This window comes from Castanea sativa, chromosome 11 (assembly GCF_040712315.1).
Source record: "Castanea sativa cultivar Marrone di Chiusa Pesio chromosome 11, ASM4071231v1".
NCBI lineage: Eukaryota > Viridiplantae > Streptophyta > Magnoliopsida > Fagales > Fagaceae > Castanea > Castanea sativa.
The window spans coordinates 48,342,235-48,414,323 of record NC_134023.1 but is presented as its reverse complement, the minus strand read 5'-3'; the positions used below and the strand labels follow the sequence as shown (position 1 = coordinate 48,414,323).

Sequence of the window (72,089 nt, the reverse complement as noted above, 5' to 3'; positions counted from 1 at the left end):
ATGCAGATCAAATCATTCAATTAAACTTTTAATATCTTTGTACACAAAGATTCCCTCTTGTTTAAACTCTCCAATTCTCTCTATCTTTTGGCCAAATTTGACATACAATAGCTTAGAAAATCTATGTAAATCACACAAAATCATATAAACTAGGGGTTTTTTTTTTTTTCCTTTTTTGGGTTTGAAAAATGTCACATGTCTAAAAATTAAAGTGAAAATTGTAGGATTCTAAATGGAAAAGTAGCTTAAGCAAAATTTTATACTCCATTTCTTTCCAATTTTTAACTAAATTTGAGACATGATATCTTTCAAAAAAAATCCATGTAAATCACACAAACCAAATATATGACTAATGAATTTTTTAAATGCACGTGTCCCATATGAGCCACATCTAATGTAATAATAGTTGCACTAAATTCACCAAGAAGCTTGCCTATTAGGAAGAAAGATTTATGATTTCAAAACCAAAGAAGACCATGCCCTACTTGAAAAAATGTGGATTGAAAGTTTTGCAGCCATTTATATACAATCGCAAAAAGAAAAATAATTTGCACTAGGGATATAATTTTAGAAGAGTGATGATGCAATTGAAACTAGATTTGGCTAGTGAAGGAGAGGAAGTGACCACACTCATCAATCATGGTTGTTAGTTGAGTTAAACAAACCAAGTTAGCTTTGTTTTATGTTATTTTGGGCTTCTTTTTGTACCAATTTTGCAGCTTGAATGACAAACATTTGAGCTTTGGAATAAGAATACATTTGAATTATTTGGACCCATCTCGATTTGGGCCCAATCCATGTACATTTTTTTTCTTTAACAAAAAAAAAACCCAAATAACTTCTTATTTGAAGGCCAATTTCTCAACCAGACATCATGATAAAGTAAAATGTCAATAGAGTTTTAACCCCACCCACCTCCAAAAAAAAAGAAAAAAAATCAATAGAGTGCGAATTTGAATTCATGTGATTTATAAAAAAAAATATAATGTAAGGGACAAATTGAGTTTCGGGTATATTTTCAAACCAAGGTTATTCATATTCTTCTAATGCCAATAGTGTAGATATATATATATATATTTTTATCAATAATCTGAGTAATTGTGTTTGAGGATTTGATGCAAAAACACAACAAACATATTCCAAAAAAGAATTTGAATGAAAAAGATAATATTATTAAACCAAAAAGAAAATACAAACAACTTAAAACTCAGCAGCATCTAGTAGCAAAGCTACAAACAAATTTCAGGCCACAGAAAAGGACTATGCAGTCCTAGAATGGCTGATACCATACACAACCAAGGTCAAGCTCCAACCAGAATTGAGCTACCAACTAGAATCCTTAACTAAGATTTATCACAAAGCTTACAAATCAAGACCAAGATAAGTTAAGCAGCCCAAGAACCTGGCTCAACATGGATTCTTAACTGTTAACATATATAGTGTTGTGGGCTTTAGGCCCAACTAGTTTACTTGTTTAGCACTCTTACTTGTATAGCACTCTTACTTGTACTACACTCATATTTACTTGTACTGCACTCATATGCCTCCTATATAAAGGCACTCATGTATATTCTTTCAGTGAGAAATACAATACTATTCAATTCAGTATTTCTAACATGGTATCAGAGCCACTGCTCTGACCTTTTCTTAGCAGTCTTGTCTTTATTGGTGTAACTCCATTCTCAATATTGCTTCCGCTGTCTCGACAACTGCCGCAGCCTTTCGCCGTTGAACCTTCGAGTCTTCCAGACATTGTCCTCAGGTTCCGAACCTGCAGCAGCCGCCGTTGAGGAGTCCGAACACTGCAAAGACCGCTGCCTTTTTTGGCACCGCCGTGAATATTGCTCCGAAAAATTTTCCGAAGATACCACGAAGATCGTCTTGCTCCGATCTATCTTTTCGTGAAAACCTCACAGTCATCGGAGTCTCCACGCGCCCTCACGCGCCGCCAGAAGTTTCTGCATTGCAGTTCACGCGCCCACGTGCCTCCACGCGCCGAACCGAGCCGCCACGCGCTGCCACGCGCCGCCACGCGCCTGCTCACGCGCCTCCACGCGCCATACTGATCCTGCTGACGTCAGCTGCCACGTCAGCTACCGTTGACTTTGACCGTTGACCGTTGACCGTTGACTTTTCTGGAGTTGACTTTTTGCGGCCCAGGTTCTCCTTACTCAGTTTTTCGCGTAGATTTCATTTTTGCATATTTTGCTTCTAAATGAAGAATAAGGACAGGTCTTCTTCCTTTTGCAACAATCATCGCAGACAACCTAGTAAACGCTTTTGCAATTTTTGCAAACGTTTTGGCCATAATATTGAGACTTGCTTTCAGCGCAATAAATCAAGCTTTCGGGTTCTTCTCGCCACTATTGCTAACATTGAGAGTGTCCAACCAAGGGCTCCCATCTTTGCACAGTCTAAGTCTTCAGGTCGCACTTTCACCATGACCACGAGATGACCTTAAAAACATCATCGCCAATGTCATTCGTATGGTTAGTAATGCATCTTATTCCTCTTCTCTCTCGACTTTGTCCGGTATGTCTCCTTCCTCTTGGCTTATGGATTCTGCTTGTTGCAATCACATGACACCTCACTCGTCCTTATTTTCGAACTTAAACCTCGCACCACACCCTCTTACTATTCACCATGAAATGGTTCCACAATGTACGGTCATAATATAGGTTCCGTTTCAACCTCCAACTTCTCTGTTTAAGGGGTCTTTAATGTTCTGACCTTTCTTACAATTTGTTTTATGTGGGACAATTAGCTGAGTTGGGTTATCGAATCATATTTGATTATTCTGGGTGTATTGTGCAGGATCCAAGGACGGGACAGGAGCTAGGGACCGGTCCCAGAGTTAGGCGTATGTTTCCCGTGGACAACCTTCGTCTTCCACTTTGTTGCTTCGTTTCTATTGCCGCAACTAGCCTGGGTTTCCTCTATTCCTTCTCTTGCTCTTTGGCATGCTCGACTTGGTCACGCATCTTCTTCCCGTGTACAACAATTGGCTTCTAGAGGTTTGCTAGGTTCAGTGTCTACAGAAAATTTTGATTGTGTTTCATGTCAATTAGGAAAACAACCAACTTTGCCTTTCAATTCTAGTGAATCTATATCCACTGATATCTTTGACCTTATTCATTCTGATGTTTGGGGACCTTCTTCTGTCTCTAGTATTGGTGGATCTCGATATTTTGTTGTCTTTGTTGATGATTACTCTCGCTATAGCTGGATCTTTAATATGAAACATCGTTCTGAATTATTGCAAGTGTATTCTAATTTTGCAAAAATGGTTAAAACTCAATTTTCTAAACGTATCAAAATTTTTCGATCTGATAATGCTCTTGAGTACACTCAATATGCTTTCCAAGCTGTTTTGCATTCTTATGGCACTGTTCATCAGCTAACTTGTCCAGGTACCTCTCAGCAAAATGGTAGAGCCGAACGAAAATTTCGTCATATTCTTGACACTGTTCGTGCTCTTCTTCTCTCTGCCAAAGTTCCTGCTCCTTTTTGGGGCGAAGCTGCTCTTCATGCTGTTCATACTATTAATCGCATTCCCAATCCTGTCATCCAAAATCAAACTCCATATGAGCGCCTTTTTGGGTCACCTCCAGACTATCACCACCTACGCTCGTTTCGGCTGCTTGTTTCGTTCTTCTTCAGCCACATGAGCATAACAAACTTGAGCCTAGGTCAAGACTTTGTTGTTTTCTTGGTTATGGCGAAACTCAAAAGGGGTATCGGTGTTATGATCCTATTTCTCATCGTCTTCGTGTCTCCCGCAATGTTGTCTTTTGGAAACATCACCTCTTTGTCGAGCTCTCTCACTTCCGTGCTTCTTTATCTTCCTCTTCTGTCTTAGATCTATTTCCAGATGAGACGCAAATTCCTTCTGTAGCTGCTCCTGACCCTCCTATAGCTGATCCTAATCCTTCTGTAGCTGCTCCTGATGATTCTCCTATTAACTTCTCTGTCCAACCACCAAAAATCCTTGATCCCTTTCCTAGTTCCCCTTTTAATGAACAGGTGGAAGATGAACAGGTTGAAGACGAGCTACCCAACCTTGATCCTGGTTCCCCACGCTCCTCGTCCGCTTTGAAGATCATGTACAAGACATTCCGCCTCGTCACTCAACTCGGGTAAGGTCCATTCTGCACATTTACTTGACTATCATTGTTACACGCCCTTGCTACATTGCACGAGCCTCGCACCTATCGTGAGGCTTCCATGACCCTTTATGGCGGTGCAATGAAAGAGGAACTTGATGCATTATCTAAAAACCATACTTGGGACTTGATCACTCTCCCCCACAGGAAATGCGTGGTTGGTTGTAAGTGGATCTACAAGATTAAGACTCGCTCGATGGGTCCATTGAGCGCTACAAAGCTCGTCTTGTTGCAAAAGGTTTTACACGGGGAGTATGGGATTGATTATGAAGAGACCTTTGCTTCGTTGCTCGTATCTCATCTGTTCGTGCCCTCTTAGCTGTTGCTGCTGCCAGTAAATGGGATCTTTTCCAGATGGATGTCAAAAATGCATTCCTTAATGGGGATTTGAGTGAAGAAGTTTATATGCAACCTCCTCATGGTCTCTCTGTTTAATCAAACAAGGTTTGTCACATTCGACGTGCATTTTATGGCCTTAAACAAGCTCCACGTGCTTGGTTTGCCAAAGTTCGACTCTACCATCTCTCATTTGGGTTACATGGCCGGTCATTATGATTCTTGCCTTATTTCTTCGTCGCACCGACAAAGGCATTATTTTACTTCTCCGTATGTGGATGATATGATCATAACTAGTGATGACCTCGGTGGCATTCAAGAACTCAAAGATTTTCTCGATCGGCGAGTTTGAGATGAAAGATCTTGGACATCTCGGCTACTTCTTGGGTCTTGAAATCACTCATTCTACGGATGGACTTTACATTACTCAAGCCAAGTATGCCTCTGAACTCTTGTCTGCTGGACTCACCGATAGCAAGGATTGACACTCCGCCGAGCTTAATGCGCATATCCGACTCCCTCAGGGGGGAAACCATTGTCTAATCCCTCTCTTTACAGACTCTTAGTTGGCAGCCTAGTTTATCTCACTGTTACTCGTCCAGACATTTCCTATGCTGTTCACCAGGTGAGCCAATATCTGTCTGCTCCACGATCGACTCACTATGCTGCTGTTCTGCGCATTCTTCGGTACCTAAAGGGCACTCTCTTCCATGGTCTTTTCTACTCTGCTCGGTCTCCTCTTGTTCTCCATGCATTTTCTGATGTTGATTGGGCAGGAGATCCCACTGATCGCAGGTCCACCATTGGTTATTGCTTTCTTCTTGGTTCTTCTCTGATTTCTTAGCGAAGCAAGAAACAAACTCATGTGGCCCGTTTTAGTACTGAAGCAGAATATCGTGCCCTTGCTGATACCACATCTGAGCTTCTTTGGCTACGATGACTTCTCAAAGACTTAGGTGTGTCGACATCCTCTGCTACTCCTCTTTATTGTGACAACAAAAGTGCCATTCATATTGCTCACAATGATGTCTTCCATGAACGGACTAAACACATCGAGATCGATTGTCATTTTATCCGTTATCATCTTGTCCATGGTGCTCTCAAGCTAATCTCAGTCTCCTCTACAGATCAATTTGCAGATATCTTCACCAAGTCACATCCTAAGAGACGCCTTCGTACTTTGGTTGACAACCTCAAGTTGGTCTCACATCCACCTTGAGTTTGAGGGGGGCTGTTAACATATATAGTGTTGTGGGCTTTAGGCCCAACTAGTTTACTTGTTTACTTGTTTAGCACTCTTACTTGTATAGCACTCTTACTTGTACTACACTCATATTTACTTGTACTGCACTCATATGCCTCCTATATAAAGGCACTCATGTATATTCTTTCAGTGAGAAATACAATACTATTCAATTCAGTATTTCTAACATTAACAAATCACAAAGCCCTCTGTATCACCCTACATCATTTGAGATGAATTCCTCAGACACAAACTCAATTATTCCTCTGCCTCCAAATATGATATCATATTTTAAATCTATCTATAAGAGAGAAAATTGCTCTGCATATCTGATATACTAACACTTCCTTCTCACATAGAATTGTAGTACACCAAATGTACTAAATTAGAAACTTGTGATCTCCCTAGACATTATTTATTGGTCCAACCACATTGGAAATAGGCATCGAGGATTCAGTGGATGCTTGTGAAGCTGTTGTCCAGACTGATTGGAAACTATGTCGGAACCAATCGCATAAACTGTGGAATGCCTCCGAAGTGGAGTGCCACATTGGTTCAAAAGTTTCTTGACAGTGTTGGAGAATCTGTTCGCGTGAGCAATAAAGTAACAATACTAGAACAAATGCACATATAGTGAAGATGAACCACCCAAAAGGAGGAACAAGCATCAACAAAGTTAAGTCACAGGCAAAAACTGCGGAAATAAGAAACACACCCTTGAAGAAAGGGTGATGGGTTCTGTTGAAAATTGGTAGTATTGTCACTGCCATTGACATAGTGAAGATGCATACATCTATTATTAAGACCAACATGAGTGCACCATGTATGTCGAATAGAGATATATCTGGGCTATGATACTTCCATCTGAGAATGGTAAGCAGAGTTCCAAACACAAAGCCAAAAACAGCAAGCCATTTGGTGTATGAACGGAGTTCCTGCTCATTCCTAAAATAGAATATAAATTGCTTCAGAATACATACACCATATAGTTTAAAATGGAATTAAATCAAACTCGCTCACAGTGCATTTGCATTTTTTTGCCATGTATTAAGACAATGAGATATTTATTGTCTCAATTTTCTACAAAGTTGGACTTAGAATGGATTAACCAAATATTTGTCTTATGCTTAAAGATGCAGCAATCTTATAATCGTACCAAAAGTAGCGAAGTAAATCACATATTGCTAACTAATTGGAGTAATGTTACCTTCAATCATGAGTTCCATTTAATTCATGCATTAATTTTTAATTGAATTTAATTTTCATCTAAAAAATTTAACATTTATTATTAGGTAAGTTAATGGCCAGCGATCATGAAATCTAAGATCTGTTGGATGCTTGGATTCACAATATAGAAGAAAAAAATCCATTGCAAATATCAATTCAGAAACTAAATTGCCTCCACACACACACACACAAAAAAAAAAATCAGAAACTCAAAGAATCAACAAAGTCACAAACTTTTGATGGGGTTGACCCTCAAAGAATCACCCATAATTTGATCAATCCCAAATTTCAACAATTTCCCAGAAAACAAAAACCTTTTACGAGATCAAAAACTTTCATTACTTCAATTCTTATCCTCAACTTCTTGGAAGCCTAAAGTTTGGATGAGAGCCAGCATCATCATTTTTTTTTTTTTTTTGGAACAAAATAATGTCCATAATCTATATTGGCACCTTAACCAAAAGTTTCCATGTCCAAACCAAAAAAAGACTGATCATTTTTTGGGTTATCTGAATTCAATACATTGAACAGGTCTTAATGTCCTACAGACACATAAACAAAAATTAAAGATGGATTCTAGATTTTGTGCCACAATCTTCCTGGTTATATATATACAGTTTAAAAAAACTTCCCCCCACCAAACTGTACTTGAATATGCAAGATAAATGGAACATTAATTGAAGTCACATAAGCTGATAAGCAGTTGTTATTTATTAAAGCACCAAAATAAGTAAATGATTGAGGCACATAAGCAATGCATATGTAAGTAAAACACCAAAACGTTCTTGTTTAAACTTTGTCCGGAAAGAACTTCGCACAAAAATGGACTTGAACTATTAGTAGAATTCATGACAAACTCAGAACAAAAAACTAAAGAAAAAGAGATAGCTATGTACCTGTTGGGGCGAAGATCAGCGTAGTTGTTCATGTCTAAGGAGAAATGAAGTGGCAGCACTTGCAGCCAGCTCTTTGCTCTCTGTGTGTTGTTCTTATTGCTTATGCAGAGTATCTCTGGGAATAGAACTCATTTATATAGTATAGTCTATAGAGAACAGAGTTGGAAGTGTGGAATATATTAATGTATCTTTAGACTTTAGACTTTAGACTTTAGAGGCTTTCTTTAAAATAACAAACATTGGTGGCAATTAGGCAAAGCCAATGATACGGGCCGTATTGATCGGCTTGGCCGAATTTTGAATCATTCGGCTAAGGGAACTTACATTACTAATGTCAACTGGACCCACTTACATTAGCTGTTCACATTTGAGATCTTTCTCTTAACTTGTAACACACTCTCTCTCTCTCTCTCTCTCTCTCTCTCTCTCTCTATATATATATATATATATATATATATATATATATATATATATATATATATATATATATATATATACACTATTGAGATACAAAACTCTTAATATAGTACTTTATAATTGAATAATTTTGGTCTATTTGTCGGTTTGTACCAATACTATTTGCCTTTTTTTACTTTTATTTTATGTTATGTTTTCAAGTATAACAAAATATATATACAACTTACACTTTCGAATGAGTTTTAGTTACTTCATTCTCTCTTTTTGGGTAATTGTATTTTAAAGATTTTGTTAATGAGTGCCTTTAAGGCATTTGTTAATGAACCATGTTAGGAAAGTTTTTATACCACTTCAATGGGAGATATAAAAAAAACTGTAATATATATATATATATATATATACACCGAAAGTTTTTTCTTTTCTCATAAAAAATTCTAAAAATATTTTCTAAACCAATATCCTTAAGGCATCCTTTAGCTTTTTTCATCTTTTAAATCTTAGAAAGATTTTAAATTTCTTTTTCTGTTTTTATCTTCTATTTTTTTTGGCTAAGTGGCAGATTTACTAATTTTCTTTGATTTCATGCCAATGTCACCTATACATTCTTAAGTACATCAATTGAATTTATCAAAAAGGTATATTAACTCAAAAACTACAAAAACTTCTTGATGAAAATGGCAACAATGACTCAAATAAGAATCGGCTAGTTCTTTTTTTTTTTCCTTTGAATTTAGCCCAAGGCACTGCCTTACCAAAATACAAACGCTAAGCCAAGTTATTACTTATGTGATTGTATGATTATATCGCTAGCAAAAGCATATTTATGTGACATTCAGACACAGTTTGGCTTTGTGCACTAGACCCAATTGGATGTGGACACATGTCCAAAATTGATTAAATACTTGTATCATGTTGATTCTAATACATTAGAGTATTGGTCCCAAGCTTTGTCAATGTATTTAAATCTCTATGTTGAAGATTTATTTTCTTAATCAATAACATCCAAACTTAATATCTATCCAATTCCACACTTGCCCTTACTATGTAACTAAATTCATTTGTTGATTTTGTATTTCTTTGGTTAATTTGGGATCAATGTTGCAAGAAATTCTGGGTTTTTTTTAAAAAAAAAATTTTAGTGATCACGACACAAGAAAGAGCTAAGAGATAAAAAAAAAAATGTTAAAATATTATATTTGATTTGTTGTTAAACAATGCCTATTTAAAATAAAATAACCCTTGAGTTAAATCACAAAGGGTAAAGCTTGTGTCCAGTATATATATTGCTTTACATTTTGATTGCCTATTTAAAGGATCCAAAGAACTTAATCTTCAAATAAAAATATTCTAAAAGAGATCGTACTTGATACACTATCATAAATGAACTCTAATTTGACTAGAAAACCCTCAAAAAACCTAAAATCAAGAAAATAAAATCCTAAATCTTAAAATATTGAAAATTACATAAAAATTTAAAAGTTAACATACAATAAAAATTAAACCTCATATCTTGTCCTAGATCAACATATAACAATAATCAATGGCTTTTGCCTTGGTATTGGCATGCATGAACGTACGTAGTACATACAAAATAAAAGAAAATTATTTAAAGAAAATTGATATAATATTTTATTAGATAGTTACAATTACTAAATCATAAATCTTAAGATATATGTTGGGATACTGAATCACAGATAGATAGAAAGTTCACAAAAACAAAGGCAAAGAAAAAGAAAAAGAAAAATAGATGTTGGTTATTTGCTAGACATAAATAATTGGGAGGTGAAAAAAAGAAAATAAAATTTGATGTGGAATGCGGAAGCATTAAGATGTAAAACATGACTCTTTTTAGAAAACAAAGAACAAACATAAAATTTGACTGACAAGAAACTATATTCTAGTGCTCTGTTTGTTTTGCTAGAAAACTTTCTGTAAAAATAGTTTTTCACATTTTCCAGTGTTTGGTAGCACAAAAAAAACTAGTCAACGGAAAACTATTTTTAGTTAATGAAAAATCCTAATAAAAATAAGGCTTGTATTTTATAGATTGTTTTCCAAAAAAAAATTTTGGAAAACAATCTTTCTCTCACGGTATGCTCTCTCACTCTTTCTCTCTTCCTTTTCTTTTTCTTTCCTCACACCCTCACTGTCACTAACTCTGGTCTCTCCTCTTCCATAGATCTCTCTCTCTCTCTCTCTCTCTCTCTCTCTCTCTCTCTCTCCATATTTTTCTTCCCCTTTATAACACAATTCTCTAATTAGATTTTTTTTTCCCCTCATTGCTCAGTAATTATTTCATTCCTCTCTACCAACTTGCAAAAGAGAACATGTTTGCAACAGTAATTATTTCATTCCTCTCTACCAAAATCTCAATTCTTTATTTTGAATTTCAAACTTAATTTTATTTTTTCTCTAAGAAATTTTTTATTTGATGGATTCCAAGTAGAATTTTTTTTTTTTGCACATAAAAGTACTAAAGAAAAAGAAAGAAGAAAGAAAGAATGAAGTAAAAGACGAAAATTTTAAACATGGTGCCTATATGGCTCTAAATTGCTTTTACATAGGATAATCTTTTTTGTTGACAGATACATTATGCAGATATTATGTAGTGATGATATATTATGTAGATACATTATATAAATACATAATTTTGAGTAATATTAAAAACTTGTGGTTAACCATAGTAGACAATTAGTGTACCAATAAAAAGAGTAGACAATTAAAAGTTATTACTATTTATACTTATTATAGATGTTGTAAGTGCACAATTGCACCTGGACCCAAAAACACACGTGGGCTCAGGCCCAATGAGCCTTAGACAATTAAATTTGTAGAGTGTGGGTTCGCAACCTAGATTAATGGTGCTCGAAGCTTGATGAACAGGCTAGAATGTTACAGTACTTACAAACAATGGATAAATAGGGCAAAATGAACCTCCTCGGACGTAGGCCGAAGACAATTTGTATATTATTTCTCTTTTTCCTTTTAAAGGTTACAATCCTTAGTCTTTCTCTAGTTCTTTTTTCTTTACAAAAAGGCCTCCCCTCTCTCTTCTACCCCCTTCTCTCCTTAAATACCTCATTTCCTTCTCATTTTATCCACGTGTCACCCAAAATCTCCTTCCACCACCTTCTTGAAATCTTTAAATACTAGCTAGAAGGCTGAATTCTACTGTTCAAGGGTCACTTCCCCCATTAATGCGGCTAGGGAGGTAGGTGCAGGGTCTTTAATGTGGAGGCAGCAGCCTTTTTCTGAGATATTTCTCTTACACCGCCATGTCTAGAGGGTATTTGGATCCCCTCTTTAACCTACAGTCTTTTCAGAACTCTGTCTTGATCTTTCTAGTGAACCTCCAAGTAGTCACGGGTCTGTCCGAAGAGAGACTCTTCCTCGGATGAATCCTCGGGCCCTCGGCTTGTAAGCCAACTCGCAGCCCTAAAAGCCTTTAGTCAAGAATGAACTAGCACCCATTGATAAAGCCCAAGTCCCAAATACCCACTTAGGTTCTTTCACTCCCCACAATAGCCCCTCAAAATTTTATTTTTCCCTATCCGAGGAGAAAAATGGAGTTTTGATCCGACCAAAACTTCCCCCACATGTTTCGTACCTCACCACGTGTGTGGAAATCGTTTCGTTTCCCAGAAAATGCCGTCTGGTGCTTCGAATTTCAAAACGCGCGCATTTATGACCGCAAGTTAAACCTTGTTTCCCACGTTCAACGGTGAGATGAACATCCAACGGTCCGTATTGCCCCCTGAAAATTTGGCGGGATGAATTCAATTTCGAGGCCGCTTCTCGCACGTCATAACGCTTTGAAAATATACGCCATCATTTATTTCTTCAGAACTTAATCATATCAAAACATCAGTCATTGCCTTTTCTCTCAAGAAATCCGTGGAAACTCGCATAACTACGAACTCGTAAGTTCCTACTTTTTCTTTTACTCCTTTCTCCTCGGATTCTATCATCGGCTCCCTTCTTAACCACTTTCCTTCTTAAAACTTTCACTTTCCTTTCTTATAGATGGGTAGGTTTAAGTGTTTAGTTGACACCGCCGCTGGGATGGAAGGTTTTAGGGCCAAATACCAGATTCCCAGCGACGTAGGCTTGAAATACTGTCCGGCAGAAGCCGTAGGTGGTTCTAGGAAGACAGGAGAGGTCATCATCCCTATGATTGCCTTCATAGAAGGTGGGATGACCCTCCCTATGAGAAGCGTAACTAGGGAATATCTTCGCAACCACCAGTTGTGCCCTGACTAGTGCGCACCCAATGTATTTAGGGTCTTAGGAAGTGTCGACGCCCTAAATGAGCAGATGAGCTTGAACCTCACTTGGCATGACGTTGTCTTCATGTACGAATGCCACAAACTTAGGAACGTAGGCTATTACATTAAATCCCGGTCTAGTGTAGTTAGGTTAATTTCTTGTTTGCCCAAGTCCAATAAAGGCATGAAAGACGACTACCTCATCGCCTCGAGCAGGCGGCACGACGGCCCCGCTACCGGTCATATGGGGAGATCCAGGTGTGACTCCTTAGGATCTAATTTCCCAACCCCGTAATTCCATCTAAAAATCCTTAAATGCTTATTTACTTTCACAAACTGTCTAACTCCGATTTGTTATATGCGTTACTAATCTGACCACATTTGCCTTTTTGGGTGTCTTTTTCCACAAACAAACAATTCATGCGCCCACGCCTGAGCTATTGCAACGTCACTGACCTGAACCGCATGCTGCGCTTAGAAGTTTTCGTGAGTGAAGACTTGCAGCTTAGAGCGGCTCACCTAATACTAGGGTACAACCCAATATCCTCGGACTTCCAGGAGATAGAGAACGCGATTGTCGCGGGAGATAGGAGGCGCAAGAGAATAAACGTAGTAAGACCGAACTTTCTTGCTGACTACGACATCCCTGACGACCTCAACACCATTTTGTACACGCGTCCCATTGCGGCGATCCCTCTCTCGACGCACTCTCAAGCAACTGCTATCCCGGAGGAGCAAGTGTCCTCTTTGCACACGTTGGATGACGAGATAGACAAGTTTCAGCTCGAGGACGTCGAAAGACCCAAAGGAAACCAGTTCGTCGTGCTTTCTGACGAGGAAGAAGAGCCCGCCGAAGCCTCCGGAGTTGCGGGGCTAGTAGTTGCCCATCCTGAAGACGATTCCGAGGAGGAAGAAATGGACGCACTTCAAGGCCTTATGACCAAGAGAGGGGAGAGAGTCACCTAGAGAAGAGAGGGAGGGTCCCAAGTTCCTCTGTCTTTGCCACCACCCCCTCCTCCAGCCGATCCTAAACCCCCAGTCGTGGAGCCCAAGAAGAAAAGGAAGGGGGAGGCTGGTGGCGAGAAGCAGAAAAAGTCAAGGCAGCAACCACAACAAGCTCAGCAGCAGAAACTGGACAAGGGCAAGGGACGTGCTCGTTCAGTTGAAAGTGGGGAGATTAGGGATATGGCCGAAGTGCACCGAGCACCGGCTACCTAGTCTCCTAACTTGAGATTGGACGGCGCACCAATCTCTTGCCAGTCCAGCATTAGGGCATTCCAACAAGGCCACACCCACCACCTGGCCGAGGCATTGGACGTCCCCTTTTGCTGCCCAAGGATATGGATGCCTTGGAAAAAATGAGCCAGCCTCAGCTATTCCTTTCTTTGAAAAGGGAATTGGCCCTGGTAAGTTTCACCTATGAATATTTTATTTTCATAATATCAGATTATTAGTAAGTATTTTTATGCATCTAACTCCCTGATACTTTGTCACAGGCCATTTAAGAGGTCTTTGCTGCCGAGAAATTTGTGGAAGATGCTCGGAAGAAGGCCGGAATGGAGCAGGAGATTCGACAGGAGACTGAGAAGTCCCTAGGCCAGGCCCTAGCAGAAAACGAGAGACTCTCCTCTCAGTTGGCCAATTTAAAAAGAGAATGAGACGACGCCGAGGCCAATCTGAGAATAATGAGGACTCAAGTGGAAGGGCAGCGCAAGCTTCTTCATCAGAAGGATGATGAGCTCTCCCAAGCCCATAAGGAACGCTCGGACTTGGAGAAGGAGCTTGCGTGAATGAAGGAGGAAGCTCGCACCTTCAAGCATTCTCTAGAGGACGCGAAGTAGGCAAGTTACAAGGAAGGGGTAGCTGCAACGGAAGAACAGCTGACGGAGGCTTTCGCGGCCTTGTGCCGAGAATACAATCAGCAGGTCTGGGGGGAAGCCCTAAACGTGGCAAGGGATCCTTCAGCTTTCGAGCTGAGGAAGTCCGAGAATATTTGGCTTCCCCTGGACATCCAGGAGATAGAAGAGGCTCCTACTGTTGCTCCTGCCCCTAAGGCTGCTTCTCCTGCTCTTCCTCCTGTGATCCCAGAGCTCATTCCAGATCCTACAGAACCTTCAGGTTCTAATAAAAAGAATGAAGGGAGCGGAGGTGCCGAGAAGGGCCTAAGCCAAAGTGTGAAGCCTACCGTTCCTCCAACCACTACAGCAGACAAAGGAAAAAAAGTCCTTTCTACCTTTGAATTGGAATTAAAAAGCACCGAGGCTAGCAGTACTTCTCAGCAAGACCCCCCTCCAAAAGCTTAGGGCCGAGCTTAGGGCTTCTTTTTCTCTATACTTGAAATTTTCCATGTAATGATGTATATTGACATAATTAATGAAAGACAATTTTATTTGATTTTCATCTGAGTTGTGTTTATTTCATCTTTTCATCTTTATGCTTACCATAAAAGTTCTCATTAGCACACAGCAAAAAGAAAGAATGAGATAAATAAGTCCACTTTCAGCAGTTTAAACAATTAAAACTTTAAACAGCAATACGCATACTTGCCTTGTGAAGTAAAGTGTGGGGTCCAAGGACCCTACCTTATCAAATTTCTGCCTGATACTTAAAGATATATAACTTAAGACTCAATTTGAACACAGTTTTGTTCGACAAAAAATCAAATATCAATCTTAACAAGGTATGTGGTCCGAGGACCTTACAAAACCAAGTTTCTATTTGACACTTAGTATTATATATCAATTTCCACAAGGTATGTGGTCCGAGGACCACGCAATACCAAGTTTCTGTTTGATACTTCAGAACAGTAACTTAAGATGTTAATTTCCTCAAAGTAGAAGGTCCGAGGACCCGACATAACTAAGGTTCTGTTTAACAAATAATAAGATATCAATTTCCACTAGGTATGTAGTCCGAGGACCGTGCATAACCAAGTTTTCGTTTGATACTTAGTAATAGTAACTTAAGATGTTAATTTCCCCAAAGTAGAAGGTCCGAGGACCCGACATAACTAAGGTTCTGTTTAACAAATAATAAGATATCGATTTCCACTAGGTATGTAGTCCGAGGACTGTGCATAACCAAGTTTCTGTTTGATACTTAGTAATAGTAACGTAAGATGTTAATTTCCCCAAAGTAGAAGGTCCGAGAACCCGGCATAACTAAGGTTCTGTTTAACAAATAATAAGATATCAATTTTCACTAGGTATGTAGTCCGAGGAACACGCAATACCAAGTTTCTGTTTCATATTACAAGAGTTGTAATTGATAAGTCCATATACATTTATAAGTTAAACCACAGATGACAAAAATGCCTTTTATTAATAATAATACCTTCGAAGGTTGTTTACATTTCATGGACATTGTACAATTTTTTCATCTAAATCAACTAGTCGATATGACCTTATGCCTGCTACAGAAATAATCCGATATGGTCCTTCCCAGTTCGGTCCTAATTTTCCGCAAGCTGGGTTTCTTGCAGTACCCACGACTTTTCTCAAAACCGAATCCTCAGGCGCTAGTGGCCTGAGCTTCACATAGGCATCATACCCTCGTTTAAGCTTCTGCTGATAATAAGCCATTTGGACCATAGCTGTCTCTCGCCGTTCCTCCACTAGATCTAGGCTCTTCTCTAGAAGGCCGTTGTTATTTTCTGGGCTAAAAGTACCCGTCCTTAGTGTGGGGAAACCAGACTCTAAAGGGATCACTACCTCAACCCCATAAGTCATAGAGAATGGTGTTTCTCCTGTGGATCTACGCGGTGTAGTTCGATACGTCCATAGGACATGCGGTAGTTCTTCCACCCATCTGCCCTTCGCATCGTCTAGCCTTTTCTTGAGTCTACTAACTATAACCTTGTTTACGGCCTCGACTTGCCCGTTTCCCTGAGGATAAGCTGGAGTGGAGTATCTATTTATGATGCCCATGTCACTACAATATTTCCTAAAAGCTCTACTGTCAAATTGAACCCCATTGTCCGAGATGAGTGTATGTGGTACCCCAAATCTAATGACGATGTTTTTCCAAATGAACTTCTTGGAATCGACATCCCTAATATTTGCCAAGGGCTCAGCCTCTACCCATTTGGTGAAGTAGTCGGTCCCCACAAGCAACCACCTTTTGTTTCCTACAGCCCTCGGAAATGGTCCTACTATGTCCAATCCCCATTGAGCGAAAGGCCACGGACTGGAGAGAGGGTTAAGGGCTCCTCCAGGCTGATGGATGTTAGGAGTCTGGCACTGATCACACTTTCTTGCATAATCCTGAGCTTCCCTCTGCATATTGGGCCACCAATATTCTTGAGTCAGGGCCCTATGGGCTAGGGACCTTCCTCCAGTGTGGCTTCCACAAATCCCCTCATATAGTTCTTCCAAAAGTGCCTCCGTTGACGCGGGGTGCACGCATAACAAATATGGTCCGAAGAACGATCGTTTATACAGTTTCTGATCCTCGGACAACCAGAAACGCGTTACCTTTCGACGAATCTTGTCTGCTTTAGACTTGTTGTCGGGTAGAATGTCATTTTTCAGAAAAGATACCATAGGGTCAATCTAACTAGGTCCAGGCCTTATTAAGTGGATCCGAGCTGCAGAAACAGTAGTAAGAGCTGGCTCTAGCAAATCTTCAGCAAGGATAGTCCTAGGCAAACTCTGAACCGAGGATGTCGCTAAGGTAGCCAAGGAGTCTGCATGTGTATTTCCACTTCTAGAAACGTGAGATAGGATGAAGGAATCGAAGCTAGATTGTAAACGTTTAACCTGGGCCAAGTATTCTTGCATTCTTGGGTCCCTAGCCTTCATGGTCCCCGTTACCTGGCCGACCACTAATTGAGAATCCGAGCGCATATGAACTCCCTTTCCGCCCATCTTATACACCATGTTCATGCCGACCAGGACTGCTTCGTACTCGGCCTCATTATTGGTAGCCGAGAACGCTAACCTCAGAGATTTTTCAAAGATAATTCCCTCGGGGGATACCAGGACAAGTCCGATACCAGACCCTTTCTGGTTAACGGCCCCATCAACATACACCTCCCAAGTCGAGGGTCCTATGCCCGTGATCACGCCCACTGATTTTTCATCCATGTGTGATTCCTTTACAGGTTCTTCCAACAATGCTTCCGCGAACTCCACCATCAAATCCGCAAGAACCTGGCCCTTTATTGAAGGGCGTGGCATGTATTTGATGTCAAAAGCTCCTAAAATAGTTCCCCATTTAGCCACCCTTCCAAAGTAGTCAGCGCTACGCAAAACTGACCTAAGAAGCAATTGGGTCAGAACTACAACGGTATGGGCCTAGAAATAATGAGGAAGCCTCTGCGTGGCATGAACTATGGCTAAGAGTGCTTTCTCCAAAAGTAAGTAACGCACATCGGCGTCATTCAGAGTTTTACTGACGTAGTAGACCGGTCTTTGCACCCCACCATCGTCCCTTATGAGGACCAGGCTGACCGCATGGACGGCCACTACCAAATACGCAAACAGGACCTTATCCACTTCAGGCCGAGACATAATGGGTGGCCGGGAAAGATATTCCTTAAGTTGTTGGAAGGCTACAACGCACTCCTCGGACCATTGGAACCCCCTCCACTTATTCAAAAGCTGGAAGAAAGGCTTGCATCGATCAGCTGACCGAGAGATGAACCTGCTAAAAGCAGCGATCATTCCGGTCAATTTTTGAACTTCTTTTGGATTCCGAGGTGGCTGTAGGGTTTGAATAGCTCTGACTTGCGCTGGATTCACTTCTATCCCTCTATGAGTAACCATATAACCCAATAACTTCCCAGAACTCACACCAAATGAACACTTCGAGGTATTAAGACGCAACTTGTACTTTCTAAGTACCTGAAAAGTGTCGTCCAATTCTTTCACGTGTGCAGATATCGTCCTACTCTTCACTACCATGTCATCCACGTATATCTCAATGGTCTTTCCAAGCTGCAACTCAAACATTCTAGTCATCATCCTCTGGTAAGTAGCCCCAGCATTCTTCAATCCCAACGGCATCACTTTATAGTGATAATTCCCTGTTGGAGTAATAAAGGCAGTTTTCTCCTGATCTTCTGCCGCTAGTGGAATTTGGTGATAACCCTGGAAGGCGTCCAAAAAACTCATCCAAGGATGTCCGATGGTGGTGTCCACTAGTTGGTCGATGCGCAGCATCGGAAACGAGTCATTTGGGCAGGCTTTGTTTAAATCTGTGAAGTCCACACATACCCGCCATTTTCCATTTTTCTTTTTGACCACAACCGTGTGCACCAGCCACTTCGGATAGAAAATTTCCTTGATAGCCCTAGCCCTCTTAAGCTTGAGCACCTCTTCCTTAACGGCTTCAAAATGCTCCTTGGAAGAATGCCGAAGGGGCTGCCTTCTAGGAGGAACAACGGGATTGACGTTCAAATGATGACAAATAAAGCTTGGGTCCACCCCCGGAGCCTCATAGGGGTCCCAGGCAAAAACATCGACGTTGTTCTTTAGAAACTCCACCAATTCCATCTTCTCTTGGTGTGGCAAACATGCCCCAACCTGAAAGAACCTTTCGAGATCATCCGATATCAGAAACTTCTCCAAGTCTTCACATATGGCTTCCTTTGCTGCCACCACATCAGGCGCATCCAGAGTCATTAATTGCTATGAGTCTTTCACAACCGAGAGCGAGGATTATGCTTCGGTCTGATGCAGCACTGCGGCCGATATGCATTGCCTGGCCACCAGTTGGTTGCCGAGAATCTCTTCAATGTACTCCCTTGAAAGGAACTTAACCTTGACATGCAAGGTAGAGGAAACAGCCCCCAAAGAGTGCAGCCAGGGCCGGGCAAGAATGGCTGTGTATGGGGAATATGCATCGACCACAATAAAATCCACCTCGACCATCTCCGAGCCAGATTGCACAGGCAACCGGATCTGTCCCTTCGGTATAACGGCCTTCCCCTCAAAACTTATCAACGGCGAGTCGTAAGGGGTGAGGTCCTCCTACTTCAACTTCAGCCCTTTAAATAAGTCAGGGTACATGATATCCGCGCCTCTGCCTTGATCAATCATTACCCTTCTTACATCATAATTCCATATCCTAAGAGTAACTACTAGGGCATCGTCATAGGGTTGGATGGTCCCAACCTTATCTTCCTCTGAAAATCCCATGACGGGCACATTCAGCTTCAATCTCTTCGGCTTGGAGCCCCCTCCTCGGCTTGGGAGTGCGAAACTGCCATCACCCTAATGGGACATGAGCCAGTTCTTCCAGGCGCAGCGAAGATAACGTTAATCGTTCCCAAAGGAGGGCGAGATGAGTTATTCCTCTGATTATTCGAGCCAGACTGACTGCCCTGCCCGCTAGGTTGGTACAAGTGCTGCTTTAACTTTCCTTCGCTGACCAGCTGCTCCAAGTGGTTCCAGAGGGTCCGACAGTTCTCGGTAGTATGACTCACGTCTTGATGGTACTGACAAAAGAGATTTTGATTCCTCTTGGCAGGATCCCCTGCCATCTTACTGAGCCATCTAAAGTAGGGTTCCTTACGGACTTTCTCAAGTAGCTGGTGCACTGGTTCTCGAAATACAGTATTAACAGTCTGAGTTGCCGCCGAGCCAGATTGCCCGGAGTAATCTCTTTTCGGCCTGTTGTTGTGATATCTGCCCGACCTGAAATCCCTTCTCTCCTGTGGGATAACCTTCGCCTTACCCTTCCCCTACTGTTGGTCTTCCTCAACCCTCTTGTATTCGTCGATACGATCCATAAGATGACGTACACTCCGTATGGGTTTTTTGGTCAAGGACTTCCTCAAGTCATGATCAGTGGGAAGGCCCACTTTAAAAGTATTGATCGCCACCTCATCAAAATCACCATCTATCTCGTTAAACATCTCCCAATACCTGTCGGAGTATGCTTTCAACGTCTCGCCCTCTTTCATAGCCATAGACAACAGTGAGTCCAATGGTCGAGGAACTCTGCTGCACGTAATGAACCGTGACGCGAATGCTCTGGTCAGTTCCCCGAACGAACCTACAGACCCTGATTTAAGACCGTTGAACCACCTCATAGCAACAGGTCCCAAGCTAGAAGGGAAGACTTTGCACATCAGGGTCTCATTGTGAGAATGAACAGTCATTCTCTGATTAAAGTGGCTCACATGTTCCACCAGGTCAGTCCGGCCGTTATAAATGGTGAAGGTGGGTTGGGTGAACCTCTTGGGGAGCCTCCCATTCTCAATCCTGCGTGAGAATGGCGATTTGGAGAGTTGGTGCAACGGTTGGCTCATGGCATCGTTCCCTAAGCCCCTGGAAGGGAGCTTCCTGTTCCTATGACCCGGTAGGCCATCCTCTTCGCAAGAGGATGTTTTGCTGAGGGGCGACCATGACCTCGAACTGTAACTACTTCCCCGGGATTCCCCCGAAGAGGTATTGGATGAGGGTGAAGCACGCCTCTGCCTGACGCGACGCAGCTTCTTCTTAAGGTGATCAATCTCCCTCTGCATGGCTTTAGCACCATCGTCATGGGTGGTGCTGTCTCCTCCACTGTGAGTATGACTCGTTCTAGGATACTCGGTGCGAGCGCTACTCTCTCGATCCCTCCGGTGCTCAAGACACCCGTAAAGATCCTCAGGTTGCGATCCTTGAGATTCTGCATGGTGTGAGCCTAAGCCTACCATGATGTTCGAGTTCTTCCAATGCTAGATTCCCACAACGGCGCCAATTGTAAGTGCACAATTGCACCTGGACCCAAAAACACACGTGGGCTCAAACCCAATGAGCCTTAGACAATTAAATTTGTAGAGTGTGGGTTCGCAACCTAGTTTAGTGGTGCTCGAAGCTTGATGAACAGGCTAGAATGTTACAGTACTTACAAACAATGGATAAATAAGGCAAAATGAACCTCCGAGGACGTAGGCCGAGGACAATTTGTATATTATTTCTCTTTTTTCTTTAAAAGGTTACAATCCTTAGTCTTTCTCTAGTTCTTTTTTCTTTACAAAAAGGCTTCCCCTCTCTCTTCTACCCCCTTCTCTCCTTAAATACTTCATTTCCTTCTCATTTTTTCCACGTGTCACCCAAAATCTCCTTCCACCACCTTCTTGAAATCTTTAAATACTAGCTAGAAGGCTGAATTCTACTGTTCAGGGGTCACTTCCCCATTAATGCGGCCAAGGAGGTAGGTGCAGGGTCTTTAATGTGGAGGCAGCAGCCTTTTTCTGAGATATTTCTCTTACACCGCCATGTCTAGAGAGTATTTGGTTTCCCTCTTTAACCTACAGTCTTTCCAGAACTCTGTCTTGATCTTTCTAGTGAACCTCCAAGTAATCACAGGTCTGTCCGAGGAGAGACTCTTCCTCGGATGAATCATCGGGCCCTCGGCTTGTAAGCCAACTCGCAGCCCTAAAAGCCTTTAGTCAAGAACGAACTAGCGCCCATTGATAAAGCCCAATGCCCAAATACCCACTTAGGTTTTTTCACTCCCCACAGATGTATTCCCCTATCAATTTTATGTATATAGACAAATGGTTGATATGTGTGTGTGTGCGCACGCGCGTGGACGTTCTTGTCCATATATATGAGCAAGATGAGTGGTAGAGATCATAAAAATTTGACAACTAATTTTAATTGTATCTATTGTCAAAATTTTAGTATGAAAACCAAATTCATTCTTGGTTTTTTATTATTATTTATATTGATTACATTAGTTGGTTTACATAATACACATATTTTAAATTATACAATAAATATAAAAAATAAAAATAAAAATTTGCATACCAAACTCCAAAAAACACTCTCAAACTCATTTTCAAAGTTGTTACCAAACACTGGAAAATAATATAGTTTTCTAGAAAATGTTATTTGAAAAATGAACCATTTTCTAGAAAATGTTGATGCTGAAACAAACCAAGCTTAAAATAAATCATAATTAATACCTAACCATAATTTGACCTAAAAAACATTAAAAGTTAAAAACAAAAGGAAATAATCATCATAAACCTAAAATTCTAAAAATTACAAATTAAATACCAAAATTAATGAATAACGAAAGTATAATTGTAAATTTTGTCCAACCCTCCACATGATTATGTACTATTAAGCAATGAAGCACAGCCAAGATTGATGTTTCTTTTTGGTGTTCACGTTCCCGCTTTGATATGCCATGAAATCATCATATGCCATAGCCATATTTGGGCACTTAGAGTTTCCAATACATGATATGTATCCGTTCAAAGCCAATTCAACATTCAAGATTCCCACATTCTTCGAACCCTTGAACACCTCGAGAGAAGTTGATACCTTCAGTTCTGCAGAATCCTTTTCTTCATCAATCCCATCGTAATTACTGTGATCATTACTCTCACTCGTACCATCATCCATGTTATGAGACCAAGGATCTTCATCAGCAGTATCATAGCAAGGATCTTCATCAGCACTATCATACTTGCACTCTTCTTCCTTAATCTTAATGCTTTCAAATAGTGAGTGTAGGTCACACTTAGCCTTCCCTATGAACGAGTCTTTACGCCATCTACGTGCCTGGTAAATCTCGCATAGCATAGAAGAGTTATCAGAGATTGAAAACACAAACTTCTCGTCCCATATGGGGTTTGAGCCTCTAGTGGAATTAACCTTGCTTTGGATCTTCGCTTCTGGGCAGATATATGCATCCACATAAGTCTTTGTGATCTTTTTAGCCTTCAGATAAGCAGATTGAAGATTAACCTCCAAAACTCTAAATTTTCCACTCACAGAAGGAGATGGCTGAACCATCCTGTCACAACCTTGAAAAACAAATTTCACGAATTACAGAATTCAAGGAATCGTATATGTAGGTCTAAGTTTTGTTGATATCAAAAAAAAAAAAAAAGGTTTTGTTTTGTTTTTATAGAGTTGTGTTGTGGGTTTATGCTTCACCGAAAAGGAGCAGGATTAGGATTGTTGATGTGGTGGCTTGAATAGTTCGTCTCTTGGAAGGACTTGGAAACCTAGTCCTTGTTGGTTTATTCTGCTGACTTAAGGAATTCAAGTCCAAGTTGGAATCTGTTATATTGTACAGCACGGCTCAACATTAATTAGCCAAAATTGTGGCATCTTGCAACAACCCTAATACACAAGCAACAGAAAATATATGCTATGCGGTAATTGATGTATTGATGATCAAAGGCAGCCGCAACTTTGATTATTAGAATAGGGCTTTCTCTATTCCCTGGTAATTGTGAGTTTTTTTGGGTGTGTTTGAGGCTTGGGCTTTTGGTACCACCTTTGTAATCTCTTTAATTTGTTAGTGAAACTTTCTCGTCAACCCTGCCCGTGGACATAGGCCAAGAGCCGAACTACATAAATCTTTGTTCTCTCCGTGTAATTGTTTGTTCAGTTGTCTATTTCTATTTTTTATAAACCCACTATTATTTGGCTACACACAACAAATAAATATTTATACTTCCGCTATTCTGAACAAGGATTGTTAGTATTCTTTTCCACCCTAAAAAAAAAAAAAAAATGATTTTGCAAAAATAAGATCTCATTGCCTTTAATATATTGTTTACTAGCATTATTCTTGTACTATGCATGGCTTGATGAAGATTCATATGTAAGCTAAATTATTTTTAAAAAAATATTTAAAACTAAATTACTAAATAAATAGTAATGATAAATGATAAAATAAGTAAATAATTTTAATAAAAAAATTACTTTTAGAGTTTAGACTTTATTAGTGTTTATCTATATATTTTTATATTTTAAAATTATTTTTGTGCTTTGTGTTAATTTCTTAATATGGAATATGGAATGAATTTTACCTAAGTTAAATAGTTTTTAAATATTATTGCTTAATTTGAGGAGATATATCCTAACAAATGATATAAATTAATTTACTAATTAGTGAGAATAGTTTTAGCACAACCACGACTTCTAACTTTTATTATATAATATATGATTTAACTCCAAAATCCTATTAGGTTTTGCAAATAACACATTTTTTATAATAAAAAAAGAGTAAATTTCACAAACCTACCCTGAGATTTGTGATAATACCAACTAGGTCCAAAATATTCTAAAATCTACCAATTTGGTCCTTAAAAAGAAACTTTGTCCCTGATAGCCAAACACCAATAATTTCATTTTCTCATCTTCCTCTCTCTTTCCTGTCTTGTTCCTTTGCCCTTCTTCTCTCTCTGTTGTCTGAGTTCTCTTTCTCAAAACTCTCTCTAACTAAACCTTAGCCTTAGTGAAACTCATGGCTTGGTCATCAGCATTAGCAACACTACCATGCAAAGATCCTCTTGATTCCCACTGCAATCAATGCCGTCAACAGACTCTCATCCCTCTCTCTCGCAACGGCGTCATAGATTGCGGCATGGCCGATCTTGTGATATGGTGTGTTTTTTCTGGTTTCTCTTATGAAGATAGTTGGGATTGTGCTAGTTTTCTGTGTTGTTTGGCTGTGATTTTTGTTGGTTTTTTTGGGTTTTTTTTGGGATTTTTAAGAGATTTCATTTGGAATTGACAAAGGTATTTGTGTGTTGTTTTGCTTGGATTTTTGCTGGTTTTTTTGGGTTTCTCTTGGTTTTGAAAGATATATTTTTTTGTGCCTTTTTTGTAGAGTTTTTTTTTTTTTTTTGTAGAGATTTTGATACTATTTTTTATGGATTCAGAGATTTTGGTATTGTTATCATGTTGATTTTTCTGGTATTTTGGGATTATTTGTAAATGGTATTTTGAAAGTAATGGTGTTTGGCTGTTAGGGATTATAACCACTTAAATAAAATCAATTTTTGACAAGCTTTGCTAAACAATTAGCTTGAGGTTAGAGAGAGAGTTTTGAGAAAGAGAACTCAGAGAATAGAGGGTGAATAAGGGGAAAGGAACAAGACAGAAAAGAGAGAGGAAGAAGAGAAAATGAAAGTAATGGTGTCTGGCTGCTAGGGACAAAGTTTTCTTTTGAGAACCAAATTTGTGGGTTTTAAAATGTTTTGAACCTAGTTGGTATTATCACAAACCTCAAGGTAAGTTTATGAAATTTACTCTAAAAAAAAAACTCGGTTTATTTTCTATAAAAGTAGGTATCATTCTCCTTTGCCATTAATCCAAAAGTTTTATTACATCATGTGCCAATGAATTGCAATTGTTTTTCTCCACCTCTATCCAAACCAATCAGAGAATGATTCAGTTGAACTAATTCCTGCAAGCTTAGAGTCCACATAACCAATGGCCACACATCAAATCGAGGATTTTTGATTCAATGTAAACCCAATTAGAGTAATCATATTGGTCCATGTATAATAGAAAAATGTGTAGAATTTACACAATTTTGCCTAAAAATGACCTACATCAATTCGTATATAATTGCGTAAATTTACAAGTTTGCTATAGTATATATATAAATTTATACTAGCACTATTCATTTTTTATTAAATTGTTTATTTTTTTTCTTTACGTATCTCGAGAATGAAATATAGGAATGAAAAAATTGCCCGATCCACAAGTACCCAACCTAACCCGCAAAGCAAATGGGGTAGGTTTGGATTTTAAAAACCCAACCTATAATGTGTTTGGGTCAGGTGCGGGTATTCTGTATACCCACCCCAAACCCGACCCATACACATATATTATAGTAAAAAAAATTTAAAACCCTAACTATAAATACTAACTTTCTCATTTCTCTAACCTTAATCCTTCATTCTCATCACTCACTCTCAAGTCTCAGTTGCCCTCCCTCTCCCTCACTCTCACTCTCACTCTCACTTGCTGCCGCCACCCTCCTCCTTGCCTCCCTCACCTTGCCATTGCCAGTCCCTCCTCTAGCTCACCGGTCCATCCTCTCTACCTCCCTCACCATGTCACTCACTCCTCCACCTCGTTGTAGACGCCGCTCCCTCCTCCTTGCCTCCCTCACCTCACCTTGATTGAAAAAATGAGGGATTTCTGTTGGGTTTTCTAGGTTTGTTGTGGTTTTTTTTTTTTTTTTTTCTTTTTTGGAGTTTTGGAAGGGTTGAAATAGTCATAGCTTTCAGGTTGTAAATGGCTGATCAGTTGTTGTTTTGTGAGTCATGTGATATTATAGTGTTTTAGTGTTTTAAATTTTTAAATTTATTATTTCATCTTGAAAAATATTTAGGATTTCTGTATTTAGGTTTGTGATTTTGAAAGGAAAAATTAGAAATCTAAAATTAAATTATTTTGTAGATTTGTGTGATACATTGATATTGATTTATTATTATTACTATTATTTATAAATTGGCCATAGTTCAGGGACTTTAGATTAGGCCTTGAAGGGGCATAGCCGAAAGGCCCACACGGGCCCATAAGGGCAGGTATAGGGATAAAAAAAAAACTGTTTAGTTAACAGGGCGGATTCAGGTCACAGGTGGTGGTGTGGGTTTAGGGATAAAGAAACCCAACCCGTTGCCATTCCTAATGAAAGAAGATGGTAAATGGTGGTTGCTGTGTGTGAAGAAAGAGAAACAATTAAAAAAAATTAAGTTAAATTGATATTTTAATAAAATTTAGTGTGAAATAGGATGTAGGGTGTTTTGAAAAGTGAGTAAGTAAAGTAGAAAAAGTAGATTCCGAAGTTAAAATAGATAGAAGTCTTTCTATGAGCTAATGCAAATGCTTCTATTCAGCTATTAAATTCTTATTTATTAATGGGGTTTTTTCTTGGATTTTTTTTTTTTTTTTGTAGGTAGGAATCGAGACCCATATTTTTTATTTGTCAACAAAAAAAAATTACTAGTTGAGTTAATTTCTTCGTATTCTATCAATCTTCTTTTCCTTTTTGAAGTTATTCTTCTATTTTTTTTATATATAAAGTTTTTCTACTTTATTTGACAAAGAAAATAAATAGAATGTTAAATTGCAAAGTATGCCCTTAAATTTTGGAGGTCTTTAAATCTTACACCCAGAAATTTCAGAATTTAGATTTTACCCCTAAAGTTATGAACTGTTTGGATAGTTAGCCGCTCCATTAGTGTTGTGCTGATGTGTCCATTAAGTAACATATAAGCCAACCATTTATGCTAGATGGACAAATCAAATTGCACCACATGGAATTAGCTTATTCTATATAATTAAATAACTAAAAAAAGCTTTAACAAGTTAAAGTAACTCCTAAAATTTAATAAAATAAAATTATTTATTTTTCATTTCAGCTTGCTCTCGTAATAACATGGATGAACAGAATATCAAGCAAATTAAAATCGAGATAGATCAAATACATAAAATTTGAACTAGGTGGTTAATTGAAAATTGCTCAGGTGGTTTTCTTATTCTAATATTTAAAAATTATGCTTTCAAAGGGAAGGGGGGGGCGGGACTAACTAATTAAATTTAATTCCCAAATTAAGAGAGGATAACATAAAATAATAATAAAAAATAAAAAATAAAAACCTTCTTTATCTAATAATAATAATACCTTTTATTTTAAATGAAAAATACTTTTTTATAACATGTCTACTTATAAAGTTATAATATTTATAAATTTAATAAATTAAGGCAAGAACTAGTGTATTATAAATTTGGATGTCCATTGTTGACCTACTCATTGGTATTGCTTGGGTTTGTTACTTATGTAGGGAGCCACATTAATACTCGGTTCTACTCATTACCATGTCTATCAAATATTTTATGCTTTTAATTTATTTTTTTTTCAACAAAGAATTTCAATCTATAGCGTCTATTCTTGATGATAGTCATATTTTTAGTATAGGTGAGAATTGAACAACAAATCTCTTATTCAATCATTAGAGATTTTACTAGTTGAATTAATTAGAACTCACAGTATGCTTTTAATTTGAAATGATATTTCGTTACTTTTCTACAACAAACCTTTATATATCTTGAGCATGACTACTATCCTGTGAATTATTGTTGGTCCTTATTCTAAATTATATAGAGAAAATTAACTCTGAATTAAAGGTGGAAGTTTTTTTATGGTCGTTTTCACCACATTTTCTACAAGCCTGATCACCTTGTGAGCCCAATTTCATATGTTATAATATATTATTATTTATTCTTTTAAGTATGGTCCAAGCCTATGCCACATATCAAGAAAAATAAGAGAGTGTGGTTTTGGACGATATGACTCAGTTTCTTTTGTACCTTTTTCATGAGTTTAATCAGTATGTGATGCTAAGTGGGCAAGGGACATTGCTAGCACCTCAGGCTAATGAAGGAGGTATTTTACCTGAAATTTCCACCCCAAAAGAGTTGTTATGCTTTGGCTGTCTATGACCCAAGTTTTCTGATCTACCCTTGTTGTTGGCGTTAAACAAATAGCTGACCCTAAGTGGCTAGCTTTGTCTGCTACACCAACCACATGTAACCTCTAAGGACTTGCCATTACTTGGAAACATTAGCCCAAGAATTTAGGCCACCTCATCTCCCAAATTATATATAAAAAAATAAAAAATAAAAAAACATGTCAACCCTTTTGCCTAATTAAAGCAAATATGACCATAATCTCTTTGGTTAACATCTTGGAGTACAAAGATTATTATATTGACCAAAAACTAATAACTAAGAGCACCCCAAACTCAATAGAAAAGCCTAAATCAAATTCAAAACAACTAGCCACTTGTTACCCTTTAGAGCTGAAACTTTGGAGTATAAGCCTACTCAACCAGCAACGATTCTCAATATTCTGAAACTTGGGGGTGGAACTACTAGTATAAAGGAACCTACTCTCTCTCCCTCATGATGTTTCTTAATTTCCTCTTATTACTGTTTGTGAGTCAAAGTTTCAGACCTGATGTTCTAAGTGCATTTTCTACATTTTTGCTATTATAATTCTAATCTCTCTTGTTAATGCACCATTCGCTTTGTTCATCATATTATAAATTTCTAATTTGACTCTCCACAAATAATCATTTCTAAATAACCCAAGGAGAGATTTGGGCCATTTTTGCATTTTTGGCCCTTGTCACAAAATGTGCCCAACAAAGTGATATAGTCATATTATTGTTTAATATAAATATTTCTAATAGTGATTTACACGATCCTGCCTAAAAAAACTAGTTATAGATGAAGCGGCACTCTGAATTATTTTTTTGCTAAAAAAAAAGGTATATATATGACACCAAAATATACGGTACAGTAATTATAGAACAGCCTCTAGAGCAATTTGAAGCCAAGAGAGAAACAAAAAGGACCTCGAGGCCTCCAAGCTAAGGCTTTAAGGATGGCTGTAATTAACTCAGGTACATGATAACAGACTACGGGTTGCATTTCATCTAGTAAAAGAGAAGACCTCTTTATAAGCAGTTCCAGCTTCCAGTCAGACTTGCCGTGCTTCTCTCCCACTAAGTAGACTTCAGTATTCGAAGCAAGTAGCATCAGGCCTTTCATCTAGTTTGATTGCCTCTCGGATAGTAAGGAAAATGGCTGTAGTACGATGTTCCTCTCCATTGATTTTTATTGTTTTCGATGGCTTCCACTATTATCAAAAAGATTGCCAAGCTGCAGGACTTGGCTTTCTATGGTAGACATAAGGTTGATGCGTCAGTAACTTAAACTGTTCTTTTTCAGCTCTGGTTGCAATAAAAGAACTACACTAATAATTAGCACTGGATATGATTTCAAAGGCATTTACTGAACTATGCTAAAAAATGATCTAGTTTCTGTGCAGCCATATTGAACAAGATAAAGATTAATGTGTAAAGGGGCATTCTTATTTATTAATGCAGAGATTGTGCAAGCATATGGTTCACAAATAAGCACATACAAAATATAAATAGCTTCCATTAGCATAGAAAACGGCAGTCCGATTTATATCTATTAGCAAATATACAAAAACATGATATGTTTAAGATGACAACCTGAATCAATCTTGTGTCATAGAGCCAACAAAGTATGAGCGGAATTATTAAACTCCATTAGTAAATATACAAATATATTATAAGTTCAAGACACAATACAAAGCAATTCAACCCAACACAACCTTAGCATCACGTGGATATAGTTACAACTCCTTTTGAGAACCAGAGACACTACATTGCAACACCAATGGCCCTCTCCTTAAGGGCTTTATTAGCTGGTTTGAAACAAGCAGATCTAGATGAGGCTGGTTTTCTCCTCAGTTTCTTCTTCCTAGCCAACTGTTTCTCCAAGTCTCTTACTCTTACAGTCAAGTTGGATATAACAGTCAACTGCTCTTTTCCTGCTGCAATCAACTCCTCCATCATCTCCCTCAATTTCTTGTTCTCTTCCATAAGCTTTTTATCACTTTCCACACCTATGTTGCACTCATCAACAGAAACCTGGCTGGCAGTAGGTGATAAAGGTAATGGCTCTCCTTCCCCTTCAACTTTCTCTAAATGCAGTGGAACCTCCTCACTTTCAATTTCAGACCCAATAGCCTGGTCAATCAGCACTTTATTATTCTGGCTTTCATTTTTAGCCTCTTCCGCCTCTTTCTTCTCCCCCCCAATTGCTACAAGAGGCTGCTCATCATTATCTTCCACAATTTCAAATCCAATAACCTGGTCAATCAGCACTTTTTCATCTTGGCTTTCGTGTTCTGCCTCTTCCTCCACTTTCTTCTCTTCCCCGATTGCTACAAGAGGCTGCTCATCATTATCTTTATTCTCCCAAGTTGGCACTTCATTGCTTTCTCTTAGTTTTGGTGGTGATTCCACTGCTAGTTCAAGTGTTGCATCGCCAGGAATAGACTTCTTCTCTTCATGGATGTCAAGTGCCTGCTGCTCCAATTGACTTACAGTTTGAGTTTCATCATCTGGTGAGATCACATTAACTGTGACATTACATTTCCCCTCTCCACCAGTTTCGACTTGTTCATGCCTCTCAAATTCAGAAGCAGCAGGGCCATCATCAAACACTCCACGCCTTTCATCTGTTCCCATCAAATCAACCTGAGTTTGCGAAGTAGCATCCACTGACATGTTAGATTCTACTTCACTTTGTTCAACTTCACTTTGTCCCGTTCCAATTTGATTGTCCTTGTCAGACTCATAAACAGTAGGGTTCTCATCAGTTCCTCCTTGTGTAAATTCCATCTCAGATTTGATCTTCTCTTCTTCAACCAAAGGAAGGTCACTGGATTGCTCAGAATATACAATATTTTCATTTTCTACATCCTTCAATGCTTCTTGACAAACATTTAGCTCACAATTAAGTACCTCATCTTTTTGTTCCATAATTTGCTCTGGCTCAGCCTCTTTAGGCACAACAATACTTGTGTCAGTAAAGGTAGACCCCGAAGTTTCCTCACTTTGGAGGCTCGACACAGGGCAAAGCATGCTTTCGTGTGCCTCTACCATTCCAAGCTTACTATTGCAGTTTCCCTCGGGAGAGCTTTCGCCAAATCCTGCTACTTCCTCTGCTTCCTCCTCTTGCAGGCACAAACTATTAGAGGTCTCAACAGTGTGCTGTTCCATATGTTTAGTAGTGGTGGTGGACACCTCCTCGATGGATTCTTCAGACTTGTTAATCATCAGAGAATCAAGCTTATCCTGTAGGCTTACAAGCTCCCTTGCCAAGGATTTTCTTAAATCTCTAACAATTGGGTGCAAGCCCTGATATATGGTAAAAAACCAAATTATAAACTACAATGCAAAACAAATAGTCTAGCAATAAAGGAGAACATAGAATGAGATTAAGTTGATAAAAAAAAAATTGTCTTTAATCTGTACTATAATAACAAGTTTAATTTTTCCTCTAAAGTCCATTCATTAGGAAAATAATACAAAAAATAGTGAAGGACTAAAGTACACAAACCTGAATTGTGTCCAATTTTAGCAGAATCCTCATTATGGTTTCTCCAATTACCACTTTCTGCTTGTCATCTCTTTGAAGATCAGAAGAAGACTCCAGGACCTGAATCTGATTCTGAACATCAGCCACCTGCTGACGAACTTCAGCTAGTTGCCTCAGTTTCTTCAGTTGTTCCCACTTTCTCACCTCATACCCATGATAGGCAGACTGTATAAGCACAGCAGCTTCTTCCTCAGACAGGGTCTTTTTCTTGAATTTACCTTCATCACCAGCTAATTTAGATGAATCTATCTCTTTCTTTGCTTCAATTTGTTCCTCAGTTTTCATATCTCCTTCCTTTCTTGATTCTTGAACCTTACATTCTTTACCATCTTTTTCAGATTTCTCTTGAGAACCCATCAAAGGATTAAAAGGGAACTGAAGCTCAGACCCACCTCTTAAATTCCTATCCTTGTCTTCACTGGTTTTCCTATCCACCACCTCTATAACCTTTATCTTTTTGTTTGGCTCCACCTTTTTGCTGCTATCTTGAGTTATTGGAACTTGAGGAGTCTTCTTTTTAAAGCTTGATGCTGCAGTTGCCAAGGAAGTGTCATTATTTGATGCCTCTTTTGAATGAGCAGGAGGACTAGGAGATCGGGAACTGCTATTTCCATTTTTCTTCCTTGGTAAAGGATCTACTCTCAAACAAACTGGAGGTAACTTGGACATCTTTGGTGGGGATGATGTTTGCTTTTCACTTTTGCTACAAGGAGGCTTGTCCATGGTATTGGCACCGCTTCTTCCTCTACTCTGAGTGTCCTCTGAACTTTCCTCCTTATGCAATTCCACTTGCTTCACTGGAATATTTTCCTGATTAGTAGCGTTCTCCCCCAATGACACCTCTGAATCACCCTGACTCTCAGAAATCTTTTCATTTGCTGTAAGTACATTAGTGAGTTCATGACTTTGAGGAGGATTTACTGTAATGAACTTGAAAGTATAAGGTGGCTCTTTTTCCTTATTTTCAGCTTCCTCCTTATCATATGGCATCCAGATAATGGGAAATGGGAAATGTGTCCTCTTCTCCTCATTTTGCTGATTCTGAGTCCTCTTTCCATCTCCACTATGAAGCAAAGTTCCAAGGCTATTCATGGCAGGTGGAGCTGGAACCTTATCAGACTCTCCAGTTTCTATCTCATATTCAAGAGGTTTTTTCTGCTCTTTTCTTTGCATGGACTCTGGTGGAATCCACACAATTGGATAGGGATAATTCTTGTCCTGAACAGGAACCATAGATTCACTTTCACTTCTTTTCTTTTCAGCCTCCGGCTCCTGCTCCACAATCTTCACAATTCTATCATCCTTCTGATTGTGCGCGTGATTTGGACACCCACAGCAATGATAGTTTCCGGCAGGCACATTCTTGTCATACTCATATCTAGGCATATCCATCGAGTAGTGTGGAGGGGGTACATATTGAATAGGGTAGGATTCATGATATGTAGGATGAATCCCACAACAAGACATAGGTGAAGGTGGTGGAAAATGAGGGTAAGGAGGTCTAAAACTATAATAACCCGGGAAGCTGTTATGATTGCAGCATGAATGCCACGGCATTGGGTAGCCATAGTTTCCACCATGAGGCCAACACTCACGTGGAAGGTTGGGGTTGCTTGGATCACTCTTCATAGCTTCCAAGCCCGGATGATGATACTGAGTAAACTGGTAGGGCTGTGAGTCCATGTATCTGTATACAGGCATCATTTTTGTCCCAACCTTTGTAAAAGGTTGAACCACCCCGGCAATGCTTGGAAAAAGTTGGGAGTTTCTTGCTCAGAAAAGTATAAGCAAGACTAAAACACAAAACAAGGAGAAATCAAATTAGCCCAGAAACCCAAAAAAAAAGTGACTCAAAAGGAAAATCAACTGAGACAAAAACGCTAAAGCAGCAAACACAAATCACATCAACGCAATAATGCTCATATGATGGTGCATTGTTTACAAAAATTTCAATCAATGGAGGAGGAAATTTATGACAAAAGTTCTATGCTATAAAGAACAAAATTCAGTATATGCATGTACAAGAGAAATCAAAGTCCAAATTAATAAATTCTTTTGTAGAATACAAGAAATATGGATAAAAATTTCTGTATGTTGACATCTAATTCCAGATCATAATAAATATGCAGGTATCAACTCGAATTTTCTTAAACAACAACTTTCTTTAGCAATTGAAGTCATCGGAGTTCATTTTTCCTTTAAGAAATTATAAATAAACAAATAAGAAGAAAAAGTCTCTCAACTCAAGTTTTTTGCCCGTTAAAGCTAATTTTGCATACATTATTAGCTATGTAACCAGCATATTGTTTATGCGAACCACGAGTCTCTAAGACTTGAGTTCCAGTATCACGAGTCTCTAAGACTTGAGTTCCAGTATGAAGAATTCGAGTATCTAAAACTTAAATTCCACCGGAAACTTTTTTTTTTTTTTTTAAATTAAACCATCTTAGGTTTTTCTCTATGGAACTTGAGGCTCGAGTTCCAAATGTGACCACATAACTAATACGTTTGCAAAAATAACTCTTAACGGGGAAGAAAAAGGCCCAAGTACAGAGAACACAACACATAAAAACAGCTAAACTGACCTTAATTGAATGCTACATTTTCAAACGGACCAACCAAGCACACAGATTGCAATGTTAGGAAAAAACAGAAATTCAGAATTTACACTTAAAAGATTGCAAACCCAGCTCTCAATTTCATTAATTTCCTTATTTACATGACTAAATTACATTACCTCAACTAAACAAGTAAGAGCATTTTAACATTAAAAGCATTTTTTTTGCCAATAGCATAATTTTAAGAATAATTTAGAAAAAAAAAAAAAGCACTGGCTCAAAGTTATTTAATTATGTGACATTTTTTGGAAACTCAAGTTCCAAGCACAATCTGATCAAACATAATGCTTCAAACTCGAATTTGACAAACTTAATAACTAAATAAGTTTGTTCAAGTGAAAGCAATGACTTACAGTTAACAAATTTATTAATTTCCCCGAAGAAAATGAAAACTGGTTTCAGCCAAACGGTTCCACACAATCCTTATTACAAAAGTTTTCGGCACCCGACTCAATCCACGAACCCAGAAAAACCACGATTCAAATTCTTGAGCTTTCTCTCTCTCTCTCTCTCTCTTTTTAGTTTACACCAAATCTTTTTCTCTGATACGAGTGTCAGATATGATCATATCAGCCTTTTATAGACAGCCGTTAATAATGTTTCTGTTCCAGATCTTTCTGCGCTTGAAAGAACTGTCTGGAATTTTCTTGCCACGTGGATATAGTTAGGAAAAATTGAAATAAGAGTAACGTGGCGCTTTGTGATTGGATGATGGGTTGGAATTGCATGAGATATAGAAAAAGCTGGTTGCGGGGAAGTTGGTAGAGCCTTCGGGAAATCTAGATTCAGCTGCTGACGTGGCACGTGGGTCTGTCCAGATGTTTCTGGTGTTATGTAGTGATTTCTTATTAATCTTAATCTATACTTAACAGTTAACATCACGATTTAGACCCCAAAAAATAAAAAAATAAAAATCACGATTTAGAGATTTGAGCTGCTAGCCTACGGGCTAGCCAGCCCAATAATGTCGGTTCGGGTTGGGTAATTGTTAAATCGGGTATGGATCAAAATTTGAGAAAAGCTAGATAAAATACTTGTCAAAAGAAAACAACCCTTATTTGGCGAAGGTAACCCACGTTACTCCTGACATTTAGATTCTTAGAAATATGATTTTTTTACAATTTGAATGCTTAGCAATGTAATTATTCTTTTATTTGGTTTCATTGGGAATCTTTTAAAATTATTAAGGGGTGTTTGAGAGAGTAGTTTAAGTTATGTTATTTGGTGTTTTTAATATACGTATAGGTGAAAAAGCATGAAAAAATGTGTGTAATGTTATTTAAAATGTGTGAAAATGTATTATAACTTGCTTGCCAAACAGCCCCTAGGAATGTGAGATGATAATATTTGGTTTAATCTTAAGAATCTTAAATGAAATATTTATTTTTCTCATTCTATCCTTTGATTTGAATGTGAACTACCAAGTCCTTTAAATAAAAAAATTTTCCTCTAAGAGTCTGATTGGATACCGCTTATTGTTGAAAACTGAAAACTTATTACTGAAAACACTGTAACAAAATAATTTTTAAATGTGCGAATAGTGCCATGGGACCCAATTTTAAAGCAAAATTTGCGTTTTTCCGTATTTACGAGTCCCGTGAACTATGCACAGGACCCAGGGAAAAAATGTTAGACACAGATGTGGGTTGTTTTCAGTGGGATCCAAACTCACACTAAATAAATAATGAAAAACAAAATATAAACTATTAATAATTTGTTGAGCAACACACGCACAACAGCAAAAGTGAATACTAAGCAATAATGGAATGTCCCCTTCAAACCTTTTTTTTTTTCCACACGTGAAATCTAAATAGAATTTTATTAAAAAAATATATCAACAGAATTGTCTATCCTGTTTATGTTATTTTGGCGGGAAAAGATAAAAACAAGAGAAAAGATATTGATGATTTGTTTTATATTTTATTTTAATTGCTTAAATGATAAGGAAAAAATAGTTAAAATTGTCAATTTATAAAAAATACAATTTTCGTTAAACTTAGAAATCTGGATACTCACCTATGTTAAAGGAAATCCACATTTTTACTGAGAGGAGATTAAAAGGGAATCCAGATTCCCCTGGCAGTTGATTCTTTGACGTGATTTGCAACAAAATATGAAAATTTTTAAACATTCTTGAGAATCCTAAAACATTATCCCGTACTAAACGCCACATTAGGATGTGTCTGTTTGGAGGTGAAATAGAGTGGATAGAATATTTTGGAGAGAAAATAAGAAGGAAAACTTTTTTGGAGTGTGTTTGGTTAGGTGGAGAGGAATGAAAATAAATGGTAGAATCCAGGTGTTTTCTCCTCGGGCCTATCAAAAAGTTTTCTTCCCAAAATAAAGAGAAAACTAAGTGGTGATGAATTTTTTCTTAATTGACAAAAATGTCCATATGCACGTGCACATGAGCTTCTTCAAGTTGCCTTTATTATTATTTTTTTTTCCTTATCTAATATTGCCTTATCGCCTTTTTTATGCTCTTTTTTTTTTTTTCTCTTGGGCAACGTTGCCTCTTCAAATTTTTTTTTTCTTTTCCTAGGCAACGTTACGTTTTTTTTTTTTTTCCTTCTTCTTTTGATTTTCTAGGCCTGAGTATCTTTTTTTTTTTTTTGTGTGGCTATTTGTCACTTTTTTGTTTTAATTGAACATTATTCTTTAACAAAGGTATATGAATAATTTATTAAAACTTATTTTTTCATCCCTCCACTTTTTCACTCTCAACTGAACAAATAGGAGAGAAAATAAAATCTTTTCTATCCTCCCACTTTTCCATCCTCCTACTATTTTCTATCTCCCCACTTTTTCAACCCTCGAACTGAACGGGACCTTTAATAAACATAAAAAGTGGTATAAAGGATTTGTATTTGAAAATGAGTTGCTGCCTTATCTTGTTCAGTACTCTCTCTATCTCTAGGTGGTAATATTGATTAATGCATGTGTATATTTGTGTGCTTTCGCTATAAATATATCAATATAACAAACCATATGGCACATTCTATGCTTGTGACGCTTACATAAATTAGTTTGAGTTCCTTGTGTGAAAAAAAAAACTACATTCTGAGTTAGCAATGATCCATGTGAAGGATTTTCAAGATGGCTTAAAGGAAAGCTCTAAGCAACTCTAATGTAGTACATGGTCTGCTGGTGGTCAGAAATTTATCGGTGAGCCTATTTTTATTCCTAAAGGGGATGAAGAAGATGATGGATATCTTCTTGTGGTTGAGGTGAGCAATGTCTTGATCATTTATCTCATTAACAAAACTGCATAATTTTAGTGTAAGCTAATTTGCAAGCTTAACTAATGAATATCCACTTGATATAGTATACACATATATATAGAAAATATTGATTGAAGCAAATGGGTCTAAGAAGTATCGAATCTATCTTCTTTGAAAAGGCAAATGATTATCTCACACTCTCAATGCCCACATTTCACACACCGAACATTAGTCAGAAAATGTGAATATCTAATGTCCACACTTTATAAATGGTTGTTGAGTGTATATGAAGCGTGTACATTAAGAGTGTGAGATAATCATTGCCTATTATGTATTTTTGAAAACCACAAAACCAAGTCAACCAATATATAACCAGTTTTAGTTGTTTTTATTTGATTTTTTTTTAATTCGAAAAATTGGTTCATAAATCATAATGAGATTAGATAAATTTCTATATAAAAAGTCAAGTGGTAATTCGGTTCTATTAAGTACATTTCCCCGTCCGTCTTTACGCTCTGTTTGTTTCAATGGAAAACCTTGTGTAAAGATAGTTTTCTGTGTTTTATAGTGTTTGGTAACATAATTAAAGGTAAGTTAAAGGAAAACTATTTTTGGTCAACATAAAAAGTAAGATTTATTTTTAGAGATTGTTTTCCACTAAATTGTTTTGGAAAACAACTTCATCTCATAGCAAGCTAAATAAGAGAAGTTAAAAGGTTATTTTTTAACTCATTTAAAGTTACTACTAAACATTGAAAAATGAGATAATTTTATAGAAAATTATTCTTAGAAAATGACTTATTTTCTAAAAAACATTATTGCTGAAACAAACTGAGCGTTAAAAAAAAGTACATTCCCTCAAAAATTACAGTCTTAAATTTTAGTATTTTCACATTTATATATTTCCACCAAAAACTAGTTTTAAATTTATCTAGTTTTAGTTGTTTTTAGTTTGCAATTTTTTTATTCAAAAAATTGGTTCAAAATGGGATTGAATATATTTATATAAAAAAAATCAATTGTTAGTTTGGCTCTATTAAAAACATTCCCTGAAAAATTATAGTTTTAAAATTTTAATGTTTTCACATTTATATATTTCCACCAAAATCTAGTTTTAAATTTGATCAATTTTAGTTGTTTTTAGTTCGATTTTTTTTTAATATATAGAAACACTCAGTTCAAAATGGGAATATACATTTATATATAAAAAAGTAAGTGTTAGTTTGGTTCTATTAAATACATTCCCTCAAAAACTTAAATTTTTAAATTTTATTAGTTTCACATTTGTATATTCCCACTAAAAATTAAAAAAAAAAAAAAAGCTGGTTCTATCATGATTTAGACAAGCTAAATAAAATAAAATCAATTCGAAATTAAATTGGTTTTATTTTTTGTTTAACTTGTATCATAATTAAACCAATTTTGTGGAAACATTCCTTTTTATTGTCTAAAGTCTATCATAAAAGACTAATAGGTCTTGGTAACTATGGATGCGTTTGTTTTGGCTGAAAAGCATTTCAAGAAATCATTTTCCTTTCCTCGCCGTGTTTGGTACGCTTAGAAAATTGGGTCAACGGAAATTATTTTACACGTTGACCATAAAATAAGCCTCCTCACCCGAAAAACAATTTCAGTTTTTATTTTACCTTCAAATCTCATTTTATGGACTGAAAACAGAGAAAGAGAGAGAGCACGAAGAGAGAGAAAGAGAGAGTGAGAGCACGAAGAGAGAGAGAGTGAGATTGAGGAGCGCCGTCGAGCTCAGACCACGGCCCCAAGCCTAGATGCGCCGTTGAGCTCGCGCCAGCGAGATTGAGCCGCGAGATCACACCATAAAGCTCGCGCCGGTGAGATCAAGGAGCGAGATTGCTGGCGAGATCGCATGTCATCGACCTACAACCCACCACCCACCCCCGTCATCACTACCGCCTCTAGATCGAACCACCGATCTCGTCGCTCAAAGCCCCAAGCTCGAACCGCTGCCCAAAGCCCCAAGCTTGAACCGCCGCCCTCTAGATTGCCTCGTCCTCCTCTGGGTCCGATCATCTCCTCTCGATCTCGTCGTCCGCCACTCGCCGATCTACTTTCTCTCTTTAATGTTTGATTTTTTTTTTTTTGGTGGTGGTGTAGGTGGTAGTGTTTTGGTGGTTTTTGTGTTATGTAATGGTGGGTTTTGTGTGGATAGTGGTGGATTTTCTGTGGGTGCTGGGGTGTTGGTGGTGGTGGATTTTCTGATATTGTTTGGAAGCTGAGAAAATGTGAGAAACTAGTAATAATTTGCATTTTCAAAATGTTACCAAACACTTGAAACTATTTTCTAATATAATTTTTAAAATACAACCAAACACTAGAAATTATTTTCCTTTCCCGAAAATATTTTCACCTGAAATTATTTTATACCCGCAAAATATTTTACACTCAAACAAACGTAGCCTATATGTTGAGGTCCAAAAAATCACAATATTATACCAAGGCCCAAAACAAAGCAAATGATTGAAACCTAGGAAAAATAAAGCATTTGGGCTTCCGATAAGAAAGAAGAGAGGTCCAAACCTATTAAGGGTCCATAAGGAGGGACCCATATCCATGAATGGAAAGGTTTCGGGCCCCATAAAATAAAGGAAGGAAAAAAGCCCAGCCTAGCCCTCAAAGGTCAGAAAATCGCTAGGGAGCCTGGGAGAATAACTGGGCCAGGATACTTAGGGATTCCCAGGAGCCTGGGATCCTCGGGATAGGCAGCAAAGCCAAGTTGGGATTAAGACAGTTTAGAGTGGGTACCAAGAAATACAAGGAACTAGAATAGATATGTCCTTATCAGCCACCTAATGATGCAGAAAAGGGGGTAGAAGGCTTAAGAACCAACAACCCATGAGTAAAAGCCTAGTATCTCGGGGAACCCAGGAAGAAGAACCATAAAGGAATGTGGTTAGAGATCTTTCAGCCTGGCACAAGAAGGAATCAACTCACTTGGGAAAAATGACAAAGGGAAAAGCAGCCAAAAGTTGGGTCTAAAAATGTGGAATCTAGAATCCTTGAAAGAAGAAAGACCAAAGGTCAGCCCTTTAGGACACTCCAAAACGAGAAGGTCAGCTGGGGTCTTTCGAAAAGGAAATCTCAAAAGAATGAAATAATGAAGAATGAGGAAGGGACCAGCCACCAATGTTGCTGACACAACATTGGTTCTAGTACCCAAAAGAACAAATAAAGGGAATCAGTGGTACCCTAAAAACCCTAAGATGACACTATAAAAGAGAAAGCAGCCAACAGTGAAAGGCATTCAGCAACAGTGAATTAGAGTAAAAATCATTGAGAAAACTCTGTCAGAATTCAAAAAATGAGAGAAATACTGTCTGGTATCTTCAAACAACCACTAGAGAACACACTTGGATTCAAAGAGATTTAAACTTTGCAAGTCTTAGAGGCCTGAAAAGCCATCTAAGTCTGTAATTTTTTAACTTATTTGGACCTTATAACACATCCTAGTGAGCATAGTGTATTACATAATCAAGAAAGTAGTAAAGTATTTTACATTATTTTGAGGATCTCTAACGCTTTATTTTATGCTCTTTCTTTATCATTTCATTCCTTTACTATTTCTTGCTGCTTAATGCATATATTTCTTATATGTTAGCATGTATGTGTTGTAGGGTTCGTGTTCTGTGCACCACCTGGTTCAAAATCAGCCCCATTAGCTGCGGTGAACCAAGCTCAGGCCCTTAAAACAATAAGTATTGGGCCCAAGATCCTTGTTTCTACTTGGGCCTGTGTGCTTAAAAAAAAAAAAACCCACACATTAAGGCGACTCCACTGGGGACTGGGTAAAGGAGAGGGAAGAAGCAATCCATTCGCAGAGTATAGCTCTAAGACCAAGGAATAGTAAAGGTACCAATGTACCACCTGTGGCATCTGAGCCCGTAGGAGAAAATGAGGTAGCTTCCAGGCAGAGGAATGAAGTACCTCTGGTGGAGCAAGAGGTCGTCTCAGGACAGAGGCGTGGGGTGCAGGACCTAGACCCGATGGCTCGGATGGCAGAAACGATGAAAGACTTACAATAGGAGACCTGTATCCTTAAAGAGGGAAGGACTCAAGAAATCAGAGATAACGCCTCTCCTGTGGTCAACCAAGAGAGAGCCCAACCAAAAGGAGGGTTAGCAATAAAAGGGGGAGTTAACCCCCAATATCTCACACTGGCAGACGTCAATGTCCTTTTGGAATAAGAAAGGGAAAAGCTATCGAGGATCCCCAAACAATTTTCTTGGGATCCCCTATTCCCACTAGAACTCCTTGGCAAGCCTTATCCCAAGGGAAACAAACCCCCAAAGTTCTACCCTTTTGATGGAAGGAACGGAAGTACTGTGGAGTACGTGAATAGGTTCATTCACACCATGAGTCCTTACACAGGAGACAAGGAGCTATGTCTAAGAGAGTTTGCTAAATCCCTAATGGATAGAGCATACACATGGTACACTACTTTGAGGCCAGGGTCCATCAAGACTTGGGATGAGATGATGGAGAGGTTTTGCGCAAAGTATTATCCAGGTGAAGACAAGCTCACCTTTCAAAGCCTTCAGATGGTAAGGCAAAGGCCTGGAGAGGACCCTGTCCAGTTCATCAAAAGATTTAAGGATGTTTCTTTGGACTGCTATGGGGATCACAAAGAAAAAAAGCTTGCAGAAACCTGCATATCTAACATGCTCTTTGATTACAGGCTCAATCTCGAAAATCTATGAATAACCCAGTTTGCTGACCTGCTACAGAGAAAAAGAAAGAAGCAAATGAGATAGAGAGGTGATTGGCCAAGAGGGTGAGATATGAGGTGATATTGGTAGGTGGGTCACACGTTTGGCTCCTTAAAAAAAAAATATCTGACTTCCCTTTTTCTTTTCTTTTCTTTTTTTTCCTTTTCTCTTGATTTGGGTTGGGGAGCTACATACAAGCTTTGCAATGTTGTGTTTAATGGGGCACTCAAGATTTGGCTAACCAATGCTTGTTTTTTTTTTTTAAAAGGATTGGGCAAAGGTGGAGGTGGAGGTGGAGGTGGGGTGGACAAAACTATGTCCGTCCTAAACCTAACTTGTTATATTCGAAGGGAGCTTGAAGAGAACTCTATTGTAATTATTTTTTAGTAAGAATTTTTTTTGAATCTTTGGTACATTCATTGGAAATATTGAGAGATGCTAATTAAATTACTTTAAAACACTTTATCATATATATCTTTTAAAATTGATATTTTTTTTAGAAGCTTCTTTTAAATTTGATATCTTTTAAAAACTAAAGAGTAACAAAGTATATAGAAAAATATTATTATTGAATTGAGTTGCACTTTGGGTCCATTTGAAAACACAATTTTCAGAATCACAACAAAACCATTGGTAAAAAACTTGTAAAAATTGCTATTGGAAAACTCTAAAATTTTTGTTGTGTTTGCAAATTACAAAAAAGGACTTTAAATTGCGATGTTAAGGCTATTCTATCATTTTAAATGTTAATAAATTTTCTAAACAAGTTATAACATAGTAAAGCATCACTTCCCCAGTGTCCCACTACAAAGTTTTTTTTTTTTTTTTTAATCCCAACTACAAAGCTAAAGACAGCTAATAATATTTTATATATATATATATATATATATATATATAGGTATTCAGTTTCCCTTTCCCAAGTGCTAGTATCAGAGAGAGAGAGAGAGAGAGAGAGAGAGAGAGAGAGAGAGAGAGAGAGAGAGAGAGAGAGAGAGAGAGAGAGAGAGAGAGAGAGAGTGTGTGTGTGTGTGTGTGTGTGTGTGTGTTTGCCAATTTCACAATTGAACTTGCTCTTGTAGTGCTTGAAAGTTAGACACATGTGAGGAATTTACAGGCCCATAAATTTGTTATTAAGGTCCATTTAGTTGGAAGGGTAAAAAAAGATTTTAAATGGTGGGAAGAGTGGGAGCATAGAAAAGATTTTAAATTTTTCTCATTTTTATTTGGTTGTGGTGAAAAAGTGGAGGATGAAAAAAGTGAATTTATATAAATTTACTGATATATCCTTGTTATAAAATGATGTTCAATTAAAACAAAAAAGTGACAAAAAAATACAATCTTCCAAATTTAATAAAAAATAAAAATCATGTCCTGAAAAAAAAAAATCACCTCTAAACATAAAAGAATGAAAAAAAGAAAACATTGTCATGCTCACAACCAAAAAAAAAAAAAAGAGAAAAAAAGAAAAGAAGAAGAAGGAAGAGACAACTATTAGATTTTCCATCAAAGTTTTCTACATATTTTGGAGAGAAAAGTTTTGGTAAGCCTTTAAGAAAACACCCAGGCCTTAACATTATTTTCCTCTATCCTTTAGCAAACACCTTTCAAAAAGTTTTCTCTTCATTTTTATTTATTTTATTTTATTTAACAAATTACTTGGGTCAAGGGTATTTTAGGTATTGACACCTCTAGAAAAAAAAAAGTCTGTGTTGCAAAAACAGGATTTTTTTCTTCAAAATAACATCTTTTTTAAACAATTTCATTAATTAGCAACATTTCTAAACTATTTAAGAAACTAACCTCTCGAGTCTGAAAAACTCTAGTTTGCTATAGCAAATGGAGGGATTTTTTTTCTTCAAAATAACTACAAAAGCCAAACAATTTTGTTAGTTAGCAACGTTTCTAAACTATTTATAAAACTAACAACTCAAGTGTGTGAGACTCGATTTCTGTGTGCTGGCAAAGTTGAGGTGGAGTAAAAAAGGATTTTTTTTTTTTTAAATAACTATAAAAACCCAACTATTTTGTTAGTTAACATAGATTTGAAACTATTTACGTATCTAATAACTCGAGTGTATAAAACTCGATTTTGAATTGCTAAATCGAGTACATTAAACTCGATTTCAACCTCAAGCTACAGCTAACGTGGAAATTTGTCCACGTAGACTTAGAACTAGAGTCAAACGGACTCGAGTTCTATTCATCTAAAAATCGAGTCCTACGGACTCGATTTAGTTTTGCTTGAAGCTTGTTCTTCCTTTCCTTTTTTTTTTTTTTCCCCAGATGCGAGCTAGTCTCCACTTCCAAGCCCCAAAAACCCATGAACAAAACCAAATACAAAACTCAAAACAAATCAAACCCACTCTCCACTCTCCACTCTCCACTCTCCACTCTCCACTCCAATGTGTTCTTCTCCTCCACTTGAGCGGCGGCGAGAAACCACACGTTCGATTTGATTTTCGTCGCCTGAAGCTTTCACCGCCCCTGGATTGCTTCGTTATTGCTTCTCTGGTTTGCTGAGTTTTGCATCATTGCTTCTTTCTTCTTCGTTGTTGATCTCTGCGTTTTGATCTCAGGTTGTTGATCTCTGCGTTTTGCTGATCTATGCATCTGGCTTTTGGTGATCTCTACGTTTGGGTTTTGCTTTTTTTACTGCATTTTGATCTCTGCGTTTGGGTATGTGGGTTTAGGTGCTACTAAATTAAGTCCATAGGACTTGATTTCTATGCTTACGTGGACAAAATGTCCACCTCAGCTGAAAATCAAGTTTATTATACTTGATTTAGCCATTCAAAATCGAGTTTGTTTCACTCGATTGGGTAGATACGAAATTAGTTTGACTAACTAATAATATAGTTTAAATTTTTTTTTAGTTATTTTTTAAAAAAATCCAGCAAAATATCCTGTTACTCGACTTGATTTGCTGTTCACCGTTTTCTTCCTTCGTTTTTTTTTTTTCATCTACGGTCCCACTCCCTTCTTCCAAGTCCCCCAAAACCCAAGACAGTGCTTCCTTCTTCATCTATATCCATTTCTCAAAATCCCAAACCCAAATCACGATCTCAATCGGAGCAAAAATCCAAACCAAAAGTCATTCCCTGTCTCACTTCCTTGTTTCACGTTGCCCCACCACCGCGCCTCCTCTATTTCCACCGCCGTCACCGCCGTTGCAGTCGTCGGTCTCTCTCTCTACTCGCCACCGGTCGTGGATCTCAACGCCAGCCACCACCAATTCAAGCCCCGTTTCACTATCTCCAAAACCCCCCCTGTTCTTTTTCCACCAGGTAAATTCAAAAAAACACACAACTCTTTTTGCTCTCTTTCGTAATTGCTACTACTTGATGACCCTGCTTTCATGGCCTCAAAAATCATCCAAATTGCTTCCTTTGAAGCTGAGAACCAAACCGAACTCTCTCTGCGTTTTCTGGGCTGCGTTGCTGCGTTCTTGTTGTGGGCATTGCTGCATTTTCTGGGTTGCATTGCTGCTGCGTTTTTTGTTGCTTGCTGGGTTGCTGCGTTCTTTGTTGCTTGCTGGGTTGCTGCGTTCTTTGTGGATCTGCTTTAGGGAACTCGAATTCATAGCGGAATCTGAGACACACGCACAGAGATTTCTGCAGACATGGAATACAGAAAACTCAAAGATCAGGTACCTTTCTTTCCCTCTAATTCACTCATATCCTGTATACCCATCATTTTTATGACACTTTTTTTTTGGTAGGATGAAGACGGAAATGGTGGTGGAGATGACATAGAAAGCCGGAAACCTCTTTCAGTGACTAATGTGCCCACCTTGGGAGGTGCCACCGTTGACTGGTCCAAATGGAAGCTCAAGTATGAGTTCTATTTTTTTCTTTTTCAAATTCTAATTGAAACCCATGTTGTAATTGAGAGAGATTAGTAGGTAAATTCTATAATTTTGTTTGTTCTTGTTATAGGATCGTTGTGGTAGTTGCATTGACACTTCTTACTAGTTCGCAAGGCATACTTATTGTGTGGTCTAAGAGAAATGGAAAGTACGATTATAGTGTTACCACTTCTAATTTTATGGTAAGCATAATTATAATTATAAAAAAAAAATGATTTTATTTATTTATTTATTTTTGATAAGTAAAAGAAATTTTATTTAAGAACTTAATAACGAGTCACCTGAGTATACAGGAAGTATACGGCCGGAGACCAACATAATCAAATACATAAATTACAAGCATTTATCAAATTATAGATCGGAGAAATAGAATGACTTTCTATGATAGACATCCAGTTCGATAGAGTTTTAAAGAAGAAAAGTTTCAAATCAGTTATAGTCATTTCAAAATCTTCAAAACACCTGTTGTTTCTCTCCCACCAAATGCACCACATCAAACAATGAGGGACAACCGTCCAAATAACACCATTAAGATGATGACCAAAATTTCCTTGCCAGCAAGCAAGGAGCTCAACTACAGTCTTTGGCATCGCCGAGTGGATACCAAACAAGGTGAACACTATAGACCGCGACTCATAAACAATAGGACAATGTAGTAAAAGATGGTCTACCGATTCTCCATTACTTTTGCACATATAACACCAATCTAGAATCAACACTTTCTTCTTACATAAATTATCAATAGTCAAGATCGTTTCTAAAGCTGCAGTCCAAACAAAAAATGCAAACTTTGGAAGGAACCTTTTGCTTCCAAATACTTCTCCAAGGGAAGGATTGAGTACATACACCCAATAAAACCTGATAGTAACTGCTTACCTCAAAACCTTTGCTCTTAGAAGGTGTCCAACACATCTTATCCTCACCAATACCTCTCCATATATAACATTCCAAAAAACAGACAAAGAATCTGATTCCCTATCATGAATTTCTCACAGGAATTCTAAGTCCCAAAAAAGAACCCGTTAGGAAACTGCATGAGATCAGCCACATAAGCCTCCTTATCATTACTGATTTTGAATAAATCTGAAAAACACATACTCAGAGGATTATCCCCACACCAAACATCATGCCAAAATTTCACTCTAGTCCCATCTCCAATCTGAAACAGAATGTAACGAGAAAAAGTCAACCAACCACTACTGATAGTTTTCCATAAACTCACCCCATAGGAGCCTGGATCAGAATTCGAGCACCAATCTCCCTCCTCAGCTCCATATTTAGCCCTTATAACCCTTCTCCATAGCGCTTCTCTCAAACCTAAATCTCCACAACCATTTTCCCAATAGTGCTTCATTAAAGTATCTCAAGTTTCGAATTGCTAGACCCCCAGACTGGATAGGAGAGCATACCTTGGACCAATTCATCAAGTGACGTTTAGAATCATCTCCCAGACCACCCCAAAGAAAATTTCGTTGAAGTTGTTCTATACAATATGCTATATCTGCTGGAATTGGAAAAAGGGAAAGGAGATAAGGAGGTAAATTGGATAACTTACTTTTTATGAGAGTAAGTCTCCCCCCTTTGGATAGATACAATCTTTTCCATCTTGCTAACCTCCTTTCCACCTTCTCAATGATGGGATTCCAAACCGCTCTATCTTTCCATTTTGCACCCAATGGAAGGCCTAAATATTTCATAGGAAGTGAGCCTTGCTTACAACCCAACGCATCTACTAGCATCTCAAAATTTGGAACCACTCCCACAGGAACTAGTTAAGACTTATCCTAATTAATTTTCAACCCCGATACAATCTCAAACGATGACAAAATCAAGCACAAAAACAGCATCTGGTCGATATTAGCATCGCACATAACCAACGTATCATCTGCAAAGAGAAGATGAGATACCTGTAAGTGATCACTTGTGGAGGAACCCACACTAAATTTGGACAATCGACCTTTCGTCACCGCCTTATCCATCATTTTGCTAACTACATCCATAACAACAACAAATAATAATGAAGACAAAGGATCACCTTGTTGTAAGCCTCTATAATTCTCAAAGAAACCACATGGAGCTTCATTAATCAGAACTGAGAATTTGACCATGGATATATAGTAAAAAATCCATTTTCTCCATTTTTCAGGGAACCCAAGCCGCTCAAGCATATACATTAGGAAACCCCAGTTCACATGATCATAAACCCCCCTATTAGAATAGGCCGAAAATCATTCACCTCTACTGCATCTGACCTTTTGGGAATCAAGAAGATAAAGGTTGCATTTAAACTTTTCTCGAACTGACCTCTCTTAAAAAAAACTTGAAAAATCTCCATGAGATCTGATTTGATAACATCCCAGCAAGCTTGGAAAAAAGCCATAGGGAAACCATCTGGGCCAGAAGCTTTATCCCAAAAACTTTTACATCATCAAAAGGCCTCACCAACCAGCCAGCCTTGTCATCAGAGATTTTAGGAAAATTCAGCACATCTGGATGTGGGCGATAGCCTTTATGTTCCGTAAATAAATTTTTATAAAACTGAATAATGCAATCCTCTATACTTTTTTGATCAAAAGTTAGGACCCCATCAACCTTGAGATTAGTAATTGCATTGTTTCTTCTATGTGAGTTAGCCATTTGATGAAAGAACTTTGTGTTGCTATCCCCTTCCTTCAAGTAGAGCATTCTTGATTTTTGCCTCCAACTAATCTCTTCCAAAAGGCTGATTTTTTTAAATTCTGTTTGAAGCCTTGCCTTCTCTAACTTCTCCTCTTCTGATAGAACTACCACTTCCTCTTTTGCATCCAAAAGATTCAAATCACTCCACAGTTGTATTTTTTTTACAGCCACATTTCTGAACTCCAATTTAAGGCTTTTAATTTCATGGCCATTCTTTAGCTAGGTGTACCTTGGAATTGATAAGAATCCCACCAATCTTTCACCTTCCCCACAAAACCTTCCACCTAGAGCCACATATTCTCAAAACGAAAAGGTCTTCGTCCCTTTTGAATTGCACCACCCTCCAGGATAATTGGAAAGTGATCAGATAAGACTCTAGCAACCTCCTCTGTGACATATTGGGATAATGATCTTCCCAATCAAGAGAAAAAAGGAATCGATCTATCCTGGATCCAGAGGTGGAATTGGACCATGTATACCTACCACCTGCCATAGGGATATCCAAAAAACCATGCACAGAAATGAAATCTGAGAAGTCATGCATTGCTTGATTAACAGCCCCTAATCGCTCCGTTGGGAAACGAACAACATTGAAATCCCCTGATGCACACCAAGGCATGTTCCACCAACTATGAAGACCCCGACAATTCCCAATTAATGTTTCAAGTGTAATTTTTGTGTAACTTTCAGTTTGGTAGGTCTTTCTAGGTGATCAAAGAAATGGGTATTGATTTATTTCTTCTTTTATTGAATTAGGTGGAGGCTTTGAAATGTTTGCTGTCTCTTTTAGCTTTGGCAAGAATATGGAAGAGTGAAGGTGTTACTGAAGATAACAGGTTTTTTTTTTGTTTGTTTTATGCTAAGTTTTCATAAAACTTGTGATTTTAAGTTGGAATTATCATATTCAGGAGAAATTATTGTTTGCACTCGATGTAATTCACATAATGGTGGGTCCCATCTGTAGGAACCACATGTAGAGCTCTCACTCTGATCTGAGAGCAGGGCATATTACATAGCATGCACCAAATGATTTCACCATATCTAGGGTATACTTTCTTTGACACAAAGATATCCTTTGTAGTTCTTGCAACTTCAAGACCTAGAAATTTTTTTAAAACTTTAAGGTCTTTAAGTTTGAATTTGTTGTCCAAGAACTTCTTGAAATCATCTACAGCTGCCACATTGTTGCTTGCTATCAAGATATTGTCCACATAGACAAGCAAAATGATGATTGAAGACTTCTCAACCTTAGTAAACACTGAATAATCTGACTTTGATTGGGTGATCCTTGCTGAATGATAGTAGAAGACAGTTTAGCAAACCATTGTCAACTAGCCTGTTTGAGTCCATATAAGGACTTAGTCAGCCTATGCACCACTTGATTGCACTCCCCCTTGCTGCCACAATCTGGAGGAGGAAGCATATAAACCTCCTCATCCAACTCCCCATGTAGAAAGGCATTGTTGACATCTAGCTGGGCTAGATGCCAACCATTGATAGCTGCCACGGCAAGGATAGTTCTGACAGTAACAAACTTCACCACAGGAGAAAAAGTTTCATAGTAATCAACCCCTTCAGTCTGAGTATACCCCTTTGCAACTAATCTGGCTTTGTATCTCTCAATGTAACCATCGGCTTTGAGCTTTATTTTGTAAACCCATTTGCAGCCAATGGGCTGCTTACAAGGTGGAAGTTCAGTCAATTCCCAAGTATGATTAGCTTGGAGAGCATCAATTTCAGCTGGCATTGCATCTAACCACTTAGGATCTTGTAGAGCTTGGGCATAAGAAGTAGGCTCTCTATGAGTAGATAAGGTAATGGAGAAAGCTTTATGACTAGAGGAAAGGTTAGTGTAAGAAAGAGTGGAAGAGAGAGGATAGAGCTTACCAGAACAGCTAACAGAATTGGAATCAGTGGAGTGGGTAAGAGCAGCAACTGAAACTGATGGAATATCTGCAGAAGCTAAATAGCAATGGTAATCCTGAAGATAACTAGGAGTTTTGTGAGGTCTAGAGGAGCGTCTAATGGGATCAGGAAGATGAACATGAGGGGCATTAGGAAGGGGAGCCTCAGGTTCATCATATTCAGGAAATTGGTCTGGTGGGACAGCCATTTCACTAGAATCAAGAACAGGTTCTGTAGAGAGGTAAGGTTCTGCATAAGTGGGATTGTCAGAATCAGGAACAGAAGGTTGAGAAGGGAAAAGAGTATGATTGGGCTGTGATTTAGTTCACCAATGCTTAAATGGGAAGATGGATTCATGAAAAACAACATCCCTAGATATTAGAACAGATTTGGTAGTCAAATCATAGAGTTTGTAACCTTTGATGCCATTGGGATAACCAAGAAATATACAAGGTTTGGCTCTAGCATCAAATTTGGTTCTGTTTCTAGTGAGGGTGGAAGCATAACAAAGGCAGCCAAATCTTTTCAAATGAGTATAGGAAGGGGGATGGCCAAGAAGCTTCTCAAAAGGTGTAAGATTATGAAGTATGGGACTAGGTATTCTATTAATAAGGTACGTGGCTGTAAGAATACAATCTCCCCAAAACTTTAATGGTAAATTGGCTTGGAACCTAAGAGTTCTAGCCACATTTAGGAGATGTTGATGTTTCCTTTCAACTATAGAGTTTTGCTGTGGTGTTTCAACACAAGAAAGTTGATGAAGTACACCTTTTGAAGCACAGAAAGATGACATTGCGAACTCAGGTCCATTATCAGACCTTAAAACTTTAATGGAAGCATTAAACTGAGTAGTTACCATGTCAAAGAAATTTTGAATTAAAACAGATGTTTCAGATTTGGATCTCAACAAATACACCTAAGTGCATCTGCTATAATCATCCACAATTGTCAGAAAATATTTAGAACCATTCAAAGAAGGTATAGAATATGGTGGATATATCTACATGAATCAATTCAAAGCTAGACTTAGGAAGATGAGAAGAAGAAGTAAATGGAAACCTTCTTTGTTTAGCAATGGGTTAAACAGGACAAGAAAAAGAAGTTTTATTGCACAGATTGGAATCATCCACAACAGAAGTTTTATTATAAGAAGAAACAAAAGATTTATCAAAAAAAAAAAATTATCAAAAAAAGAAACAAAAGTTTTAAAAGAGGCAGGTACAAGTTTAGAAAGAACATCAGAGCTGGAAGCAGGCAAAGCAGCTGAAGAATTCTGCAGTATGTACAGTCCACAAAGCTTCTTACCCAACCCAATCATCTTCCAAAGCTGTAAGTCCTGACTGAAGCAGAAATTGGAAAGGAAAAAACAACACCAATGGATTATTTTGGGTGAGTTTACTGATGGAAACAAGATTAATGGCTTGTTTGGATGGAGGGGGGAAAGAGGGGGGAGTGGAGGGGAGTAGAGTAGAGTTGGCTAAAAATAAGCTAATTTTGTGCTAAATCTACTCTACTCTCCCTCCCTTCCCTCAATCCAAATGGACTATAAAAGAAAAGGTTGGAACACAAAATACATTGTCTAATGTCAATGTGGAACTTAGTTTGACAGTGCCTATATGGGTGACTTGTGCAATGTCGCCATTAGGTAACTTTACAGAAATATGTACTAAAGAGGTAATAGAGCAGAGAAGATGAACGGAGTGGACCATATGATCAGTGGCTTCACTGTCAAGAATCCAGTCAGTGGAGGTAATGAAAGTAGTGTTGGCATGTGAAGAAAAAACAGAATATTCCAGGGAATTAATAGGTAGTTTATAAAGATTTTGGAAAGAGATACCTGACATTTCATGTCCGGCAAATCCCATGGTAGGTTGAGCAATGATGTTAGCTACTTGATGATCTCCTGAAGCCAATTCTTGAGGACCTTGTGTGCCAAAGTGAGCCTGAGAGTTGAATAAGCTCAAGAGCTGCTGATACTCAATACGAGTAAGAGAAACATTGTCATCCACCATGTGATCAGTAGCAGAAACAGCAACACTGTTGGCAGAGGCTTGACCTTTACCCTTGGACTTATATCCTGGAGGATATCCATGCAATTTGTAGCATTTGTCTACTACATGTCCCATCAATCCACAATGTGTGCACTGAGGTCTGCCATTCTTGCTCTTGCCATAAGTGGAAGTGGATTTCTGATATGTGTTTGCTGTTTTGGAAACCAAAGCTGCAGATTCAGATTGAAGTACATGACCAGATCCTACTTTTCTTTGCTTTTCATCTTGAAGCAAAAGAGAAAACACCTTAGACAAAGGAGGAACTGGATCCATGAGCAAGATCTGTCCCCTAACTCCTGCATAAATCTCATTAAGTCCCATGAAAAATGCCATAGTACATTCTTCATCTTGATGACCACAAGTACAGGTCCAATAGTTAGAAAATTCATCCCAAACACCCTTAAACCTGGTGTAATAAGCATTGAGGCTTGAGTCCTCCTGAGCTAAAGAACTCACAGCTTTCCTCAACTCAAAAATCCTAGGACCATTGCCTTGAGAATACCTATGTAACAAATCAAGCCAGACCTCCCTAGCAGACTTAAAGTAGATCACACTAGCTTGAATATCCTTTGTAAGAGAGTTGAATAACCAAGCCAAAACTATGCTATTACACTTGCACCAAGCTATATAACTAGGATCAGATTCAGACCGATGTTTTGGAATTGATCCATCAATGAAACCAAGCTTAGATTTTGCATCCAAAGACACTAGTATAGACCTACTCCAAGTATTATAATTTTCTTCAGTCAATGGTTGAGTCATGAGAGTCATACCAGGATTATCACTGTTAGGAAGAAAGTATGGGCTTGAAGAAATCTCCCAAAGTTTAAGTTTAGGATGAGCAGGTGCTGCTGTTGAAGTTGAGGCAGATTGAGTGCTCATGGTGATCAATCAAGTTTGAAGAATCAAAGAAATTCAATCAAATCTTGAAGAATCCTGGAGAAGGTTGAAACTGAATTGGCTGAGAAATCAAGGAAGATTTCATGCAAATTCAACTCAGAGAGTATTGAAACTGAATTGACTGAGAAATCAAGAAAGATTTCGTTCAAATTCAACTCGGAGAAAACAAAATTCTGACCTAGAATCAAAGGAAAATTGATCAAGAATCAAAAGAAAGATGAAAAAGAAAGCAAGAGTTGAAACTGGGATAACAGCAATGAAAAACTGAACTTGCTGAGCCAGTCAGCTCTGATACCATGTCAAAGATTCAAGCTTTGGCTATGGAGGTCACAACCGAGAGAAAGAGAGAGAGAGAGAGAAATTGTGTTTGTGAAATGCTTGAATGAATATAATTACGCTAAGCTCTGAGTTTATATACACTAACAGAGCGGGAACAAGCTAACAAACTCTCTAACTAACAATTAATCCAGAACCAATCATCAATTAACACCTGTCACTATTAACGAACTAATTAAATACAACTAAACTACAAGCAGCTTTACAAGTATTTACACTAGATGACTGTAGTTTATGGAGCACTTGATTCTGCAGTTTAAGCCTCTGTCTTCACCTTGTACATTACTTCTTCAAGCTATAGATCACCTTCACAGCACAGCACAGCTCCTCATATTTCAACAATGCACATTTTGTTTCATCCCGGTTATTTAACTGTGTTTTACTTTAAATTTTACATTCTTATTTAAATCATATGTAATTATTATTGTTGCTTGTTCTGCCTTTGAACTAGGTTGAGTACAACACTGGATGAAGTTATTGTCTACCCCATTCCTGCATTACTTTACCTAGTCAAAAATCTGCTCCAGGTTTGTTGTGGTAATCATGTTTTTATTTTTGGGAGTCACAATTCCATTGGTATTCTTGCTTGCTGAAATTTGATTAATGTGTATTCTTCACTTTTATGTTGCAGTACTACATCCTTGAACATGTGGATGCCCCGGGTTATCAAATACTGAAAAATCTAAATATTATCAGTACTGGTGTTTTATATAGAATTATACTTAAGAAGAAGTAAGTCCTTGCCAGTTGCCATCATTTACATTGGATTTTTTTTAATAAATATTTCATCATGGAAAATGTTTGCAAAAGTGTCTTAACAAATACAACGAAGATGGAAGAGTCATAATAATTCATTTGGTTTACATGTCATCTCATTGATACTCTTAGAAATATTTAACATTAAGATTGTTGGCCCAAATAGGAGAAAAAAATCAAGCTAAATTGGTTCCTTTTTTCCTTTTTCTTTTTCTAGGTTATAAATTCAAGAACATATTGGGAATGTGAAAAGCATCCATGAGCATGAACATATGTACTAATTCAGCTGCTCTTGGGCTATGTGTCTGAGTATAGAGAGTGAAAGATTTAAGGAAAAAAGCTAATTTAAACTAATTAAGAATTTAAGCTAAACCAATTAGGACTGCAAATTTTTTTTGAGCTTTGTGTTCCAATTATATTTTCTTTCAGGTTAAGCAATATTCAATGGGCAGCTTTCATTCTACTATGTGTTGGGTGCACTAAAACTCAGCTAAAAACAAAGTAAGATTGCTCACACATCTTATTTATGGACTGTTTCAGACTCAGTTGTGTTTTGAGTTTTGGAATGTTGAGCTTAAAGATAGTATTGGAATTTTCACATGTACAATCCATACTGATTGATGTGTGCTTCTTGTCTATTGTACAGGACAGGATGTAGTCTACTAATGAATGAAAATATTATTTACTATATCTTATATCACTTTTAGGAAGTGATGATATCTTGGTGGATGTAGCCATGTACTTGAGAAGTAGGAATTAGTGAACATTGTTTCTAACTATATTACTTGTATAATTCTTTCTTGAAATTCAATTTTTGTCTACTTCGAACTTATTGTCTGTGCCTTAGAAAATGACATTGTTTTTGCAGTTCTGTTGATGTATTACAAACACCTGTTGAAGGTTGGCTGATGGCCATTGTGAGTTAACCAAAACTTTAGACACTCTTAATACAACAATGAAGAAAAAAGAAAAACCAAAGGAAAGCATTTTATAGCTTAAGGTTCTTGTTATCATAATGGGGTCTTTGCAGGTCATGGCACTCTTAAGCGGTTTTGCAGGAGTGTACACTGAGGTGAGTTTTTTAAGTACACAGTTTGCACTCTAGTTCTTCAGAACTACAATTCATGTCCGTCATTTAGTCATTTACTGTTTGAATCCTAACCCAACATAACTTGATCAATGATTGGGTTGAATTTTGTTAATTGATGGATTTTGTAAGACTGATTGAAGTTTTTTTAGTGATCCAGAGTTAAAAAAGTGAAAACTCTCATTAGAGTGATCTAGATATCTGTTCTGTTAATTATCTTGCTTATGATTTTTACAGGCTATAATTAAAAAGCGTCCTTCGAGAGACATAAATGTGCAAAACTTCTGGTTATACATCTTTGGTATGGTGTTTAATGCTGTTGCTATAGTGACCCAAGATTTTGATGCGGTGATGAACGAGTAAGCATTTCTCTGTTTCTGATTCTCCTCACAGTCTTAGAAGTGGGATATTCTTTTTTCTGATTAGAATTGAAGAAGTTTTAGTTTAGAAGTTATTGTTTCTTTTGTTCAGGGGATTCTTCCATGGATACTCATTTATTATCATCCTAATGATTCTCAACCACGCACTAAGGTATCTTTAGGAGTTCAATTCTACTATAATTATGAATTATCCACGTTTGTTTGTCACCTCTCTTATTGTCCTTTAATACAATGTGTTTAAATTGTCTCTTGTGCAGTGGCCTTGCTGTATCTATGGTAATGAAGCATGCTGACAATATTGTGAAGGTAAGTTAGGATTAACTTTATTGTTGCAAATTTAACGTTGATAGTTCTTGCTAAAGTACTTTTTTTTTGATAAGTAAGAAAGATAGTTCTTGCTAAAGTACTTGTTGGTCTTTGTATTCTTAGCCCACGTTCAACCTTAATGAATGTCCAGCACTCTTTTTGAAGGGTGTGAAAGATTGGTACATGACCTAAAGCTGTTTGATGCAGGACAATTAATAGATAAATAAAATAACAAGAAAAGTAAAGGATAAACCTAAGAATCAGCACTTAGGTTGCTTGGAATCAGCATCAAGCTAAACCCTTAGGAATCAGCACCTAAGGCGTTAGGAGTCAGCACCTGCACCTAACAACTGGAAAAATATCCAATTTGAATTTTCATTAATCAGTCTATTCTATAATACAAATAAACTAGACTCTGTCAGGAACCTAGTGGTTCCTAATGGGATTGGATGGGAATTGTAGGGGAATGTATGTGAGTTGTAAGGAAATTGACTTAATTCGAGGTAGCTAGCCTCCATAAAGGAAGAAAGAGATTAAGAGAGAGAGATGCACAATGACACTAAGCAATTAATTGGTTTATTCTTCACTGATGGAAATATGATTACAAGTAGGTATTTATAGAACCATGAAACTATCCTATTGGCCCACATGACCTTATTCTAATGGTCCTATTATTCCCTATGTGTATTAATAATTCCAATATGTGTTAAATGTGATTAACATGCTTGAGATTGTAACTAACTAACTAACTAAATGCATTCTAAACCCAAATGTGGATTCCTAACATTTCCCTCTCCTTAAAAACACCTTGCCCACAAGGTGTTGTTGTCATTGACATCTTCATGAAGGGAGACCGGCCACTAAGCCAATACTCCCATTCATCTTGATTAATGAACACGCCAAATACTTCCAAACATTTAATCACAAGCTATAACTTGAACAAGGGCGTTCCATTTTGAGAAAGTCCAGTAAATGGACACCCTAAAAATGTACCAAAATCAGTAACAAACTCAATAGCTCCCATATTGCTTGCTCTTTAACGTTGACAATCAATTGAGCCAATTTTTAATGCTGCACATGGACTGGTCGCAATGAATTTTCTGGATGTTGCTTGTAGGCATCTAATTAACTCCAAAAGATGAATTGAGTTACCAGAAAGACCTTTAGGTCCCCACCTAGATGACCATGTAACCGAACCAATCTTGATATGAGCTAAAGATATTTCTGAATTATCCACATAAACTGTGATATATTTGATGACACCTTTGCTTTTCCAAGGTCCAGTATCCTTCTTGATGTAAACATTAAGATGACAAAGTTGGTCAAGCTTAGCAAGTGAATGTCTAGTATTGCCATCTCTTGTTCTTTTAAAGAATTGACATGGTGTCATAGGATTGACATTGAGGACAAAGATCATCCCATTACGGCATTTTATTAACTTCAAAAATAGCAATTTGGGCAAGCAAATCAGAAATGGAACATCTACTGTCTTAGCTTGGTGACATAGCTTTATCCAATATTTCATAAAAGAAATGGTACAAGCAGGAGGCCCGGCGACCTCAAATTATCCAGAAAATTTTGTTTTGTTTTCTTTCCTTTCTCTGATCAGTATGGGTGGTTCTTGAAGTTTTTTTATTGAATCCTAGCTTTTTCAGTTGGTGGTAGAGGAAGGGGGAAATTTTTTCTCTCTAAGGATTTTTGAAAGGGGTAAATATTTCACGCAATCTGTTTTCATGAGCAAGAATGCGGCACAATGGCTTATGAATAATATTTAATACACTGTGATCAGAGTCAATCCCAAGCAGTTTTTTACACTTAGGGAAGGTGATATTGCTTACACGTTGCAACGTGGTTCCAACACCTATGGTCAATTCTTAGCAGTGATAGAACTCAGAGTAGGCCGGCAAAGGAGAGCTATCATTATCCCTGCAGGCAAAGCTCAACAAGGTTGGAGGGCTTTTGGGCTTGAATTAAGAAGGATGTTGGCACCCACACACTATGCTTCCGGTGGTTTGAAATTTATAGCTCAGCCACATAAGCGAAATTCAGAGATTCAATCCTCTCGGTCTTTTGTGGAAGCAGTGAAAGGTCATGCGCTGGCAAGGGATATGAAGCATATACAGCACCCTATAATCAGTGATCAAGAGAAGCCTCGAATAGTGGAGAAGATAGCAGACACTCCGAGATTCGATCATACTAAGTCGTTAGCAATCAAATATCCGGTTGGCAAACCATGTGAATAGGTGGTGGAAGATGATTTTCAGGTTGGTAAAGCTTGGCTGACAGTCGTGGGTGCTGCGAAAGGGAGGTTTTGGAGCATTGATGTGGGGAAGAAACTAGAGCAGAAAACTCCGGCAATGAATAAAAGCAGATTCCCTTTAAGATTTAATTTGAGTTCAAATGAAATTAATGCTAGGAAACTGAGGAGTTTGGAGGGTTTGGAGACTAAGGAGTGGAGGCCTTTTGTGGAGGGTTTGGAGTTTGATCGCATTGAGAACAGGGAAAGGGTTTGGCTTGAAAGGAAGTTTGAGAGAGAGGAGATTCTTCAAGTTGTTAGGGATCTGGAAGGGGACAAAGCTCCAGGTCCGGATGGGTTCACTATGGCGTTCTATCATCATTGCTGGAAGGTAGTGGAGAAAGATGTCATAGCGGTCTTTGAAGAGTTTTTCCATCATTGCAAGTTTGAAAAATCCCTTAATGCGACCTTCATTGTTTTAATTCCTAAAAGGAATGATGCTTCCAATATTAGAGATTTTCGTCCTATTAGTTTGGTGGGGAGTGTGTATAAAATCCTGGCTAAGGTCTTGGTTAAACGCTTGAGAGTGATTTTAGATCAATTGATTTCTGAGAATCAGAATAGCTTTGTGGGTGGGAGACAAATCCTTGACTCGGTTCTTATTGCGAATGAGTGTGTGGATAGTCGTGGGAAGAGTAGGGTTCCTAGAGTCATTTGTAAGCTCGATATGGAGAAAGCCTACGATCATGTGAATTGGGAGGCTTTGTTGTATCTACTGAATAGGATGGGTTTTGGAGTGAAGTGGTGTAAGTGGATCCGTTCTTGTATATCCACAATTCAGTTCTCTGTTTTGATTAATGGGTCTCCAGCTGATTTCTTTGGTAGCTCAAGGGGTTTAAGACAAGAAGATCCGCTATCTCCTATGCTGTTTTTGATCTTGATGGAGGTGCTTAGTAGGATGTTGAGAAGAATGGAGGGAGCTGGCTTGATTCGTGGTTTTAATTTTGAGGGTAGGAGGGATGGTGGGGAACGTGTTTCACATCTATTATTTGCAGATGATACTATCCTCTTCTGTGATGCAGATGTGGAGCAAATTCTTCATATTCGGTTGTTGCTCCTTAGTTTTCGAGTAAGAATGCGTTTGAAGGTCAATGTGCATAAGAGCGAAATAGTTCCTATAGGGGAGGTTGGTGATGTGCATGCTCTGGCGGATATATTGGGCTGCAGAGTTGGATCTTTACCTATGTTGTATCTTGGCATGCCGCTGGGGGCTCCTCACAACTCCCCTTCAATCTGGAATACAATTTTGGAAAATATTAACCGGAAATTATCTGGATGGAAGAAGTTGTACTTGTCTAAGGAGGGTCGTTTGATGTTACTCAAGAGTACGCTTTCTAGTCTTCCGACTTACTTTCTATCGTTGTTCTCAATTCCTACTCATGTGGCTAATAAAATTGAAAAGATGCAAAGGGATTTCCTGTGGGGAGATAGCAAGATTCATTTGGTAGATGGGACAAAGTTTGTGCGCCTATAGCCAATGGTGGCTTAGGGATAAGGAAACTCACTACCTTTAATAAGGCTTTATTGGGGAAATGGTTGTGGCGGTTTGGTAAGGAAGAGGGTCGTTTATGGAGGCGGGTAGTAGCTTCAAAATATAGGGAAGATTGGGGGGGATGGACCTCAAAGCTGGGTAGGGGAGCTCATGGGTGTGGTTTGTGGAGAAGCATCCGCATGGGTTGGGAGGATTTCAGCAAAAATTGTCAGTTTGTGGTTGGGTTGGGGAATAGGGTGAGGTTTTGGCAGGATGGGTGGTATGGGGATCAACCTTTTCAATTGGCTTTTCCTAGGCTGTATGGCATTGCCATTGATTAGGAGGCTTCTGTTGAAGCTTCTTTGCATAGGCAGGGGGCGGAGGATAGAAGATTTTGGAATGTTCGGTTTAGTAGATTTTTTAATGATTGGGAGATGGATGAAGGGCTGCGGTTTCTTCGTATGTTGGGTGCTATAATCCCTCCTATGGATGTTGGGGACCGGATGAGTTGGAAATTGAAGCCTAATGGGGCTTTTGACATCTGGTCGTACTATAACAAATTAAGAAATTCTCCTTCAACTATTTTTTCTTGGAAAGCTATTTGGAGAGTAAAGGCCCCTAGGCGAGTTTCTTTTTTTGTTTGGTGTGTAGCTTGGAATAAGATCCTAACGGGAGACAATCTGAGATTGAGGAGATTGGTTTTTGTGGATTGGTGCATTATGTGCCGTCATTGTGGAGAGACGGTAGATCACCTTCTTCTTCATTGTGAGGTGGCCTATTGGTTATGGAGCTTTGTTTTTATAACTTTTGGCTTGGCTTGGGTTATGCCTAGTTCGATTCCAGACTTGCTTTTTGTATGGTGGAATTGGTTGGGGAAGCATTCGTCTCAGATCTGGAATTTAGTCCCGTTGTGCATCCTTTGGTGTATTTGGAAGGAGCGGAATCGGAGGACTTTTGAGGACTTGGATAGCTCTAGTGATCAGTTGCTTGCTTCTTTTTGTGGAACTCTATTTGATTGGTCTCGGGCGTGGGGACTCACGTCTAGTGATTCCCTCCCCTCTTTTCTTTGTTCTCTTCTCCTATTGTAATTTCTTTGTTGTTTGGTTTTCTCTCTTGTTTCTCTTTGTTTTCTTTTTCTTGTATTTCTGGGTTGCTATGTGTTTTTCAGGCATAGAGTAACCTTCGTATATATATCATTCTTACTTATCAAAAAAAAAATGCTAGGAAGGGGCGAGAAATCAGGAATTCACACTAGATCACCTGTATTCGCACCAACAGTGTGTTCTTGCTCCGCACTAACAATAACAGGTTCATGCATTGTGGATTCTTGGTCAGTCGAATCAAGAGATTGTAGCTCCTCTTCCATCATGTTTTCAAGATCCTCTTGCAATCTTGAGAGATCTTCTTTCATGGCCTTTTTAGATTCAACCAAGGCCTTGACCTTCGCTGAAACTTCATTTACCATTTGTTGTAAGTCCTTCAAGATTTCTTGTCGGTCATATTCACTTGTCTCAAGATTGATGGCTTTGATACCAAATGTTAGGAGCCTAGTGGTTCATAATGGGATTGGATGGGAATTGTAGGGGAATGTATGTGAGTTGTAGGAAAATTGACTTAATTCGAGGAAGTCACCCTCCATAGAGAAAGAAAGAGATTAAGAGATAGAGAGATGCACTAATGCACTAAGCAATTAATTGGTTTATTCTTCAATAATGGATATATGATTACAAGTAGGTATTTATAGAACCATGAAACTATCCTATTGGCCCACGTGACCTTATCCTAATGGTCTTATTATTCTCCATGTGTATTAATAATTCCAACATGTGTTAAATGTGATTAACATGCTTGGGATTGTAACTAACTAACTAACTAACTAACTAAATGCATTCTAAACCCAAATGTGGGTTCCTAATAGACTCTTATATAGAGCTAGAACTGGAAAATAAAGAGATAAAGATAACAACATACCAAAACTAATCCTAATTGAACTCAAATACTAATCCCTATCTAATCTCAAATCTAATCCCTATCCAAATAAAAGTCTATAATTATTCAATTTCCTATAAGGTAAATACAAAAATCTGAAAATACAAAATCTAAAATAATTTTGGTTTTGCTCCTGCATCACTGTTATTCCTCAAAATTTGTTTGAGTGAATAAATGCTTCGGGTGTATTTTCTTTTGCTTCTTTGCCTGATTTACTTGATCATACTTTCCATATTTAAATTTGTGTGCCTGTTGTATACCCCTTGTGTACATTAGGTAGAACTCTTTTACTTATAGATATATTAAAATATTTCTAGCACTTTATGCAGTTAAATTGGTCTTTATAATTGCATTATTCAAGAGAAGCATACGTTACCATCCTGCTGCAAACATTTTCTGCACTTTGTGATTGAAGTTCCCATTTTAATTAGCTTCCCCATGTTGTGCAGGTGTATTCTACTTCAGTGGCAATGCTTTTCACAGCATTTGCTTCTTATTTTTTATTTGGTTTTAATCTTTCACTTCCCTTCATCCTTGGCACAATGTAAGTTACTTCTAATTACACGGTTGCTCTCGTTGTTCATTTTTCTGTTGTTCTGGCGTGCATTTATATAATGTTGGGATTGATGAGTGATGACGCCATTATTACTTGTTTTTAACAAAAATAACCATTGAAAGCATGATGGTAGTTATGTTTAATTACTTTATTTCTCTTGCTTCCAGCACTGTAGCAGTCTCGGTATATTTGCATGCTGTTGGGAAGCAAAGATAATTCCATACCAGCTGTGCAGTGTAAAGGCTCTCATCCTTCGCCTCACCTCTCCTCTATGATGATGTTGAGCAGATTATCACAAAATCAGTGATATACCTGTATTTGTAATGTTGGTATGTGATTTGACAACCTTCATCTGTAAAACATTTTTGATCAATTACATCTATGAATTTTGAGGCTTCGTCCTTCGTTTTGCTTGTTTTGCCAAACTGACTTGCTGATTGAGTCATGCTTGAGATTTGGTTTTAAGGTAGGACTGTGAGATGGAAAGCTAAAAGCAATAAAATTTCAAGCAATCAATGATAATATTCAGGATAATATTGACTGACAACTTGCCTTTTTAATGTGAAGAAATTGATAGACTTTTTTTTTTAAAAATTTTTGGGAGTAAAGCAGTGAGTCACTTTTATTGATGTATATCGATAAGCTTTACTATAGAAGAGGGGGTCCCTCGAACCGCACCATATCAGTAACATAGGATTCAGTAGGCTAAAAAAAAGGAGCTTTGCTTTGCTTGACTTTAAATCTTATTTAGGTGAATGCATCTTGTTTAATTAATCTCAAATGCATGGGCAAAGTGGAAAAGAAGTTGAATACAATAATGGAACTATACCTTGGTTGAACAGTAGCTCTCGGTAGACTTGAATGGCAGCTACAAGGAGAAGCAAATTAGTTATGAGTTAAGACTTGTGACAATGCATTTCGTGTATCCATTTGAAGAATACAGGTGGTACGTAGTGCAATAGAAGTTCCCTACATATGGAAAATACCACAAAGTTAATCTATAAATTGGTATAAAAAAATTATAAAAAGTTACAATCAAATATTATTATAAAAACTTAATGCTTGGTTTGGAAGTTTGGAGGGAGAGGAGAGTAGAGGGGAGGGGAGTAGTGGGGAGGAGAGTAGAGGGGAATGATTATCCTTCACCTTGATTGGATGTTTTTAAAATTAAGTAAAGGGCATGGTTTTAAAAACTGGTATAGTTTAAATGGGTTGGGTAGACAATGGACAACAATAAATAGGTGATCCTGACCCATAATGATCCAACCCAAAACCCCAAACCCGTCATTTGCCACTTCCCAGGCCCTCTCAATCTCACCGATATCAGTATATCACTAACCACAACAACCCTCCATCATCTCCCTCTCATGCTCTCCAGCATCCCTCACCATAAGTTTTTTTTTTTTTTTTTACTTTTGAACTTGTGTTTTTCTATTTAAATATGGTTTAATGTTGTATAGTTGATTACATTCTGTGGAAGAAGAAGCATGATAATGAGAATTAGTGTAAGAGTGAGAATGAGAGTAGTATTGTATTGTTATTATTAAGAAGAATATGCTTGTTTTTGTGGCCACCTTCAGCTTTCGTGGGTGAACTGAATGTGGTTGTAATATGTATAGTATAGTATAGATGCTGTCCCACTTTCAGACCAAGGGGGACGCCATGGTTTACTTAGTGCTATTGTGACTATAAGTATCATATTCATAGGATCCTATCTAAGTGTGCTTTGTTTATTGATTTCATGTGGAGTTTGTGTTGTGCTGCTCTATTGGGGTTTTAGCATGAATTTGCTTACTGAAAGAAAGAAGGAAATTATGGAGATTTCCCTTTGTGCTATACCTTTGTCCTACCTTTTATAATTACTTGTCAATGGTTTGCATTATTCTTATTGCTAGTTGAAAATTATGTAAGTATTATCATAGACATGATGGTGGGTGTTGCTGATGGCGGCAATTAAAATGAACTTATTTTCATGATATCGGCTCGTGTAAGTGAATCATTATTGACATCTTAGAAAATAGCATATATATGTTAAAAGTATGTGGTTAAATGATTAAATTTATCATATCCCAATAGCTTAAGCTTTGGTGACAATCGATAATTTAACATGGTATTAGAGTGGACGGTCCTAAATTCGGTAATTTAACAATATACAATTCTGTCATAGTACTTGTTTCCATACTAAGGTTACAAGGCTAGATTCACATAAAGCATAAAGGTTAAAGAGCAACAATGTTGCCACCTACCATAGTAGAAATCAGCTAGAATGCTTAATAGTGTAGAGAACAAGATTACTTGTGTGTAACATGCTTCAAAGACTTAGCGAGTGTTTGGGTAAGAATAAAAAATTAAAATTATTTCACTATTCTTCTTATTTTTGCTACTATTCGTAGGTCCCATTGCACTTTTTGGTACTATTCATAGGTCTCACTATGCTATTTCAACTAAATTTTACCTTTATTTATAGTACTTTCAACAATAAGTTTTCAGTTTCAGCAAAATAAGCAGTATCCAAATAGACCCAACTCAAGTTTCTTTATGGTGAAATACTTTCTTAAGAAGATATTTTCTTGATATAACATTCAAAAAAGCGCTGCTAGAACCTTCTAAAGCTCTTGGTGGAAACAACTACACGTCTAAACTTTTTATTTGTTATACTTGTTTTTGCAGATCTAATAAGAAATAAGGGGTCAAGTTTATGATTAGTCTGTTCACTTATCCAAGCGCATCAAATACCCTAATCATCTTCTAATCCATACCTAGGTCTAGTTGGCTAACTTGAAAAAGAGCAAAGCTATGTTAAGTGAATTCTTTTATGGTTTGGTCTAACCTTTGATTGGTCTCATGCATGGGTTTAACTATTAGTAACTCCATCACAGATTTTATAGAGTAGTTGCTCTTTTTGCATAACACTCTTTCTTTGCAATTCTTTAGATTCCTCATTGTTTAACTATTAGTCACATTGAAGTTTGGAAATTAGTGCCTCATTGTTTGATTTGGTGCATTTGGCGTGAAAGGAATGCTAGAAGTTTTGAGGGTTGTGAACGTTCTTTGTTAGAGATTAAGTCTTTTTTCTTGCACACTCTCTTTGAATGGAGTGTGGTCTTTTCTCATTTTTCTTGTTCTTCCCTTCCTATTTTTCTTGGCCGTTGTACGTTTGTTTCCTGATTTGTGCCCCCATAGTGCATCCCCAATATACTCGGTTTGGCACTTTTTCTTTTATTAATAATATTTTTACGTTACTTATCCAAAAAAGAAGAAGAAGATTCCTCTATGTGATATCAAGTGGTAAAGTTTATCATCAATTCAACCTCTGTCTCTTTCTAGCATAAGATTCTTTCTTCTTTTCACCTTCTAGAATTTATTTTTGGTTGACAAATTGAGATTTATCAACAGATATATATATATATATATATATATATATATATTTGGAACTATACCTGTAATGTTTTTAGCATTCCTCCAATCTCATGTAGCTCCTTCTCTATCCTACAATTTTCTCTAAATCAAGTTTCAACTGGCACCATGTAAATTCACATACTAGAATGTTTGGTAAGATAGCCCACTAGAACTTTAATTTTCATTCAAGAAAAAAAATTATTGCAACATATTGCACAAGAGCTTTTCAAATATATTATTGTATTTTGTGCAATAAATGAATTGTTCAATTGTATTTTACTTTCATGAGTTCCTTGGTGTTAGTCATAGAGGGGGTGATGTAGGACAAATTAGGGATTTGTCTACATTTAGTTGTGGTGGGTTTAGGGTTAGGAAAGAAGAAGAATTAGAGAGAAGTTACGGCTGTTTGGGGGTTGTGTGAACGGTACTCCTGAACAGTAACCCTAGAATGAAAGAAGAGAAAATAAAGAAAAGAGAGAAAGAAAAGAAACAACAAAGGAAAACGTGCCTATTGCTCAAACACTCAAATTTATTAATCAACTCATTCTACTCCTTTAATACATTGAGCACCCTATATATATAAAGACTTTTACTTGTACCAGTAGTATTAGGATTCCTAATAGCACAAGGACTACTATATTTAACCCTAAGAAATTAAACCAAAGCCCATACATAATGACCCATAATTAAATAAAACTCATTAATAAAAACTATGGCCTATAACTATGGCCCATGCCCAACAATTGTAAAATTACTAAAATACCTTTGACTTAAGAATAACCAAATAAAATATTAAAACTTAATTAACTACCATGGACACTTATTCTTGGGCTTTGCCTTATTTTTAGGCTTCCAAAGAGAATATCCTTTCTTTAACCATGTTATGATTCCGCCATCAGGGGGGAACCCCATTGTTTGCTTAGTGCTATAGTAAGTACTAACTGTAAGTATCATATTCAGAGGATCCTATCTAAGTGCTTTGTTTATTGATTTCATATGGACTTGTATTGTGCTCTATTGGTGTTTTAGCATGAATTTTCTTACTGAGAGGAAGAAGGAAATATTGTAGATTTACTTTTGTGCTATACCTTTGTGTCCTACCTGTTATAATTACTTGTCAATGGTTTGCATTTTTCTTATGCTAGTTGGTAAAAATTATGCAGTATTATCATAGACATGATGGTGGGTGTTGCTGATTGCAGCGATTAAATGAACTTATTTTCATGATATCGGCTCGTTTAAGTGAATCACTATTGACATCTTAGAAAATAGCATATATACAACTCTGCCATAGCACTAAGTTCTTGCTTTCATACTAAGGGATCCTAGGCTAGTTTCACATAAAAGTTAAAGAGCAGCAGTGTTGCTGCCTACCATAGTAGAATTAGCTAGAATGCTTAATAGAGAACAAGATTACTTGAGTGTAACATGCTTCCTGGACTTAAGCTTAAGTTTTTTTGTAATGAAATACTTTCTTAAGAAGATATTTTCTTGATATGACATTCAAAAAAGTGCTGCTAGAACCCTCTAAATCTCTTGGTGGAAACAACTACGCATTTGAGCTGCTGAGTCTGTACTTTTTGTTTGCTTTTCTTGTTTTTTTGAATCTAATAAAAAAGAAGGGGTCAGGTTTGATTAGTTTCTTCACTTATCTAAGCACACCAAATACCCTAACCATCTTCTGATCCATGCCTAGGCCTAGTTGTCTAACTTGAGAAAGAACAGATCTTTGTTTAAGTTAGTTCTTTTATGGTTTGGCCTAACCTTTTTTTGGTCTTGCACGTGGGGTTTCACTAGTAGCAACTCCATTGAGGATTTTATTGAGTCGTTGCCTTTCTGTACATAATACTCTTTCTTTGTAATTCTTTAGACTCCTTTGTGGTTTATCCAGTAGTATAGTTTGTCATCAATTGGACCTCTGTCTCTTTCTTGCATAAGATTTTTTCTTGTGTTCACTTTCTAGATTTTTTTTTTGTCCTTGAAAAATTGAGATTTATTTATCAAAAAATATGTTTTCTTCTTTTTTAGAACTATTCTGCAATGTGTTTGGCATTCCTCCTTCTCATTCTCATGCCCAAAGCAAGTTTTAGCTGGCACCATGTAAATTCACATAATAGAATGTCTGGTGAGGTAGCCCACTACAACATTGATTTTCATTCAAGAACAAAATTTATTGTAACATATTACATAGGAGTTTTTCAAATATATTATTGTGGTCTATGCAATAAATTAACTGTTAATTTGCATTTGTACTTTCATGAGTTTCTTGGTGTCTGTCATCTGTCACAGAGGGGGAACCCCATTGTTTCTCTACTTTTTATTCTTTTACACTCCCAGGTAAATTTATTATATATTGATGATTGTTTCAGTAATGAATCCATCTCCCATGTGGGACAAATTGGTATTCAATAAGATAACGGAAAGGTTTGGTATTGTCTCCTTATGTCCTGGACTTTCTAACATGGATATATATCTAACATGGATTGAGCCATTATGCTGCTGAATGATTTTTTGTTCTTAGGACTATGCATGTGCCCTTGTTTTTTCTTGTCTTAAAGAAGTACTTGGGTCTGGACTGTGGAAGAAGAGAGGAGAAGTGGATTTGTTTGGGGGGGTGGAAAATAGGAAAAAAGATCAAAAGAATGCATAATAACTTGTGATTCTCAATGTATTAATGCAATATGAAGATGGGCAAAACTTAAGTTCAATTCCTTAAGTGCAACACTTTCGGTTTTTTAATTAAATTTAGACATCTGACTGTATTGATCAATGCACATCACAAACAATATTTTCTTTTCTGAGGAGAATTAAATTCAATACATTTATGTGTTTGAATATAATTCGGGAAATCTGTTGTATATCACTTAAGTTATTGTACCTAAGTGAAAGTGCTGCTGTCTTGGCTGACATGGTTGTTATTGGGAGAGATCTTATAGAAGATTTCTCAAATATTATGCTGCTCTGGCTTTCTGATTTCACCTTCTTTAGATTTTTGACATATTTTTTTAAATGAATATGATTTGCATCTGAGAGGTCATGAATTTGCAGAAGCTGACTACGGTGCATGAACCATTGACGCTGGAGAAAAGGTCTGCTTACTCCCACATTTACTGCAAGTGTTCAGTTTCAAGACCCTTTGAGCAATTCCAAGGGTTAAATTAACACCGAGTCTCTTATTACTATTTTCTTGTATTCCACCGGATATGTAATTCCAAGAAGCCTTAAGCAAGGGAGTTTTTGCGAAAACAATATATGATATGTTTGCAGAGCACTCTGTGTTGGGCTCCTCTCAGAAAATGCTGTGAAGTTAAGAGTTTGTAAAGAATTAAAGAACTGAAAAATCATGCCAAGCATTCTTAACGTAGGGTTCCAAGTATCTTCCACGCAATAAAAGAGATTCATATTAATTGCATGGTGGAATGGTTGAAGCTGTCATTATCTGCTGAAGCATCCCGCATCATTTTTCTTCTTTTCTTAAAGAAAAAAAAATTCTAGATTAATTTATCATGATGTTCCTTGGATCATTGGATTACTCTCTCTCTCTCTCTCTCTCTCTCTCACACACACACACACACACACACACACAATAAGAAGCAATAATGATGGAGGATGTTTGGTCTCTGCATAATTTTGTTTTGGAGTGTTTTGATCCTCTTAGTAGGCTCCAAGCCTTTTGTTGATGCTATTTCGCAGTGCTCAGTTCTTAAGTTTTGCTATATAATAAAAACTTTTGTGTTAAAAAAAAATGTTAACAATATCGAGTATCAAGTCTCTAGCCCAAGAAAATTTTGTACATATGAAATTGGTCAGGATATTCAATGAAGCCAAGTATTTTGTTGAAGTTTCACTAAAGGGACCGCAAAACCATGAAGGCCTAGGTCAAGCTAGACCCTGAACAAACCCACAAGACCAGGCTTCAGCCAAGGCGAGTCTAGCCCAAGACCATGGCTACAGGGCAATCTCATGACGTCCTTGTACAGTGTATCTCGCACATTAATAGGTGAGACCCTTGTAAAGAGGGAGCATATGACATAAGGGGGCCAAACACTTAAAAAGGTAGGACCATGCTTATATCTTTGTTTGAAATGCCTAAAGCTCGGTGACTAAGCGTCCTCACCTCAAAAGGAACATTGGGGAAGTTTACTTATGCTATTATTTCAACGTTAATTTCCCTAGCTAATGTTACTCCTTCTGCATTAAGTGCAACAAGACATGTCATTACTTTCTAGCATTGGAAATCGTATTCTAGGATTATATTCTCTTAACCAATCTGAGGGGGTGATGTATTGTCAAGATCTCCTCAATTTATAGAGAATTGGTTATCAACCGTACCCACAAAAGCTTTATAAAGACTCTCAAACCAATGCAAAAGGTATGTGTTACAAATAATCATGGTTACAAAGCAACCTAATAACGCCCTATCAATATAATCCGCACATTGATAGGTGAGACACTTGTAAAGAGAAAGCATGTTGCATAATTGGGATAAACACTGAAAAAGCTAGGACCATGGATAGATTTTGGTTTGAAATGCCTAGAGCTCAATGATGGAGCATCCTCGCCTCAAAAAGAAACCTTGGAGAAGGTCACTTATCCTATCATGTCAACATTAATTGTCATTACTAATCTTCAATCCTTTTACACTAAATGTAACTAGACATGTTCTTACTAATCTTTAATCCTCTCAACCAGCTTGAGAGGATGATGTGTTGTCAGGATCTCTCCCACTCTATGGGAAATTGGACACCAACTCCACCCCTCTCCCAAACCATCACAAAAGTTACGCATTACATATCAATGTTACTCTGCAATTTTTCTCTCAAAAGTTGCAAGAAATTCTTGTACCGACGTCTATTGCATCTTGACAAACCCACTACTGGTTGGCCCAAAGACCAGGAATAGATTGTTCCTATGTTTAAAGTTGTTATTTAGTAAATCTCCTCTCCTCATATCACATTGTTCAGTCGGCCACCTTGTTGTGGTCCTATTCTCAAATTCAACACATCACTTAAGAAAAAGAAAAAATTGTCAAAATGTTCACAATTCTTAACCTTGAAATTGATATTCATTGGACCAAAAGGAAAATGAAAACCTTGGAAGTAGCATGGAACCGACTGCACGTGTTTCTCCTTTAAAGCAATGGCATTCTATTACTATTATTATTATTATTATTTTAAAATTTTTGATGCTATAATAATTACTTAAGATTTTGAAGTAGAAGTGAAATCCAGAAAAAGAAAGAGTTGCCT

The 72,089-nt window shown here is 37.6% G+C and overlaps 3 protein-coding genes across 5 annotated transcripts; 1 reads left to right on the top strand and 2 right to left on the bottom strand.

Annotated features, from left to right (window-relative positions):
* Positions 1 to 30,314: 30,314 nt before the first annotated feature.
* LOC142617183 (BAG family molecular chaperone regulator 6) lies at positions 30,315 to 35,470 on the bottom strand. 2 transcript variants are annotated; one of them, XM_075789918.1, is made up of 3 exons: positions 35,258 to 35,470; positions 32,248 to 34,079; positions 30,315 to 32,045 (listed from the first exon to the last, which is right to left on the bottom strand). In XM_075789918.1, the coding sequence occupies exons 2-3, from the start codon at positions 33,988 to 33,990 to the stop codon at positions 30,501 to 30,503; spliced, it is 3,288 nt and encodes a 1,095-aa protein (XP_075646033.1). In that variant the 5' UTR covers positions 33,991 to 34,079; positions 35,258 to 35,470; the 3' UTR covers positions 30,315 to 30,500. The 2 variants fall into 2 exon arrangements, with proteins under 2 accessions (XP_075646033.1, XP_075646034.1); XM_075789919.1 differs by having other exon boundaries at positions 30,315 to 31,859.
* A 10,327-nt stretch (positions 35,471 to 45,797) lies between these two features.
* Positions 45,798 to 70,350, top strand: LOC142615227 (CMP-sialic acid transporter 2-like). Of its 2 annotated transcripts, none has more exons than XR_012840698.1 (16): positions 45,798 to 46,148; positions 46,257 to 46,510; positions 46,583 to 46,695; positions 46,800 to 46,911; positions 50,165 to 50,244; positions 55,052 to 55,127; positions 55,232 to 55,332; positions 55,786 to 55,857; positions 56,225 to 56,273; positions 56,387 to 56,428; positions 56,681 to 56,802; positions 56,915 to 56,974; positions 57,081 to 57,129; positions 63,335 to 63,429; positions 63,609 to 63,770; positions 69,889 to 70,350. XR_012840698.1 is itself a non-coding variant. In XM_075787943.1 (16 exons), exons 2-15 carry the CDS (start codon positions 46,484 to 46,486, stop codon positions 63,655 to 63,657), a joined length of 1,047 nt encoding a protein of 348 aa, XP_075644058.1. In that variant the 5' UTR covers positions 45,798 to 46,148; positions 46,257 to 46,483; the 3' UTR covers positions 63,658 to 63,677; positions 69,889 to 70,350. The 2 variants fall into 2 exon arrangements, 1 of the variants encoding a protein (XP_075644058.1); XM_075787943.1 differs by having other exon boundaries at positions 63,609 to 63,677.
* LOC142617820 (uncharacterized) lies at positions 52,503 to 54,619 on the bottom strand. The gene is made up of 2 exons (XM_075790780.1): positions 53,151 to 54,619; positions 52,503 to 52,653 (listed from the first exon to the last, which is right to left on the bottom strand). Exons 1-2 carry the CDS (start codon positions 54,244 to 54,246, stop codon positions 52,628 to 52,630), a joined length of 1,122 nt encoding a protein of 373 aa, XP_075646895.1. The 5' UTR covers positions 54,247 to 54,619; the 3' UTR covers positions 52,503 to 52,627.
* Positions 70,351 to 72,089: the final 1,739 nt, after the last annotated feature.

Bases quoted from the DNA above. Each gene is read 5' to 3' on its own strand.
- LOC142615227 (XM_075787943.1), top strand. From the start codon at position 46,484: ATGGAATACAGAAAACTCAAAGATCAG. The intron at 55,128-55,231 runs GTTTGTTGTGGT...TTTATGTTGCAG, and splicing joins TAGTCAAAAATCTGCTCCAG to TACTACATCCTTGAACATGT. The intron at 55,333-55,785 runs GTAAGTCCTTGC...ATTTTCTTTCAG, and splicing joins AGAATTATACTTAAGAAGAA to GTTAAGCAATATTCAATGGG.
- LOC142617183 (XM_075789918.1), bottom strand. From the start codon at position 33,990: ATGATGCCTGTATACAGATACATGGACTCACAGCCCTACCAGTTTACT. The intron at 32,046-32,247 runs GTTTGTGTACTT...ACCATATATCAG, and splicing joins TAAAATTGGACACAATTCAG to GGCTTGCACCCAATTGTTAG.
- LOC142617820 (XM_075790780.1), bottom strand. From the start codon at position 54,246: ATGAGCACTCAATCTGCCTCAACTTCAACAGCAGCACCTGCTCATCCT. The intron at 52,654-53,150 runs GTATCTCTTTCC...TTTCTGCTTCAG, and splicing joins TGCCGGACATGAAATGTCAG to TCAGGACTTACAGCTTTGGA.